Below are 72,089 nucleotides of genomic sequence, written 5' to 3'. Positions count from 1 at the left end.
TGAGGTAGCTGCAGGACAAATGCACTGCTTTGAGTGTTAATTTGGTATTAATTGAACTCGGAGGGGGGGACCTTACAGGTCAAATTTTACGCTCTTGAGAGTCAAATTAACCACTTTCACCCGGCATTCCTGTTTTGGGCATGTCATAGGCCAAAACTTAAAAAATAAAAATAGCAGCGTTTCCTAACATGAGACTGACATACTGTACGACAAATAATAAAATAGGGTGGTTAAGACGCTTTTACTTTGTAGATTGATCAAAGTTCATGTGGCCTCTCTCCCCTCTCCTTATGGCAATGAAACCCTGTTTGAGGAGCTGGCCACTGTGGATTGTTCTCTGTCTGTGCAAAGAGAGCAAAACCGCTGCGCGCTGAAGTCATTTGTTTTGCTACTTGATGTGGAATGCCCAAGGAAAAGAGAAGCTGGGAGGGAAGGTCACCCTACAGGCTAAAACAAGCAGTGTGAAGCAGCTCTGCTTCGTACTGGCAAGGATGCTCGACAACTGTGCAAAAATAAAACATAATAGACTAAACATTTGCACACCGTCTGCATGTGAGTGCACTTTGCTTCGTCGCATGGGATCCATTGGGCCAGATCACTAAGGACCAACCAGCTTTGTCCTTATTTCTAGAACCCGTTTTCAGGCCTACTCCAAGGGACAAAACAACAATGATCGCGGCGCAATCACCGCTGATCCGAGCGGTAACGCCCGCGTGGACCGCTTCCGTCTGTCACGACCTTAAGATGATTACTCAATGAATCAGTTGGTTTGGTTCTTAGTCGACCAAGACATGTTATTTATTTATTTTTCGGTTACATTTTTCCATTTCCCCCCCAATTTAGTAGTTATGCCAATACCTAATTTTCCCCACACATGTGTAGTCTCTGTCTGCTAACTAGGGTTGGGATCTGGAAACAGTTCTTTTTCAGAACCGGATCCAACATTGAGGAACTGGAACCGGCTCCATCACATTCACATTAACTTTTCACGCTATCGATTCCCTGATTTTTCGCTGCTCTGTATAGTCTTCCTTAATTTTAGCTTGTTGGCTGTATACATTTCAAGGTGATGTCCCCTACGTGAGTGAGTGGGGAGTGGAGTAACACCCACCGATCTCAGATCAGACATTGAGTGTCCCTCGAACAAGGCGGAGGCCATTAGGAGTTTAGTTGCACTTCTCTAAAGAAGACTGTGCAAAGTGCATGCAGTGCACTGCCATCATAACGTGAAAGGTGGTTGCACGTATAACTTGATGACACGATAAATCTTATCGTCTTCAAGAGCATACTACAAATGACCTGCTGCTACCTTGAAGTGGCTGCAAATTAAGTGGCTGCTACCTTGTACAATGTAACTCTTTATTGTAGTGTACCTGTTGACTACTGACACATCACTTAAATAACATCTCAAGTCAGCATTGGTCAACTAAAATACAAAATAAGTACATATTATAAGGCCCATAGATGTTTATGGTTTAGCAATTAACCACAAAATATGTGATTTGTAGTGGTGAATGTACCTCCTGGGTGCAGTGGCTCAGGGGGTAGAGTTGCCGACTCGAAATCGGAAGGTTCCCAGTTTGATCTCCGGCTCCTCCTAGCTGCATGTTAAAGGGTCCTTTAGCAAGACACTGCTTCCAATGAGCAGGTTGGTGCCTTGCATGGCAGCCTCCACCATTAGTGTGTGATTGGGTGAATTTAGGGGTGTCACGATTCACTTACCTCACGATTCGATTCAAAATCGATTCCTAGGGTGCCGATTCGATTAAAATTGCGATTCTGCGATTAATTGATATTCGATTCGATTCTGCGATTTATTGCGATTTTCTAGGGTGCCGATTCGATTAAAATTGCGATTCTGTGATTAATTGATATTCGATTCTGCGATTTATTGCGATTTTCTACCCCAAATCACTTTGCTTTAATTATACTAGAACATTTTAATATAATATAAACCATGAAAAGTTGAATCATACACTTCAATGCAGCCAGATCATGTCAGTCAGTCTTTCTGACATTGATTTCAGACAAAGTGCCAGTGAAAAAGGTACTAACTTATAAAAAAATAAAAAAATAATAATATATATATATTTTTTTTAAATAAAAAAATCGATTTTAATATTTTGATTCGATTTTTAAAATCGTGGCATTAAGAATCGCGATTTATTCATGAATCGATTTTTTTTGACAGGCACCGTTTACCAGTTTAGCATTCCAGCTGCTACAGTATTTTACCTCAGCTTACACAAGCCTATCCATGTGCATAATGCAGAGAAACTTGGATATTTCTCTATGGCACTGTTACAATAGAGGAAGCCAGCACTTCTTCATGTAATTACAGCAATATACAGTATAACCATTTATTATGAGAGTCTGGGAAAACTCTTGTGGCTTTTTAAACTGTATTTCTGTCAAAGTGTCTGGTGGTTGCTAATGCCAATGAAATGTTAAGCCTGTTAATACTTTGTCGTACGAAGGTGTCCCATGTCGAAAATAGCATATCTACTTGCTTGTAATGCGTCACACCACACAGGTTGCAAGCTTTGTAGATCTGCTGTTTTTGGTGCAGGACACCATCATATATCAGAGTATAAATTAAGCATTACGTTTACCTACAAGAGATGGCCTTCCTCGAGCTACAGCCCTGTATAACGCATGTCATAATGGTGATGCAGCCGCAAGGGTCAGATGTGCTTTTTGTCTTTAAAGTCTGGATACATTGACAGCGAATGCTTTCATGTTAGATGGTAGATTACTAGAACGACAAAGGTAACAAAAAATGGTGGTTCAAGAGATTATCTATTGGTATGGTTCTCAAGAGATTATTTATTGTTTCTTCAGCTTAGTTTAGGCACTTTCTATATAGCACCATTTGACAAAATGCACTATATAGCGCATATGAGGTAGGTGCTACTGTATATAGCAGAAAAAAAGTTGCCCTATAATTACAACATTTATATAAATATATATATATATATATATATATATATATATATTTTTTTTTAAAGAATACTGTAATTGTATATGTATTTCAGAATATATTTTCTCAAAACAAATTATTTTATTTATGTGAAATATCAATATTTTTCTATATGGCGTGTGGCGGCAGTGATCTTCTCCTAAGCCCATGTGTCTATAAATCCATCACATTGAGTTTATACAGTAGGTCAAGGAATGAGCTTGAAGCTCCCATGAAACACTGAACATTTGCAAATAAACTCCCTCACACTCACAGGGTGAACGGCAGTAACACATGGATGGATGTGAACATCAGTTCACATCAGTTCACAAGATTCCATTTTTCAACATGGAAACGATTATGACGATTACAACGATTATGCAAAATAATTGCGATGATCTCAAATAATTGCGATTAGGTCTATAATGTAGCCTAATAATTGTGACAGGCTTAAGCATGACACGAAAATAAATAATCAATCAATCAATCAATCAATCAAATTAGTTAAACTATTACTTGTTTTACTGTGGTCCATGGACCACACCTGTGAGAACCACTGCTACATAGAGTACTTACTGTAACTCTAGCATCAGCACAGTGCTAGCTATAGCAGCCATCCACTAAACCTAGTATCTGTCCTAATTCTTTCAAAAACAACTTTTTGACAGCTATATGGGGAGCTCAGCTCACACTGTCTGAAATGTGGTGCCTGTTTTTTGACCTAAAAAAACAGCCGTTGTGCAAACATTTGAGCAGGGAGAGAGAGAGACAGAGAGATATTGCACCTGACAGCATTTCATTAGAGGAGTGTGTATGTCGGAAAACTGCAAAATGCCAGTAGCCAGACAGGAAGCAGCCTGCCCTCCACACACCTGTACTCAATTAGTCCCACTGCAAACACTTACAGTTCACAATAAGGGTGTTCATTTAACTTGGTGTGTGTGTGAGATAGTATTACTATACTCTCGAGGGCCAAATGTCCCCACAAGTATGGTCGAATCTGTGAAATAGACATTGTGACATTGAGAGGTAGGCTTTCACATACTGTAGGAAAAGTTTCAGATTTGGGTTAGGATTTGGCATTTAGATTTATACTGAATTGGACAGCGGTATCGTGTACCGAAGAAAGTAGTTCTGTTCATAAGCTCATAATGTGTCGCAGCGTGATGCGTTGTGAGCTTGTAGATCAGCTATTTTAGGCACATGACCCTGGCGCACAACCTAGAAGTATAATACGGGCTTTAGGGTTACTTGGTTTGGGTAAAAAAAAATCACAAGAAAGAGGTAAATTGTGCATTTATAAAATTGCCATCCTAAAATGTTGCCGTACTCGAAATTATAATGAATAATTATAAAGTGTGTGTGTGTGTGTGTGTGTGTGTGTGTGTGTGTGTGTGTGTGTGTGTGTGTGTGTGTGTGTGTGTGTGTGTGTGTGTGTGTGTGTGTGTGTGTGTGTGTGTGTGTGTGTGTGTGTGTCTAGGGAGAGGTGAACAGTAGACGTCGGATGAGAAGGCTAATTGATGTAGCCATAAAAAAGGGTGGGAGGGGTTGTCATGTAGTCTACTTCTGGGGCAGACTCATGACGTAAATTTCTAACGCACCTGCTTTGTGGTAATTGTCAGTTACAGTATGAACAGCTGTCTGCAGAGGTACAGTGTATATACACATTTTCAGCTGCCTTGCACGTCATCAATGTTAACTCTGTCCTGAAACGCCAGGGTGGTACACAGGGTCCGTGGGCGCATTCCGCCGTTGTTGTGTGTATCGTCTGGCGGAGAATCGTCGCTCGGTCAACACGGCTCCACGCGTAATCCCAGTGCGGCCTGCGTGAGATCGGGTCAGGCCACCGCGCGCCAATAAAAACTGCTCTCCTGGCATACGCAGAAAGAAAGAGAGAGGGAGAGTCGAGTCCACACAGTCCATCAAAGCTGGACAAACAAGAGTCCACAGTTCTTGGTTCTGCTGAGGGGATTGAGAGCAGGGAGGTAAAGACCTACTAAGAAGGCCAAGTATTTTTGTGCTCCTGAACAGCAAAATCCACAGTTTTTGCTGTGTGGCCTCCTACCCTCTTTGGCCTCTTTGATTCTGTTACTTGATTCTAATCGCTCTATTTATTGTTTCATTGCTCCCTCTCTGTCTCTCTCCTCTGCACCTGGTTTCAAAACAAGAGGCATCTCCTCTAGATCTCACGTACAGTATAGCTCTGACTCACTCAATCTGACCCAGCCGACTCTGCCAGACTCGTATAATTTCTGTCGCAACGATCCGAAAACGTCAACATCGAGTGTCACAGGGGTAAAGTCCCTGACCACATGTCCCATTGTGTGGTTTAAATCTATACATTTTCTCCCCCAAAAATGTCCCTAAAGGGGCTTTATACTACCATTTTCTTTGCTCTATCTTTGCGTTAATTTAGTATGCCATATCCTGTGAATTATGCATTTGTGTAATCCAAGAGTATGCACATCAAATGCAATGCAGGACGAACACAACAAGCCAGTGATTTCTTCATTGACAGAATGCATGGTGGTGTCAGGTTACAGGGGAGTGCTTGTTCTGTTTCACTCCGTATCCCTGCGTACTTTGGCGTTCGCACCTCATCGGAGCTGTGCGACCTGCGTCAAACCTGTTTTCAGTGAATGCTAGTCTGAAGACATTTTTATAATGCTTTTTTCACAGGTCAGCTTCAAAGACATACCAAAAAAAACAATTTGGTGGGGAGTGGCTCTTTTGAGAACCAAGATACATTAGTGTTACAAGCCCCGTGGGAGCTGTTAACCTAGACGTTAAATGGCTGACTTGGCTATATCCACTTCCACTAGACATGGGGAAGAAACACATGCGAGAGATGCCCACAAATGCATTTCAGGGCTGCAGCTATCGATTATTTGTTGTCCCTGAGAAAAGACACTTTACCCCTAACTGCTTCCCGAGCGCCGCAATAATGGTGTTCACGTATGCAAATTATACAGAGATAAAAAAAGACACCCCAAGGAGACCAATTCTAATTATTATAATAATATAATGTATGCTCACAAAGTGTCGCTTTGCAACGTGTTGTGAGCTTGTAGATAGGCTTTTTCTGGTGTAAAAAAAAATGTATATCTCCAAATTTGATTATTTTAATAAAATGAATTTAAAGAAAATCATGGATGTTCGATTTACTGTTGCGCCCCTAGATCGATTACTACTGTAGAGTGTCAGAATTAAATTTCCCTGTGTGTCTGCTCATACCAGTGGATAGTAGTTCTTACGTGGCAGGCATTCACAGCCCCAAACGCGTTCAGACTAAGGTGTGGGTCTCGGATTGTGTAGCAACAGAATTCTTGGGGTCAGTTTACTCTGGTCCGAACTGGTATGCTGGGAATTGTTTGCACTGTCTGCTTCAACTAGTGCTTCTGACCACACCACACACACACACACACACACACACACACACACACACACACACACACACACACACACACACACACACACACACACACACACACACACACACACACACACATTCGTCTAATTTATGAATTTGTGTTTTATCTCATGTGTTGTAAAGGGCATAGCAGTTGTGGCGTGAAAACCACAGCTTGTGTTTTTCTAAACGGTGTATCAGAGGTGGTCGGGTGTCTGCGTGCGAACACAATACGTTCGGTTAGTGAACATGCATGTGTCTCTGCCCCCGCGTGTGCGAACGCCCGCGTGCCGCGACTATGTGTGCACTCTTTCTGAACTTTCAATGTCTTCTTTGAAAGTTGGTGAAGGGCAGCGCCCTGAATCCGTCGGCGAATGGTCAAATTAATTCCGTTTAGAAGATTTTAATACCAATATTTTGCCTGGGGTGGAAATAAAACAGGGGCTCTGTGGGTTCCTCTGACACACAGGCACACAGGAATTCAGCTTTTGTGCCGGGGTCTCGCGCACACACAAAAAAGACCCCGCTTCTGTTCAATATCACGCTCATTTTCACTTACAGTACATTCCCGAAAAACATACAGTACATGTCTTCGGAGAGGTACCTTAAGCTGTTTCACAGCATGATCTCGAAATAGCTGTGGTGTGGTTGTCTTGGGCATTCGAATTGTGCTCCCAAGAAGCGTCTGTGAGTTCTCAAGCGCCCCACTGCCCAGTAACAACCACCTGACATCCAGGTAAAAGAGAGGCTATAGCCATTATTTGTGTATTAAATGTTTTCTTGTTGTTGGGACTGAACTAGAGAATGTACAGCACTAGTCCATACCCGGCGATGTGTGCAGCCAAATTATGTAGACTTTTGGGTTATGTGCTCGGTATGCAAGTTTTGGACCGTGATTTAATTGTATTGGTGTCAATGGCGCGTGCGTGTGTGTGTGTGTGTGTGTGTGTGTGTGTGTGTGTGTGTGTGTGTGTGTGTGTGTGTGTGTGTGAGAGACAACCCGGTCATTTACGACCTAACGTGGAATCGTTGCCACCCACAACCATGAGAAGTTGATGTTTATGCTGTTTCAGCTAAGCTATGTGTGCTAATAACACAATGTGCATTCGAACAGTGCACATGTCAATGTGCGTGCTAGTGCTATGAAGATGATATACTTATAAAACGCAGTGTGAGTGGACACAGGCCCTAAATGAAAGTCCTTTATAAGTTTGCAGCGTCTGTATGTTCTGCCGTTGTCCGTGTGTGTGTGTGTGTGTGTGTGTGTGTGTGTGTGTGTGTGTGTGTGTGTGCGCGTGTGCGTGTGCGCGCGCGCGCGCGTGCGCAAGCCAAGTTGGCGACTGGTTGCCTCGTCGCTCAGTGGTCCTTCTGGCCGATCTACACGGTCACAGCTTGTTTCTGTTCTGGCCCCACAGTGGTGGAATGAACTCCCCACTGATGTCAGGACAGCAGAGTCACTGCCCATCTTTCGCCGCAGGCTGAAAACCCACCTCTTCAGGAAACGCTACCCTGACCCTTCCTCTTGGGCTACGTCACTGTCTGCATATGCTAATTGTCAATGCCCGTGTGCAAGTTCAGATCAATATAAGGTTGTCCTTAGTGATATTGCTCAACCCACTAAGGACAACCATACGGAACAGAGTGACTGACTGACGGACAGAGGTTTCCTTATTTATATCTAGGATATACCAGCCAAAAGATGGTCTACTGTAAGTAAAAACAAGACAGATGCTTAATTTATGTTCCATCATACGACTGTGTCATGCACTGAAAATAGCAAACCTATAAGGTGTGAGTTTGTAGGCCGTCCATTTTCGCCACGCGGCAGTGCACGCCACACCATCGTACGATCTAGCATAAATTAAGTTTAGTCGCATGGCTTCTCTGTGCAATCAAAAAGGCATTGCCAAATGGAGCTTGACGTTGACGCTCAGTATACAGTATGCAAGTACTTTAGCTGTGATTGATTGGTCTACTTTTGTGGGGACATAATGTAGGTGAAGAGATACTGTAGCTAGACAGAGATAGAGACAATCCCTGTTCTAGAGGGCTAGGCCCCTTCGGCGCCATGCCATAAAAATAAATAAATTTACAGTCCATGAGAAGAGAAGGTTGTGCTTGGACATCAGTGCAAATTTCACATCCTGTTAATTAATCATCCCAGTACCACAGATCCTCATCGCTCTATTTACTTTCAGAGTTAAATGAACTCTCCACATTTTACTTGGTATGGTTGGATTTTAATACCACATGAATAACGTCAGTTCTTTGTCGACCTTCCCTGATAACATGCGGAATTGTAACAATGTTTATCAGACATTGTTTCAATTCCTGAGCTGTTATCTATTGATGGAACTACTGGAGCTTATCCCTGGTCTTCCCTCCTCACAGTTTATTTTATTTTATTCTATCTCTTCGAGTTTTTGAGTACATCTCTTGGCATTTCAAGGCATATCTAAAAAGTGTGAAGGAGTAGCCCTGCCCAAGGTCAGTGGAGTAGCCCTGCCCGCTCGTAAGCCTAATATCTCCCCCGGCTAAGGGGGCATCCCCTGTTGTATGACTGGTAGATGCTTAGTTTCTTATACGGGAGACCTGGGTTAAAATCCTGGGTGTTTCACTCTGGACAATGGACATGCATTTCTTTCCCAGTGTGGTCTGGTCAGACTGACATAAATACATGTACGGTATTTCCTTTTGTGTGGATGTTTGATGTTTGATAATATCACAATTTTTAAAATTAATTTAGAATGCATGTTAACCACATTAAGCCTGGCGTCCCTTTTTGAAGAAATGTTCAACATGTGTCCAAAATTATCAACTAAAAATTATTCAATTAAAAATTATTTTAACAAAACAATAACAAAAATAGCTCTGAAGAAAAAATAGATCTCGAGCTTGTGGATCGATTATTTGTCACACGAAGATGTACAATATACAGGCCATAAGTGGTTAAGAAAATGAAGCCCCCCCCTGATTTTCTTTTACAAATCAAACCCTGGTTGCACTGGCACTTGCCTCCCCTCTGTCTTCGCCGTCTTCATCCAGCAAATGTGAGACGTGCACTAGACTTGTGCATTGCTGTGTACAATGGAGGAGATGGTGCACAGGGAGGAGGGGAGATTCAGCAGTGCATTTTGAGACACCTGTCTGGCGTTGTTCAAACACCAGCACCATGATGAACTTGACATGGGGCCTCAACATCTCCACCCGAAAAGCTCACTGCAGAACACCGAGCACCGCCTGCTGATCAACCTCCCAAAGGTCACAGAGTGCAACGTGAGAGCTGAAAAGATAGATGGCTCATTTTTAAACACAACGCCAACTCGCCACACTCTCCTACTGTGTACGAGAACATGGTTGTTGAACCTTCTGCATTATGCTTAGAATGAACCCTTTCACCGTCACAGGCTGCCCTCTGAGACGAGGGGATGTTGTGTTATTATACCTTTATGAACATTTGAAAAGAAAGACATTTAGCTTCTGAGACCTTCATGCGTTCATCTGAAAACGCCAAGTAACTAAGTTGTTCCACACTCTGAAGGTTTTAAATTACATTCAGCTCACTGACACATCCAAGTTGTTGCCATGGAAATGGCGCCCCGTCCAAAGGAAAGAAAAACAGGAGGGGGGTGGAGTGGGGGCTCACAGCTGTACCGTATGTCTCCATGGCGCTCTGCGCTTTGAGCTCCTGTCTCAAAGCAATCTCAAACATTTGCCACAAACTCCGTGGGCCCAGACGTTGGCCAGACAACCGGTCAGATGAGCAGACAGTGACTCAGCGCCTTTTACATGCTGTCAGCGGGCTCCTTTTTGGATCCAACTAAATCGATTAATTTTGCTTCCCACCACCGAACGCTGGGGGTTTCCAGTCCAAATATCTGGCTCCGCTGCTCCAAGGACAGGCGGCAGAATGGAACGCAAACCAAGGCGTTTTGGCTCAGGGTTGCAGACAAATAAATAAAACGTTGGAGAGAGGGTGTCGCTGAATGCTGTGGTATTCACTCATACTATGAGAATAAATTCCGCAATTGCAATAGTGAGGGAACACCTTTATGTCCAAAGCCCACAAACAGTTGTTGGCACAATCAGTGTTCCGAGTCCCTATGCTCAATTGTCCCTCAAAAAAAATTTTGACAATAAAAAAGAAAAGGAAAAGAAAACTACTGATGTCATTATATGCTGGCACAGATTATCCGGACAATGTAATTCAATTTAAAAATAAAACCTTGAGATGTTGAGTCGAGCGTATCGCACTAGCTAAAAGCACATGTAAAATAGCAGTGATCAAGCAAGCATATAGAGCAGATTGTTAGCAGTTCATGTTCTGCCCACAATGTAATCACACTGCATTGTAAAGTATTTTCTCCCAGTTTGCTGTTTCCTTTTGTATTATTGATTTAAAGACAGATGCCCACTATTGTTCTTAGTACATATTGGTGTTTGTTTGGTGGTAGTGTTTTGTGCAAGCAGTTTGTACCTAGCTATCATTTCATTTATGGCTTTCACAGTGCCCACTGCCCACACAGCCTTAAAGGACTATATCATGTCAATATACTGTATGTCATTGTCTATTCACAACTTTGGCCGTGTACCACACATAATTATAAGCCATTTTCCTGGAAATGGCTTTATTTTTAGATTGTTTTACTGAACTTACCAGGGTAATTTGGTCAATGTTGGTTAAACATTGTGCGGTTAAACATTTGAAATTCAATTAATCTTTTTTTTTTTTTTACTATTTTCGGCTAGACTTTTCAAATCAGTCCGTGATTGAAAAATGCCTTAAAACACAACAATAACATAACTTTGACCAAAACAAATAACAGCACAATGAAAGTGCACAATGAAGTGTCTTGGATTACCTACTGCACTGTATCTCAAGGTTTCAAGTCTCTGCATGTTGATTTACATAAGTACAGAAATGAATGGAATCCAATGGGTTCCTCGACAATCAAATAAACTACAGGTTTGCTTTGGAAAATGGTTGGCAGTAATGTCAAGTATACCGTGAGTCATAGTGAATGGACTAAACATGCCAGGCCACTGGTATGGTAAGCAGGCTCTTATTACCATAGAGGAGAGGGTGATAAATTATTTCTGGACTTTATAAAATCTAGATGTTACTGCATTCAGCAAGATATAGGAGCAGGAAAGTACAAGATTGCATGGCTGTTTCCATCCATAACTTTAGTGTCACCCATGATTGCTCAAAGTGCATATGCAACCAAAGCTGTGATGCAGACCAGTGAAGATGGGGGGGGGGGGGGTGCTTCACATATCACAACTTGTAAAAATGGCAATGGGGCAGTTTGTTCACTGTTCACAGAACCCCTGTCTTTACCACAGACCCACTGGCCACAGGAAATGTCAAGAAAAGGGGTAATAGTCGGTTTCCTGTGACCTCACACGGAACTGCTGTGTTTAGGTTTGCGCCGCAATTATCCTGCCTTCACCCAAGGAAAACTTGTGGTGACAAAGTTTATTTTGTTTTAAAAGTCCAGGTGATGGTCATGAACAAACTAGCACTGCAGTATGTACAAGCTGTTTATACTTTGGTAGTACATACTGTACATTGCTTGGAAATAATGAATAACCAAGTGTGACCTTCAAATAATTTGCTGTAAAGTCTTTGAAGGTTATAAGTTATGTTTTAAGGCCACAAAGACGAGATGTGATGTCCAAATATTAATTTTCCACACCCAGCGATCTTAGAAGAGCAGGCCTCTTTGAAAGCCCTGAGTCACACATTCTCATCTTCAAAAGGCTGTGGTAGTGGTTTTGAATGTAGCTCTGGTATGATTTTTCCGCTGCATACGGGTAAGCATGCACGTGGTACCCATTCTGACACAATTATGGCATATTTTTCCATAGCTACTAGGAATGCAACTATCAATTATCTTCTTAGCAATTATTTTTGATAGTTTTAATTCTATCAATGAATCCATTGATTCTGATTAACCACTCAAGCCCAAATTATACTTCATTGTACAATGATGATGTGCAAAAATAGCTGTTCTACAAGCTCAGATCATGGTGCAACGCGATGTGAGCTTGTAGGTCAGCTATTTTCTGTATTATTGAAAATTATTTAATTAAAATTGATAATTTCTTATAATCGATTAAATCGATAACTTGTTTCAAATCTTTTTTATTGTGAAGCACAGGTTATGTTTATACATTTCTGTTCAGACATGGATAGCTTCCTTTTTTTAAACAAAAAACAAACAGACATAAACACAAAACAGACAGGTAACATGAAAAAAAAAACCTCAAACTTAAGCAAAAAACCAAGGGACCCTCCCGCCTCCCTTCCCCCTCCCCAGAAGTGCTGCCCCAGATTACGTGTGACACGGGTCATCCACAAGGATTAGCCTTTCAAGACTAAAGGCTTCCAAATCTTTTCAAAATCTTTCAGTTTATCTTTGAGTATAAATCTGATTCTTTCTAAATGTAAGGACTCTGTCATCTCGTTGAGCCAGAGTTTGATTGTGGGGGTCTCTTTCTTCTTCCAAAATAAGAGTATCAATTTTTTTGCAGCAATAAGGCCGTATGAAAGAAGGCGCTGTTGAGGTAGTTGTAGTTTCTTCATCCCTTCTGATACCCCCAGGATGACTAACACTGGGTCTGGATCTATCTCTACCTCTTAAATCGATAACTTAGATTACCTGTGGCACCCCTACTACTATATGGTGGAAACATAGTGGTCATGGCCATTCTGCCGTACTTGCCTTTGTTAACTTCCTTTTTGATCAGTCGGTTGTATAGCAAACAGGACTCAGTAGAGTGACTGTTAAAAAAATAAGTAATTTAAAATATTAAACCGGTTAACATAATTAAATATCTGATCATAGCTCTTTAAAAAAAAATAACAAGAACACCTGTAATTACTTAAATAATCCTCCCTGCCTTTATATAAACCTGAGTAACTTTTGAGAGATTGAAAGATTCACAATATGTGTTACATAGGGGGCAATAACCTCTGCAGCATCACACAAAAACTTGGCAGGGATGGCATCCAAGACTGTGGCTTTGTTGGTATCCAGTCCTCTTGAGCATTTTTTTGTGATTGTTTCAATTGATAGCTGTGTAAAAGAGAACTGCTCTTTCCTAATCTCTTTAGCCTCATAGTATTTATTTCCCTGAGATTCTCCATATTCACCTGAGCTGACTGGGAGTTTCTGAACCACTGCGACACTAGCTTTATCAAAGGTTAAGGACCCATTGATATTAAAGACCTATTATCTTTTGTCTTTGGGCTTTTCCTTGATCCCTAATGACTTAAGGGTTGCCCAAAGCTTTTTTTGGGTCACTTTTATGTTCTTCTATCTTATTCTTAAAGAAAAGCTTCTTGTCTTCTTCTACCATTCTTTGCACTTTATTGCTGAGATTTGTATATTTACTGGCACTTTATTTCTCCTAAACTCCTTTATTACTTTGTCCCTTAAATAGATAGCATCTAGAATAGCTTTATTCATCCATGGCTGAGTTCTCTGTTTGATCCTCCTGTGATGAAGCTCTTGTGCTAAAACCTCAAGAAAGTTTCCCTGAAAGTGCGACCATGCAATCTCAGCATCCCTACTTGTCAAGACATTAGACCGTCTATGTTCTCAAGCATACAGTATCTTTGAAAATGTCTGCATTGCACCTTCTGAGGGATCTATACTTAACAGTTTTGTGACAGTTAGCTGGGGATCTCCTAATTTTCCTGGTGCAGTAGGTTATAAAATTATCTCTAATTTCACATACAACCACAACTGATTTGTACACGCACGCACACGTACACGCACACGCACACGCACACGCACACACAGAGCTGCTCAGTCTACTTTCTTTGCACACGATGTCCCCTCCTCTGCCAAGGTTCCCAAAACTGTCCATCCAACGTGAAGAGCAGCATATCGGGTTGTATTCAGAGTAGACAGGATTAAACAGCCAGACAGCCTATTCTAACTCACGGCCCGGTAGAAGGTGGTCAGAAGTGTGACCAAACAACAAGCGCGCCGACTTCAGACCGCATCAAAGACGGACTGTCAGCATCATCATTTTTTTACCGTTTCGCTGAGTGGAGCGGCTGACGACAGCAATGACCGATGCATGACATTTACATTACACGCGCTACATAGTGTGAATAGCCGTTACCGATTTGGTTACACTGATTGTGTACACAGTTATGCCTCGCTGCGCTTTGAGTAATGGCCCTCTCGCTCTGCGGCTGTAAGCGGTACTTTTGCCCACATCATTTGATGTAAATGACATCATGTAATTACAGTCAAGACCCACATCCACTCATGATTGAATTATTATTTTCAACCAAAATTATCCTGAAATATTTTCCACATAGCACGAGCTTAGAAGTGAACCAGACCCAGGGAGAAACTAGAAACTCTGTGAACCATTTTCAGATCAGTGGGAAGTTGAAACAAGGGCATAGACACACCAATCTACAAGCCCACATGCACGAAAAATCTAACCTGTTTGTATCTACGCATGTATATTGTCGCTGTTGGGCAGAAACCTTGTCCAAAACCGTGTATATTCCAATGGATCCAATGGAGTTATTATTTAGTCACAAGCTTGGGCCACATGTATTTTCAGAGCATGTCTATTTTAATGATCAATATTTTTTCAATTGTTATATTAACAATAAAATCTTAATGTTTTGCCAATTATTGGGGTCCAACTTCCAACATCCTCACGGCCCACTGGTTGCAGTAGACTGGTAAAATGGACGCGGTTTCACATTTTTCAAGCCTGACATATGAATGCGTTTAAAAATGAACGTCAGGGCAGCAGGAAGTCAGAGTTCACAAATCTCTCCATAAGGCTTTAAGTCCAAAAATGTGCTTATGATTAATAGGGGGCCTTTTTGACTAATGGGTGGACACAGAGGTATAGATCTGTCATCACCGTTCAGTTTGCGACTGTGTCTGCCAGGTTCTCAGGATAAATGTCCCTCGACATTTGCCAGCTATAAAGCTTTGTCGTATTCTGTTCAGACTAACAGGTACTTTCAAAACAAACTCATCAGACTTAAATATTGTTGCTGTCGGGCGGAAACCTTGAATATCCATATTTCAACTTTTTATGTTTTGTTTGTAAATGATACTTCCTCATAGAAGAGCGTCGCGTAGAAGTATTTAGGAAATTATCGATCTGCAAGCTCACAACGTGTTGTATCGTGAAGTGAAAGTCAAACTGGTTAAGTCTGTCTTTGGGTTTTATAAATATTGAAACAATGAAAAGTATTAACAAGAGCTTGTGACTAAATAATTACAATCCATTGGAACACAGATTATTTTTTACATTTTCTGCAAAGTATTAATTTTGGACATACAAGGTTTCCACCAGACAGTGGCAACATACTTAACGTACGCTCTGCAATGTCCTCATACATCTGACAGAATGCATATGCACTGTAATGACTGCAGCAATGCAATGGCTCATGTATGTTTTTTTTTTGTTTCGTTTTTCCCCCCCCCAATTTAGTCGTCATACAAGTTAATTCCTCCCCACACACATTTCTGTGTGTCGTCACTGCTGTTGTATCCTACTGGTTCACCTGCTAGTGAGGAGTCCCCACCGGGAGGACGTAGCGCCTCGGTTTTACTCCTCCCGCCCCAACACGCCGGCCCAGCCCGGCTTCCATCCCCAGAACACGGGCCAATTGTGTTCGTATAGATGCTCTACAAAGCCAGATGCACCGTGGTGGATTCAAACCCCCAGACTCTGTGGTGGTGGTCAGGTGCTTTACGACTGTGCCACCCGAGTGCATAATTTCTTCCCCCCAAGTGATCATGAATTATATCTTTGAATAGGATATCAGTCAGTACACTGGCTCTCAAGGTGGTGGAGTGTGGGCGCACATTGCAGTTTTCAAGCTACCGTGCAACATTTGAGCAGTCAAACGGTCCTCATCGCATCCTGTCCAAACGCGATTTATTCCAGTGTCCTTCATCAGCTGACTAACCAAGAGCAGCTCTGAGGGCCTATAAAACATGAGGCTTTTACTTTCAAACTCGGTCACAAAATTGGCTGGATCAGCGACCGCGGTCATTCGACTAACTTGAGCTCTGGAATAAGGGACCATCTGCATTTTTCTGAGGGAGGCATGTGACTCTGACTTTATGAAAGTCTACCGGGCGAACACGCAGGGTCCCTCAGCAGCCAAAACCAACAGCTGTGCTTTATACCCCTGCTGTGACAGAGCCATATCTAACTTTGTTGTTACTTCCATCCATTCTTCCTTCCTTCTTTCCTTTCATTTTCTTTCCTTCCTTCTGTCCTTCCTTCCTTCCTTTACTTACTTCCTTTCATAATCTCTCTTGGCCACAAATCAATATGAGTAACTGGAAACTTTTAATGTTCTTAACAGCATGCAGGCAGTATATCGCTCAAATAGAATGGAAACCCTGGGTGCCAGGGTTCTGTAACCCCAGCCTTGGGTGCCAGTGTACGGGTTATAGAAAGCTGTAAAGATCACTCTGGTCCATGTCAGGTTTCAGTCCAAAAGAAAAAAGAGGAACAGTACCTGAACGAGAGATGCTTTCCCGCTGAAACATCTCTCAGTGCTGCCGGTCCTACAGGGCAAGCATTTTTGCTTAAACTCACAGTTGGTTTTGGACCTAGGTGTAACGTGGGCGGTAGGCTTCCAGCCAACAAATACTGTCGTCGACGTTTTATAAATATATGTGCCGCCGCGTTCGGAGGTCTTGCATTATGAAAGCGCTTGATGACATGCCTTGTGCGTAACAAGCAAATAATAAATCCCTCCGCACTCACTCCTTGGCCATTTAACCCTTCTTTGGGGCAGAGGCCAAAATACATTTGTGGGAAATCAAATTTGGCCCACGGGCCCCAGTTTGGACCGATGCACTCTGAAGCATCACCTCCTTCCAACAGGAAACGGGGAACACATGGGCCCCGGGGGCAAACGCGGGGCATGGCTACTGACCTCAGTCATCGCTGGTGATCCATAAAGGGTATTGATTCGACCACAATAAAAAAAAACATTTCAAAGGTTCAAAACATGGCGGCTGGTATCACAGTGTCTGTTCCTTTGTTTTCACTGGATTCGTAGTTTAGTGTTCTGGAGGATGTGTTTTCACTTCAGGCTATTGCAGTTTAATATGGTGGTTTTATGAGTTTTGTAGCATTCTTTTTTGTGTCGGGACTCGAGGGTGGGGGGGGGGGCAGTTGGCAACGTTTTCTCTCTCTCCGCCATATAATTTGATTACATTTACAATGATTGGATTTACAGTACTGCATTTTGGATGCCTGCTCAGCCTGTCATCATGGTCACTCTGGGTTCCCTCAAGTTGTTAGGAAAATTAACGTCAAGTTAACACAAGTTGGACAAGGTCCAGAAGCAACTGGGATGTTTTTTTTTGTGTGTGTGTGCGTGTATTTTTTTTGGACCCACTTTGTATGATTGTACAACATTTTCATTGTTTATTCCAAGTAATCAATATATATCAGCTTAAATGCACGTTGGAGCGCTGATTCGTTCCCGAGCATGTTTGGTTGTGTGTGAGTATGCATGTGGGTACTCGACACGTATGCACCAAAACTGTGTGTTTAGGCAGTCTGTTTAGTGCACACGGTGCGAGCAGTCCATGCACCTGACCGTGTTACCGATGACCAATAGCTAGCTGCCGACCTCAAGATTAAAAGGACGCTGATTGGACAACAGGAAACGGCAATTAATAACGAGCCTCGCCAAGGTTCTGTGTGCGTTTGACATTAAGCGCAGTGACTTGGCCTTGAGATCTGAGCGGGCAGGTTAATAACGCAGAGTGGAGGCCTGCTCACAGGCAGGTATGAGGTCAGTGTTTCCACACAGCTGTCCCCTCGTTGTTCTCTCTGCCGTGCTCTGCTGCAGAAAAACAGACCGGGCCTCTATGGGGACGTCACGACATGTTGGTGGTATAGCGGTTCAGATGCTTGCCTCCTGAACCTCACAAAGCCCTCGCCAGCCCCAGGATCAGATCCTACCAGAAAACTTTCCCCACCGCGTGCTGAACCCACCTATCGGCTTTCCTCTGCACTCGGCTAGATAAAATACCAAGGGGGATTGGACCGCCGCCCACTCAAAGCCATGTTGAACTTTGGTAGAACCTTGGGTTTGTATCGCTACCTGGGCACGACATGAATCCAGATATTAGTACGTCATCCTTATCTGTTGCTTCTGTGCTCTGTGATCGAGGAAGTGGAGGTAGTGATTCAATTCACTCTCAAAGTCACACGTTTAGTACAAAAACTAAATATACTGTAAATTTGTGCTGATAATTAATTTTGGGAAAGTAAAATGGCTGTGTTTATCTTATGTTATGTAAGCGGTTATAATGACGAATTGAAATTGGTGATAAATATAGTTTTTTTATAGTATAGCTAATAAATATAGTTTTTATATTTATTAGCAGAATACACTTTGTTTGCATTTGATTACCGGTATGTGCTAAATTTGTGATTTTGAGACCTTTTTCGCCATGACAGTAAAGGTAGTATTCAGTAAATGTACACTCTGCTTCTGGTTCCTCGCTCACAACAACAGTAACGGATAAAGGTAATGGACAATATTTAGATGTATATCATGGCCAGGCAGCTATACAAGGTTCTATCAAAGTTCTACATCACTCGACAAGTGTGTGCCGACTCCTTTCACGATAGTTGAATGCAAGGCAGGTGGCTGGGAGTTATAACAGTGTCAAAGTGACCAGTGTGTAGTATTTGCATGGCAAATTACTTTAACAACCAGCAATTACCCCCCAACAGTGAAGACTAATCGAGGGTGGCTAACTATCAAAATGTTTTCTTCATAAACAACGCCATCATGGATAGAACATGTTATAAAGTGAAAAAGAGCAGGATAACAAAAAAAAACACAACACACTCAATACTTCATAAAATACAAACCAGCTGTTGTGAACGAGAACAACACTGAACCGTCCCTCTTAGGGTCCCCCTTAGATTTCTCTGCAGCTCCAGCGAAGAATTTTGGACAGAAGAAAAGATTCTGAGCCATTATTAAGCCAGACGATTCTGTTTACACACATGGCTTGTGGAAGTAGTTACATGTACTGCAACTGGGGGTGGGCATGGGTTATGTACATACAACACATAACACGCTAAGCTGTCCAGCACAACCCATACGGCTGCGCCGCTGCTGAGCTGATGAAAACCTCGAGATTTTCTCTGAGATTTCTCAGCCACGGCCAAGAGAACAGACCCTGCCTTTAAGCTACGAGCGTGCGAAGAATGCACTCCCAGCTCCAAGTCAAATGACTTGGATCTGCTGTATTGTTGTGCAAGTTGCTAAAAGTTTTGAAAACTCCTCTCTCTCTCTCTCTCTCTCTCTCTCTCTCTCTCTCTCTCTCTCTCTCTCTCTCTCTCTCTCTCTCTCTCTCTCTCTCTCTCTCTCTGTGTGTGTGTCTCTTGCAGGTCGCCTGCTCCGTCACTGTGTCACTCCCCTCCTCCGGGTATGACTCGGTGGCCTTCTCTCCTCTTTCACACACACACACACTCACACACACACGCACACGCACACACAGATCCAGCGTTTCCCACTCCTCCTTCAGTCCACCTTCTCACAGAGCCTAGGCGGCTCCGCCCACCTGCAGATAAAAGCCTATCCTGGACCGTGGTTCTTCTATTCTGCTGCCTGTCCCACACTTCTCTGACGCCTGTGATATTTCCAACGTGCGACCACCGCACTCACACACACCCACACACAGACACACACAACACACACACCAACGAAAGGTAAGTGGCACGCCACTCACAACACCGGCAAGGTGTAAGCTGCCCTCATCAAATTGGATGATGACTCTGAGGGCTGTTGATGATAATGTGTCTGCTCTGGATTCGGTTATGTGTGGGTTTAGCGCACGCACTTGTAGGCGTGTTGTTGCTTAGTGTCACAGTATCTGTGGGATCCACCGGGGTCTGGACTGGAACGGGTTGTGTTGGAAGGACTCTCTTCTGTTGGCAGAGGGGGAGAGTGTGTTTTGGCAGGAGGTGCCTTTTGGCGTGAGGCGCGTTTTGTTTTCGAAGGGTCAACCACGCACCTGTGACTCACACAGACACTGTGGATTGAAGAGAGAGACGAGATTGCAGAGGAGATTTTCCATTCTCTCTCTCTCTCTCTCTCTCTCTCTCTCTCTCTCTCTCTGTCTCACTCTCTCCCTCCTTTTCTCTCTTGTTCTCGAAAAAGTGTTGATGAACCATGCAAGTTTCACAGAGCCCACTGCTTGGGATACTGCATCCAAAATCTCATCTGATAATATTTGACATTTGACAGTGGGCCAAGGGAAACCCAGTGCATCCACACCTGCAAAGAATCAGCCAAAGGTTTATGTATGTATAGGTAATGTAGCTTTCTTTCCTGTCTGTTTTCATCTGGCACTTGTGAGGGGGAAAACGTTTGTACATTTGTCTGTAGGACAGTAGTAGCGGTGGTCCCGTGGTTTGATGAGGACTCTCCCACATCAAGTGACATGTAAACAGCTGTAATTCACAACATCCTTTTGTCTAACAAGCCTAAAACAAATCCGTGCTGAAAGGCAGCATCATAGTTTTGTCAGGGCTTCCTGGCAACAGCCTGAGTTGAAATCCCTTGGCAGGAATGGAAACTTTGGTCTAGAAATTTCAGGAAATCTTCAAAATTGTATTTTGTAGTGTGGAGGTATCCTTACCACATAGCAAGATAAATACTTATACTGTATTATATAGAAAATATATATACTGTATATGTTGCACATACTCTCACTTACAATATGAGATTAAATGTATCTTAATTGCCCCATATCTAAAACGTATTTGTGAAAATGTATTTCAATATATTTATATAAAATGAATTCTATATGTATATATTTTCCCCTGTATATTTTTTCTTTTTTTCCATATTTTTTTGCAGGGTGGGATGGGCTCCATTGAATAGTTGGCGATCTTTAAAGTTATGTCCTATAAAAAGCTTTTCCAAACTTGCGGTTGGGATCCCATGTGGAGTCCTCGGATATGAACATACTGTAGGTTTTGTAGAAACATTCCTGTTCAGAGTAGGCGTTGGGAAAACCATGCAGCATTTAAAGCTGCTATCCGTAACTTACCTGGGATTCAAACCTCAGTCTCCTGCATGAGAGGCCAAATTCCTACCACTAGGTCAAGAGGCAATCTCTGCTTGTCCAGAGGAGATGTTGCACTTATGAGCTTCAGGAAGGGCTAATTGTCAATCAGTGTGTGTCCTAGATACACCAGGATGTACACTTCTCAATGGAAGCGTAGGGAGACCACCTCCAACCATTGCAAATGTAATAGTTATATTGTATTTAAAATACTCTAGAGTATGTTAAATACAATATCATTTGTACATATTCATTAAAATAAGTTCCTGATTGCAGCTTTAACCTTTTTTGTCTGTGCTTGGTACATTGTAAAACACAATTTCTTTGCATTTGCTTATCACAAATTATCTGACCACAATGTCATATGGCTTACCATGAAAGCCTGTCCCACACCCTAAATTATGACTGAAATCAGTCACAAACTCAAAGAGTAAAATAAGACTTGAAATTGCAATAAAGTGAAGTGTTGGCTTCACTTTAAAATATAATTCAGATGGACAGTTTGGAGGAGAATTACGTTTTGAAATGTATGAGTAGAGGGTGACACAGAAGAAGAGAAGATATAGAAAATACGATTTTTAACAGACTAGTGCTCACACGACCATGTAATCAAAATATGTTTTCAGCGACATCTTTCAGGCCACAACTCCATGTACTGTAGAATATGGACAAGCACTTTGGGAACACAAAGTATTACATGTAATGTAAAATGAATGAATTTGTAAGTAAGTTGGAATTTAGATTGGATGAGACCATTACCATAAGTTAAACAGAACTGAAATCTGCTTGGGTCATACGGTATGGATACTTCCTTTCCTTAATTTTTCTGCATTACCAAAAGGCCATCATTACTTACTCCCTCCCCTTTTACAGTGTTACTGTATACACAGTCACTGCACAGCAGCTGCAGCACTCTGAAAAAAAGCACAACGTAGCAGATGTGAGGAGTCGAGCTCACAGACCCCCGGGATCCTGGAGTGCAGCTCCGGGTTTTGTCATCCTCTGTGTAGTGTTACACTTGATGTGTGTCTGGTAGCTTTGGAAGACATGAGATGATGACCCATCATATTTCTACAGTTATAAAGACTCAGGAAGCCCCAACTTAACAGATTCCCCGTTGTCTATGGTGTGTGTGTGTGTGTGTGTGTGTGTGTGCGCGCGCGTGCGTGCGTGCGTGCGTGCGTGCGTGCGTGTGTGCGTGTGCGTGCATGTGTGCGTGAATGTATGTGTGGACGGACTGATCCAAGGCCTTGAGTTGCAGCTGTATCCTCCCTTTCTCCCAGCACTGCGGGAGAGGGAGTCTGGGCTATAATAACTGGCTTCGGATCAGCTGTACCCCGCCAAGTCCTCACCGTAACCCTGTTATCAGATGAAAATCCTGGCATCTTCTAAAAGCACCGATCCACTTGTTGGAGAGCAATTACATCAGCGTTGCGTTCAGACTGGCAGCTTTTGAAATCACATTTCGTACAGTATTTCGGGGCTTCCCCAAGCTCTGGGGCTGTGTTGCGTCGTTCAGCCATTAAAGGGCCTTGTAAGCTTTACTGTGCTCTCAAATGATTCACTCAATAGCGTTGTTAACCCATTAAGATTCTACAAATGCCTTCTGAATCAGTAGTTCTCAAACTTCGTCGTGCCAAGGACCCCCAAATTGATATATATTTGGCCGCGGACCCCCCATCTGAAAATGTTTTGTGCCAGAGACCCCCAAAAGAGAAGATTTGTGTTAAAAATGATCAAATATTACTTCAAAAACACTTTCAAGATTTTTTTCCCCATGTATTTTTATAGCAGATGTGTGTGAGGTGAGGCACAAAGTGATGGGCTGTGAGCTTGTATATCTGCTATTTTTTAATAGCCAATGCAAAAATCTAAAATGACACGGATGCTTTCCCGGTTTTAATGGGTTAAGTCCGGGTGTTACGTCCATTGAAACTGAAAGGATAAACCTCTTATACTGTAGATATTTGATAACATGCGTCTCTGTGGCGTAAAGTACATGTTTTTAATTGCTAGTCATTTATTCAATGTGTTATTAATTAGTCCTGATGATGATTCTAGCTGTGTAATGCACCGTGTATGCTTCTTTCATACTGTACATACTGTAACACAGCTATCTGTAAGCTAGCAGTTTCATTTAGTATACATAAACTATTTAGGATTGGACATGTGGATGTACTGGGGTGCACTGTGTTAGCACAGGAGAAGGACAGTGGCCATAAGCATTCTGTAACTTGTATATCATGCTTTTACTGTGTGGAGCTGTAGGGGTTGAACCGTCTAGAAGAGGGTCTGTCTGTGTCCAAAACGTTTTTCAAAGAAGTACTGCTTGACTCCCAAGTGGTGTGGACTGCAGACTTGCAAAGACAATAAATCCAAGGCACTCCATCTTTGATGAAAAAATATTTAGTGATTTCTTTTGAGCAAGGCAACAGTATGAGCTACGCGTGTCGACCTAATAGGTCTACATCAGGACCTGTCTGTCAGTGTGTGTAGGTCGGGACTAATCTTACAAACCACTGGACCAACCAGTGCAAAAGTAAATCCCTGAGTATTTTTACTTTTTCTTTTTTTTTTACATTTTAAAACTAACATTTTATACTGGAAGTCAAAGGAGGTCGAATTGGTCTTAAACTATGCCCAAATATGGAGATGACTGATGTCACAGTCCGGACACAATTCATAGATGACTGATGATATGGACTGGCCACATGATGTCCGAGATCCAGTTTTTATTCTGTCTTCTTATTCTATTTTATTATATTATTTTGTTTTTATCCAAACCGTTTAGGAAGCTCGAAGAAGAAATATTGGAATGTTGGTGTGCTTTGTATTCTAAAGGACAGTCAGGTGCTTGCAATCAGCTGCTTTGAACAGACCAGGATAAAACTGCAATAACTCACAAACTCAAGCCTGATGGATACCGGCGCCGGGACACCGGGGCTGGTGTCCCGGCGCCAGTGTCTTATGCCGGTGTCTCGTGCCTAAAATAGCAGAATCAAAATCAGGCTCAGTGAGAAGGATCTCAGGTGGATGTGCAGGAATGTAATGTTTTCAGAGCTCTGGTAATGTATTGCAGCAAAGAAATGAACAATTTCTTGAGAGGGTAGGGTATACTTGTTACAGGTGGCACCTTGAATTCTATCAGGAATGAATTGCACTTGGATCCTCCTGGACGATTATCAAAGGTTTACAATTACATTTTAGGTGGATAACGTTGTGTTTGTTGTTACTTGTGTTGTCTTAGTTTAGGAACTGAACTGACTGGAGGTTTGAATCTCCACATTGTGTCCTGAACAAACATGTCCTGAACAAGGCATTTAAACCCTGACTGCTCCACTGGAGGTTCTTAATAGTCTGTGTTTTTTTGCAAAGCAGTTCTCAAGCAGCAGCACTAAGTAGCATCATCTACTTGGGCTAATTGGGTTGATGAGAGTTGACCAGGGTCCCTTATCTTCAGCATGGAGATTCCTGATAGGATGCAACCACTTTTTTTTACAGCACTGTGGTCTTATTTTATACTTAAGGAGGTGGGAGTATGACTTACTGTAAGAGCAAAATGGCCACCATATGAATATGGTCAATGGCATCTGCCATCCATCAGCATCCTCGTAGATTCACTTTGCAGCTCTTAGTAGTGATAATTGCAAACAGGCCAAATCACGGCTAGGTGACCCTACCCTAACACTGCATTAAATCATATTGCCTGCGTCTGTTTTCTCATGTTTGAATGTGATGAAGGTGTGATTTTTTTCAGTGTCAGTGAGCGAGCGGTGGTCCCGAGAGCGAAAAGTGTCATGACCCTGTCATGATCTAGCTGCAGGGGTACACACAGTACGTGTGCTTGTGTTAAAGTATTCAACCAGCATATAAAATATGGACTGCAATGCCTCTGAGGGATGTGTTACAATAAACGTTGTTTTGATAGACCAGCTCATACCTCATACTGTATGTCTCCAGCTGCCTTTCTTTCTCTCCCACTTCTCATCCACTAAGTAGGAAGCGTTCAAAGGTTCCCGCCTGGCAGAATAAGTTATTTAACTAACGTCTTAGGCCGTTGTCGTACGCCGAATAGTGAAAATAGCCCATCCACAAGCTCACAACGCCTCGCATTGCGATTGCCTTGTGAGCTTTTAGATATGCTATTTTCACTATGTACTGTAGAAGTAAAAAAAAAATAATACTTTTATTTTTTTATCGTAAAAATGTTGGCCTATAACGACATGCTCAAAATAGGGATGCTAGATTGAAAGTGGTTAATTAATTAAAAGATAGTTCTTGACCCCCCTCTGTATGTTGGAGGGGGGTCACACATGTTGCAGTTTTTCACCTGCCAAATGTCAACAATAATTGCAGAGAGTTAGTAATGGATGAAGTCTATACATTCCCAATACTATGTCTTAATCAGAGGTTAATAATGACAGAATAATCGTATCCTGTCATATCTTTGTCAACAGGAGTCATATTTGCAGTGGCACTAATTATCCACACTATCCTTCAGGAATTACACTCCGGTGCTAAAACCATCTGGACTGTACGGAATGGAGACCATATATTTCTTTGAATGGCATATTTTACAGTGTAGCTGTATAACACATTAGCCTAACCTATCCCAGGGCAGTGATCACAGCCCATTACTATCATCGTTGTTCATCATGGTGGAAAAAGTACTCTGAAGTAAAAGTAGCAATACCACAATGTAGACATGGTTACAGTAAAAGTGCGAAAGTATTGGCATCAAAACATACTTTTAGTACCAAAGTGATCGTGCAGAATGGCCCATTTCACAATCATATTTTTGGATTGTACTTGCCTGGTTCCAGACCTTAGACTCCACCCACTCCACTCGAATGGACTGAAGCATTCAGTCTGCTATTATACTAGGATTGTACTCTAATTTCAGTAGTAATGTTTAGTAGTAACACTTTAATATCGCAGCTGCTTAAGATGGGGGACTTTATGTTCTGATGGGTAACTTAACCTATCAATAATATCATTTATCCGTTAATGTGTGTTTTATATTAATAACCTAAATCTGTAAAGTAACTAGTAAATAAAGCTGTCAAATAATTGTAGTGGAGTAAAAAGTACAATGTTTGCTTTTGAGATGTAGGCGAGACAAATTATATTGTATAAAATAATGGAAATACTTGCGTAAATAAAAGTATCTCATAATTGTATTTGCTGTTCATTGTGGGAAGCTATGCTGTCTAGGCTCATCTAATGTCCCATTAGCACATCCTTTTACATTGCGTATTCAATTTGTAGAAGGATGCAATTAATGAAAAAACATCAGATGAAATATGGACATACATTCATGCAAGGTCTCCGCCCTATAGCGAGGATACTCACTGTAGGCGTAAGTATGCAGGACTTTTTGCAACATTTCCAACAAAATTCCCAGCATACCTCCATCTCTGTAGAGGAAAGTGCTGCATACTTTAACTGGCAACGAGCGCGTTGGTCGGAAAGTCACGGTTCTGCTCCCAGACAACAGCCAGAGATATACGAGTCAAAACCAAAAGCTTGGAAAAGATTGTGAAGCCCCTTGTTTGTTTGTTTGTCACTCGCCCAGACCGTGGAACCGCTACGGATGTGGAAACAACGCATGTCATGTAAAATAAATGGTTGTTGGATGGTTGGATTCACCGGTATACATCCTTCCTGTCCCTGGTAAACTCCTGTGGAACCCCACGCCCCCTGGGCCTTTTCCTAAACATAAGAATAACTGCTGGCTTTCGGATGCAAAATCCCCAAGTAGTTCTCAGCTCTGAATTGCCATTAACTGTCCAACCCCGATACAAGATACTCTGTTTTGACAGAACTCAAGGCTAATAGGAAAATAATTCTGCTCCCAGTCTGCTCTCTGCATGAAATCAAAATTGTGGTCTGAGCGTCGGTGACTTGTGGTTCCCCCTAAATGCAGTGGAGGGGAAATCTGTCAATGAGGTGGGTGAAGAGGTCAGAGTGTGTGTGTGTGTGTGTGTGTGTGTGTGTGTGTGTGTGTGTGTGTGTGTGTGTGTGTGTGTGTGTGTGTGTGTGTGTGTGTGTGTGTGTGTGTGTGTGTGTGTGTGTGTGTGTGTGTGTGTGTGTGTGTGTGTGTGTGTGTGTGTGTGTGTGTGTGTGTGTGCGCGCGTGCGTGTACGCTTGTATAATGCAAGTCAGAGGTCAGGAGGACAGTATATATGCAAACACTGCAAGGGCGCAGCGCTCGCTCCCCCATCACCCCCTCCCCTCCCTCAACATGCTTTGTGGTCAGCCTGTAATTTGGAACAAGTGTTAAAAATGCGAGGGCCACCATAAAAACTCCTCCTCCCCGCCTTCACTGACCTCCATTCTGCCTCATAATCGATACCCGCGGATCTCCACCAGGACGCCCCCGGACCTCACTCTGTAAAGAGATCGAGTAGGTGTGAAGGAATGTTGGAAACGGAAAACACGTGCGTGCACACACACACACACACACACACACTCACAGGTTGGGAGAGGAACTGGGTCGGGCGGAGCGGGATCAATGTAATGTTTTCTTTGTTTTTGACATGAGAGGAGCAAACGGAACAACAACGATCGGTTTCCACCCGTTTTTTTATTTAAAGGCAGGATGGTTTCCAAAAGGGGCTTGAACCCACGCTAGTTTACACAGTAAAATCCTCAGTGTTCATTTAACATTGAGAGTGCAAAAACTGACCCAATATGGTCCAAGTTTGGTCCAGTGTTAACCACTTAAACCACACTTAGTTGACTGGGGTTCCCCCAGGGGTCTGTACTCCTTTTTTCCCCTCTACACCAAATCTCTTCTCCGAAAATAGGCAAACTCCAAGTTCACAACCTGCCGCAACGTGACGTGTTGTGAGCTTGTAGATCGGCTATGTTCGCTGAATGTTTGCCTGTTATGACATGCCTAGAAGACGGACGCTACAGTAGGATTCATGTGGTTGATATAATTCTTTGGAGTGTTAAACTGGGGTCGATATTTACACTCAATTTAAATCAACACTGAGGATTTACTGCGTATAAATGAAGGGTCTGGGATAGAAATCAAAATGTTTGCTGAATGTCATTGAGATAATTAGATAATAAGATATTAGTTAAGGAAAGATTTGTACGAAAGGTTCTAAACAAAAATAATTGTACGTTAGTTTTTGCATTAATTGGTGTGTTCCTGTACCAAGGACACAGTGTTGTCTGAGATGTGACCTTTGCAGGGTGGTATTTGGAGATGTTTGAGCTGAGTTAAATCACCTGGACACAAGCCAGATGGATGTCACTAAACACTAAGTCATGTCAACATGGGCCAACGTATGACACACAGCATTGTGTGTGTGTGTGTGTGTGTGGGGGGGGGGGGGGGGGAGATAGTGCCAGTCCTATCATAACAAAAACCAAACGGTTAAAAAAAAGTCTCTAAATATTAAGTACACTGTGTGTGTGCATGTGTGTGTGATTTTTATTGTTTTACTTCTGTTACTACAACAGTACAGTACCTCTGAATAATTTGGACTGCCTTTTTAATCCACCCATCTGTCTTTCCCTCATTCACCCAATTTTGTAATTGGTAGTACACATGAAATCTCCCATTGGGAGTTAATAAAACCTTGCTTTTATCAGAACTTTTCTTTGACTGTGCACAGTCCGGTGTCCATACCCATTTGGGAAGGGTGAACTTCAAAACCGCTCTTCGAAAAACAAAATCTAGACCTGACCACCGGCAATTAAGACTGGCACCCATATCTGTAAGCAAATGACATGGTCCGTACCTCGCATGCCTCTTCTCTCAAACACGGTTTGTTTATCGAGCTCTAGAGTTGCCCATCTGGAACCGGTCAGGGAGGGGAAAAAAACACACACTACTGAGGAGAAATGGAAATGTGATTATTTTTTCAAAGCTGTGCACGGAGTGATAGAAGACTTGTGGCTCATCACCAAGCAGGGCCGTCTGTGGTTGTAAATGTTGGCAAAGACATGCAGCTGAACAGGCATCCGCTGTGGGGCGGGTAGCCTTGGTCAAAGGAGGGGGATTATCGTCATGTAAAAGCAGTGGTTCTCAACCCTTTCAGGCCGAGACCCCCCAAGATAATCATAATTTGAACTGGGGAATTGTAGGGAGTTGAGACATTACATTTAGTTTGACTCGGTTCCACATATAAATATAAGGAAAATAGCCGATCTACAGTACAAGCTCACAATGCCTCGCGTTGCAACTGCGAGGCGTTGTGAGCTTGTAGATCAGCTATTTTCCAGCTATGTTTTTTGCCTCTTTCTTTCTTCTTTCTTATAGACAATTTGGCCAATGTTTGACCAGTTTTTATAGTATAATTTGTTGATTACTTTTGATGTAGTAGTCCTTAAATTGTCACTTCACTGGGGAGCCCCCTCCGGGAAAAAAAACATATGGGGAACCACTGATGTAAAGCCTAGTTCAGACCAAAGAACTAGGCTTTACGAGATGACGAGACATGATTTACGAGATGACGAGACAAAACCGGTTTAAGCCCAATTACTTTCTCGCACAACGGTGTCAATACAAATCTGAAGTAACCCTAAAAGAGAAGTCGCTCTGTTTCACAAGTGCTGCATGACATGTAATGTACATGCTTATGTATAGTAGCGGAGTGGCCTTGCCCAGAAGCCCAAAATCACCCATACAGAGCATGGTTTGAATCAATATGTGAAATACATTGTTTTATACATTAGACAGCTTTTTCTTTTTACTAATCTCATCTGTAATGCATAGATTAACCTCGTTAACCCTAGCACCCCTAGTCTGGGGCTAACAGACTATGGGCGCCTCTTCACCAAGAGGGAAAAAAGGAGCACACCAAGTATAGAGCCCTGGGGGACCCCGGTCAACAAATTATGGTTTAAGTGGTTAATAAGCAACATGGTTGACAAGCTATTTAGTGATTCCTCTGTTTTACATTTTTAGGGTTATCACCATGGGAACAGAGGCTGCTGATTTTGGCAAGGTTTTGTGCCAGAGTTTGCATTCAAAAATATATATAAATAAAGAAGAAAATCTGTATTTCGTGGCACAAACCTCATCTGCGAAACTGTGTGTGGGAGAGGACCCGTTGATGATGATAGGAGGAGAAGGGAACATACAATAAGTCAAAGCTGGAAACAATAAGTCTGAGACTCTTTAGACTAATGATGTCATTCAGAGACGTGCTGGGCTGCTGGAGAGATATTAATGAATAAAGCCCGATTTATCCTTCATCGCATGGTGGTGTCACGCGTCCAAAAAACTATAGCTGACCCACAAGCTCACACCGCGTCCCATCCGCAACGCGTTGTGAGCTTGCGGGTCCGCTATTTTCGGCACGCGACACCGTTGTATGACAGATTATAAATTAGGCATAAGAGACTGTCTGGACACACACACAGAGGTTGATTGTTACGGGATGTGGAGGGTTTTTTTTCCCTGCTCGTTTGAGTTCACAAAGTTGGTCTTCAAATCCTTCCAAGTGCATGAGCTCTCTGTTTCTAGACAGCATCGTGGATTATCGGTTTGATAATCGTCTCGCCTTGATTTTATGAAGCGTATTATTTATATAAGAACTTGGACAGACCACCATATTTGTCTAAGGCCAGGCCCTAGAGATAAATAAAGACAATGTGATGTTTACATCGTGTACTTCATGTCGTTTCTCCAACTGGTGGGCCAGTGAGACCCATTACTTAACAGAGTTTATTTATCCACATTAACCCTGGCATCAATATTTTGGGCATGTCAATACAGATAAGTTTCAAAAGAAAATTATTTGAAAATAACATTTCTATGAACTGAAGCATAAAATAGGACTTAAGGTGCTGTAAGTGATATTTTCTTTTACCTAATTGTTAAATAGCTCTATATTTCCATAGCAATCATTGCTAAAGAGTGTTTTTTTTTCAGTAACAGGGGGCTCCCCACCTCTCCAGCTCTTCAGTAAACAGAAAATGCTAATTTTCAGTATGGGATACCATTTTCATCCAATCAGGAGATAGAACTTTAAACAGGATAGTAAAAGGAAGTAAAATTGGAAGTAATGAAATAAATTAGCAGACAAAATTCAAACTGGAACTTAAGCAGATAAATGTTTGTGGGATTCTCTCTCCTGATTGGATGAAATTTGTAACCCACCTGAACATGTATTTTCTGTTTACTAAAGAGCTGCAGAGATAGGGACACCTGGGATACTGAACGAACACCACAATTGCTGTTTTTCCCTCCCTCTTGTCTATACTATAGACACTGTGCTGTGGATTTGAACCACTAGACTCCACAGTGGGAGGCAGGTACTTTACCCCTGTGCCACCCATGATTGTTAAGGCCAATGCATACTACACTTTTAGAGCCAAACTAAATTCGGTTCGGGGAGCCCTCCCAAACCGAAGCTTTTTCTGCTCTCCTAATGTAGCATTCATTGGGCTTTACAGCAATGATTGCTATCAAAATATAGAGCTTTAGGTTCACCTTTCACTATAGCATCACAGCATTTCAGATGGTGAGACCTGTCTGGTGAGAGCTGTCAGTCACACAGAATGCGTGATGAGTAATGTTTTGCACAACTATAGTTAATTATAGTATATACATAAATGTCCATACTTGTTGATACTAAAAGCACGAGGGGGAGAATGCATTCACAGAGAGTTAAATATCCAACACACATGATCATTTGTTTTTCAATTGGTACCAATGGGATCACTTATGGAAATCTGAATATGAAAAGGGTATATATCAACTACTGTATGAAACTAACAGCATTAACATTATCATGCACCACTGGTTATTGTAATGTTCTTGTCTCTTCATTTACAATGGCACACTTGTTTTGCTTTAATTGCTGTTTCCTGTTTCTGTTTACGGCAATGCATTGATGCCTTCAGACTGACAAGGTTCTATGTATAAGTAGTGAAGCTTAGGCACCTGTTTCCAGCTCCCAGTACATACATAGAACAGTGCGAGAACACTGCCAAACGTTCTGTCCAGCTTTTTAAATGAGCTGTGTGATTCACGGCGGGGTCTTGTCTGGTAAATGAAATAGGATGTGTTTTTGTCTGGTTTCTCTCAGCAAGCTGAAGCAGAAAGCCCGATTTATACTTTGTCGTAGGACGGCGTCGTGGACTGAAAATAGCAGATCTACAAGCTCGCAACGTGGCGCTTCAGTGACACGTCGTGAGCTTATCGATCTGCTATTTTCCATCCTATGATGGCGCATAAATTAGGTACAAGTCTGACGTATCCTTGGAGGACGGGACGGGAAAGAACACGCAAGCCTTTCAAAGCGCCGATTCGGCCTCCTTGTTTGTCTGTCTCGGCTCGTTGCCGTTATCAAGAGCGCCTGATGTCCCTGCCAAGCATAATGCTTTGATTTTTCAGTGCCGTCGTGAGAATGCAAGGGATTTCTGACTGCAGCGAAGTCCAATTTGACTTTGAGTAAAACATTGTATGACATGGCCGTTATGTCTGTTTCAGTTAATGTCAGCGCATGTAGTGGATCTTGGAGATTGGAGGGTGTCGGGTCTCATTGATATGATGTTTTCAGAAACAGCAGTGGGCACTGGGTGTTGGCAACACGAAAAGTCAAATTTTCTTAGCTGCCTGTGTCTAGTAGTAGAGCTAATGCAGTATAACATGTTTGGTTGAAGGGACCTTGTTTTAAATTGTTCGAAGTGTGATAATCAATTTAGAATACCAATTAGAGATTAATGGTTTTGAATGTTGTACTTGACCACGTGATATACAGTATGAAAAGTAGATTGAGTGTATATAGGCTATAATTAGTTTTTGTGTATGTGGCATTCTTACAGTACAGCTACAGTATATTTACTGTATCCTAGAATTGGAACCTTGGGTTGACTAATCGACTAAAACCTTTCTTTTTTAAATTTATTTTTTATGATTTCCACAATTTGTCTAAATGGCCTTTAATGAGTTGTCTTAAAAGGAATGTTTTTAGGAATACTGTAGGTCATTTAAACTTGAGTATCTAAATTGCTCTTAAATATCAGACCATTTCTTTTTTAAGCAAATGCTGTTTTGAAGTAAAAGTGCCTGCGCAAAGTCACAGTTTGAAGGACAGAAACACTTTCCATTCTCATCTTTACAAGCCACCTGTGGCCTCCAACACTATCAGACTCCCTTCCAAGAAGGGACACACTCAGTATAAAATAATAGGATTTTGCCATGTGTAAAATATTTTTTACTGGCGGCATCTGTGAACCTTCTTGTCTACTGTTCAGCCCCCCCCCCCCCTACATTTTTTATGAGCTCTTAAAAAAATTTGAACAGCAATTTTATAATTGCCATTTCTATCTTTTTGCCATTTTCAACCTTAACCCTAAAGCCTGACTTATACTCAGTTGCATGCCGGAGTTTTGCACTGAAAGTAGCTGATCTAAAGCTTGCGACGCAACACTGACGTGTAATTAAATATAAATCAGGCATAACTCTAACCTTAACCCACAAATGCCTAATTCTAACCCTAGCCCCAACCTGAATCTTTTCCTATGTAAGTCGAACTCGACACTTTCTCAAATTCTGCTAAACTGCGGCGAATGGCGATATTTGGCCCTCACAAGTATAGTAATACAAGCACCCCCCCCGCCCACACACACACACAAAACAAGTAGACGTGTGTCTTAGGGAAACTGTATCAAGGCCAAGTTCTGTCTGGTTGGGGATGGCAACTCGGTGTTACAAACCCCAGCCTCCTGAGAAACGCCATGGAGCCTCACTGCCTGCCATTCAGCCTGGCTTTTCCTTTTCTTCTTTGCACAGGGACTGCTGGACAGCAGCGAGTGCCTGGCTGGATCCCCTGTGCGGTGTCAGAGCCCTCGCTCATGCCTCGAGCAAGTCCCAGAGCAGCGACCCAACGCCAGGCGAAATAGAGGAGGCCAAAACCCCAGAGGCAAGCCAAGACAGGCTTGGCTCATCGAACTAGACAAGGGAACCGCAGAGGGCAGAGGCCTTCAAGCTTGCAGCGAGGAAAGGCCTCTAAGGTGATTAAGTGTCTTTTTGCTATTTGAGAGGTACCGCCTTGTTAATTGACGTGTCGCAGCCATTAGTGGGCTGGTGTGAACAAATTGCAATTGTACTGTAGGTGTAACCTCGTCTTGTTATTGTGCATTGGGATTGGGTCAAGATTTTTCTTTATCAATTAGATCATTCAACAACACTCTAGTAGCCAATATATATTTTTATATTCCTACTGTGTCTCAGCAACTAATTTCCCATTTGCTAGATTTTAGCTTAGGTTGAGAATCTTCTTATATATACAGTCTTTATAGCCAGTTTTACACCACCTGTATAATTAGTGGTTTTGATCATACAAGGGTAAAACCTTCTGATGGCAATTATAAGACATAATAGTGTTTACTTTATTACTAATTCAGAAAGAAAGAAAAACAAGGCTATCACTTGTTTTCTGGGGTTGTACTTCCAACTCTCAATCAGAATTTTATATTTGATCTCTTTGGCATCTTTTTTCCGTTTTAGAGCAACAAATACCACAGCAGAGGAAAACATACATTCAACCATCAGCGTTTATTTTCACACCATGCTCTTGGCAGCGGTTTGCCAGCCTCTTTAGCACCGACATGTTTAAAGGATTAAGGCGCCCTGCAAGAGCACTCTGCGGTCTAAACCAAACGGCGGCACTCTCCGGGGCCCCTAATTGTTCATTTATGATCCGCGGTACGACAGTGTCGCGCACCGAAAATAACAGATCTACAAGCTCACAGCATGTCGCATCCGCAACACGTTGTGAGCTTGTAGATCTGCTTTTTCCTGGCACGCGACACAGTTGTGCGACGTCGTACAATTGTTACATCTCATTTAGCGGCATGGGCTCTAATGTATAACTCCCAAGGAAACGTGACCACAAGGCCTTTCGATTGCTGTTTGAATGGATGTGTGAATGAGGCAATGGAGATGAGGAATGTAGGCGACGTTCATTCTTTTTTTCTTTCTTCTGTGGGCTTGACTCCTGACGTTAAAGGAGGGGCTTGTGTGATTTGGCCTAATGTATGACGTGTAAAGTACATTTACTCAAGTACTGTACTTTTACTGTACTGGATTTTCAACTTTACTGGAGTATTTCCAATTTTCAGTACTTTTACTTCTACTTCACTACATCTCAGAGCAAATATTGTACTTTTACTCCACAACAATTATTTTAAAACTTTAGTAACTAGTTACTTTGAAGATTTGGATTATTATTACAAAACTTACATTAACCACTTCAGCCCTATAAATATTTCTGGCATTTGAAAATAGCCGATCTACAAGCTCACAATGCGTCGAGATGCCACGCATTGTGAGCTTGTAGATCTGCTATTTTCAAAAGATTGTTATACACTTGAAAACCTGAAATGGGACATTCTGCATAATGATTACTTTCTACTTTTGGTACTTTAAGTACATTTTCATACCAATACTTTTGTACTTTTACTCAAGTACATTTTTAATTCCGGACATTTACTTGTAACAGAGTATTTCTATATTGCAGTATTTGTACTTTTACTTAAGTAAAACATTTTAGTACTTTTTCCACCACAGTGTATGACCATATCTGGCATATCATCAGACAGCTAGCAGGCTGAGGCTATAAAGTCAGCATAAGGCTGCTGTCTTAAGTAAGAAGAGAGGTGGAGAGAGTGAGACAACATGAAATAGAGCAAACATTTCCTGATGAATTCTCAACTCAAAATGGAAGACTGGGAGATGGAGACTGCAAAATATTTTTGTATGGCCACTGTGAACTACTGGTTGTTTTTTTGGAACTATCCTTGAGAGCTTGTCATCATGGCTGGCAACTTTGCGTGATGCGCGTGTGCCCCCTTGTGGTGGAAGTATTGTGCTACAGATTTCAGCTTGACTAGTTCTGGCTGGAAAGGAAATCAGTGTCCTCCAGTGTTGGATGAACACTGACACAGTAATAGGGCATCGCAGTTGCGGCCACTTCCGGGTTCCATTGCAAAATACTCAATGCATTTTTCCCATTGACATTTCCAAAAATATTTATATCAATTAATTTAAGCCTAGAATCAAGCCATCCAGGGTCCTGGTGAATCATGACCATTAAACATTTTTTTCTGTGATTTTTTTTATTTTATATTTAATTATATGATATACTATATTTAATAAATACCCTTTGTTTTGCCGTTTTCAAAAAGACGTTTTCACAGAATCAAACGTTTTATGGTCATGATTCACCAGGACCCTGGATAGCTTGATTCTAGGCTTAAATTAATTGATATAAATATTTTTGGAAATGTCAATGGGAAAAATGCATTGAGTATTTTGCAGTGGAACCAGGAAGTGGGCGGTAACTGCGATGCCCTATACAGTACACCCCCACACCACACATGGTACAGATGTATCAATGATATCACCTGTCCACACAAACAGACATGATGCCACATTATTATTGTCTATACATACCAAACAGAGATGATGTCACAGTAATATTTATCCCATATCAAAATTGCCTAATGGAACAAGCAGATTTATCCAAAAAAAGTAGCAGTCCACAAATGCACAATAATATGAAGAACTTGTCTTATCACAAGCAACAACTATCAATTAACAGCTTAAAAAGGGTCCTACACCTTTAATTAAAGTCAAAGGCAAGTTGTGAGTCAGAGACAGAAACCTGTAGATGGGTAGATATGAGAGAGAGAGAGAGAGAGAGAGAGAGAGAGAGAGAGAGAGAGAGAGAGAGAGAGAGAGAGAGAGAGAGAGAGAGAGAGAGAGAGAGAGAGAGCGAGAGAGAGAGAGAGAGAAAGAGAGAGAGAAACTGTGGTGGTGGTAGTAGTAGTGATAGTTGGGCAACTTCTTCTATGAGAGATGTGTGCTGTCTTTTGAGCTACACTGTCTTGCATATATAATAATAGTAATATACCGTAGGTCACATTGGTCACAGCATCGTTGAGGTACTTGTAGGTGCTGTGTGCTTGGTTCCTACTTCCTACATCTAGATGTTAACCCTATGTGTATGTGTGCATTGCGCAATATGTATGTATAAATATCTATATGCATGTATCTCTATATGTATGTATTCAACGCACATGCGTCAGGGTTAAAACTTGCTGCATGTTACGTTTTTCCCAAGTCTGTTCGTTCATAATATAAGCCTGATTGTGGGAAGTAGCTTCTTACTGTAGCTATTGCCAGTGGCTTTGTGGCTATGTAGCCACTTGTCACACGGCGTGTCTGATAAGCCTACAGTACAGGCTGTGTTCACTCAACATAGGGCTGTGTAATTATCCAAAATATATATATTTAGAAAAAAATATATATATAAAAAAAAAAAAAAAATATATATATATATATATATATATATATATATATATATATATATATATATATATATATATTGCTCATGTAGGTTAATCGCATAATCATATTCAAATACTATGGGACAGAAGTCCCGAGCTGAGCGTGCCCTACTGTCAATTGATTAAGAGAAGGACAGACGGGTGCAGACTCTCAGTGAACAGTCTATAGAAACAATCTGCACTCACTCAGTCTGCACTCCCAGGTGAATTTTCTTAGATTTTTTTGCATTTAATCGAATAATCGAGAAGCTGGTGTTGTGTCGCGGGGGTCTCCAAAAATAGCAAAGATTGCTGTCACGCGAGCTTGTAGATTTTCACTTTGCTTTTGTTCATTAATCATAATGGAGGCAAAAGTTTTAATTCATTGTGATATTGATATTCGTCGTATGTGTCCTGGATGGAGGACACAGCTCCCCAGTGATGCAACCAGCTACAAAATGTTCTCACTTTCTGTCATTTTAATCATCTTTCTATCCTTGAAAGGACGTTTAGTTCTCACACAAATAGCAGTGCAAGTACACACACACACACGCGCGCGCGCGCTCGCACACACACACACAGACACACACACCTAAACACAACAATCTGGCGATTAAATCTACTGCGCATTATGTCTCATTTCAACGTGCAATTCCCTGCACTCTATATTTTCTTTATTGCTTTTACTGTGTTGCATGATGACAGCTGCAAACTTAATGTCCCTTTAGGGATAGGAATGTGTTGAACTTCAACTCTAAAGAAAGAGTCAACCACGGTATCAACATACTGAGGGTTTGAGAGTTGCCACAGTGGGAGAGTATAGTCGCTGTCGGGGGGAAACCATGTATGTCCATTGTCCAAAACTGTTACTTTTCAGGAAATGGAGAAAAACACCTGTGTTCCAATGGACCCAATATAGCTATTTTTGGTCACAAGCTCTAATATCATTCATTCATTGGTTAAATATTAATAAAACCCACAGACACACTGAACCACTTTCACTCTCAAAATGTTTCAAAAACAGCAGATCTACAAGCTCACAATACTGTACATTGCGACACATTGTTTTTTAGGGTAGGGTATTCATTTATGGAAGAACATTGAAAAAGTTGAAATATGGTGATACAATGTTTCTGCCTGACAGCAACAATACTGTAGGCCCAGTACTGTATGCATGATAAGTAACATATTTGGGCTGAAGTCATCAACATGACATGAAGTCAGAGATCCAGATTAAAGACATGCCGTTATTGGACTCCGTCTGCATAAAAAGAGATAATTTCTCTCAAACTGAATACTTGCCAATTCTACAAACATTAGCAGGTTGTCATACTGTCCGTCAGCTGTGATATTATATTTACTTTATATTGCCAGACGTTGAATTCCTCTTCCCCCTACACTACAGACTGTAGAAACCAGTGGCGTGCACAGACATTTTGAGGGGCAGGTGCTCAAGTAAATTATACTTTTTTTGTTGACTTGGTCTGCTCTTTTTTTCCTCTACACCTATACCGCTTTGCCAAAAATAGCCGATCTACAAGCCCACAACGTGTTAAGGGTGACGTAATGGTCACATAACCGTTACGTCATCTCCAACGACGAACCCACTATGACGTCATCCTACTGCTCTATAACTGTCCATCGACTTCAGTCTTCAGTGTTCGATTATAAATTCATATATTCTCTTTAACTGTCGACTAAGTTGACCTTCTTACAATCTTAGTTAATCTTTGATTAACCTTTGGTTGCAAGCTATTAAACCCCTAACTCTAGTAGTAAGATTCATCCTCTACTGGATTCCACCATTCTAGCATAACTCCGGTAATTAAGCCCATCATTACAGGACTCCCCCAATAGGTTCTTCAAACCAATTCAACGAAGACCGGCCTGCCGCACCTGGCGGTTCCCCCTCCCTAACATTATAATCGAACCACGTTTGATTTTTTTAGCAGATTTCCAGATGGATTCTTCCAAAATCCCTAAAGAAGAGGTTTCCCCCATGACCGATGTTGATGTTGGTTCGAGCTCCCCCCTTGTCATCAAGGCTGAGCCTCAAAATTTTTCTGAGCCTTTTTCTCGGGTCAAAGTCGAGGACACCGACCTCCTCCCCCCCCCCCCCTCACTCCAACACCCATTCACGCCAGATTCTCTGACCGGGGGGACATTGTTCGTTTGACGGCCGCCCACCAGGACAAATTGGCCGACACTGCCCTCCAGGTTCGGGTCCTCTCCGAGCGGCTCGTCGCTTATGACCGCGAACTGGCCGCTTCTAGAGCTGAGTGTACGAATGTAAGGACTGAGTGTGCCGCTGCTCGGGCGGACCTCCGTACTCTGACCCTTAGGTTCACTGCCTTTATGGACTCTGCTGTACCTGGGTTAGGGTTAGGGTTAGGGTTAGGGTTAGTCTGCTGTACCTGCGTGCCCCGTCCTAATCTGAATGAATTCCGATGGGCCCCCTACCTCCAGTCATGGACTCCCCACCCAGACCAACTCCCGGCCATCCCCATTCGTCGGGACTCCCCCACTCCTTTCATGGACTCCCCACCCAGGGGAGTCCATGAAAGGGTGACGTAACGGTCACATAACCGTTACGTCATCTCCAACGACGAACCCACTATGACGTCATCCTACTGCTCTATAACTGTCCATCGACTTCAGTCTTCAGCGTTCGATTATAAATTCATATATTCTCTTTAACAATCGACTAAGCTGACCTTCTTACAATCTTAGTTAATCTTTGATTAACCTTTGGTTGCAAGCTATTAAACCCCTAACTCTAGTAGTAAGATTCATCCTCTACTGGATTCCACCATTCTAGCATAACTCCGGTAATTAAGCCCATCATTACAGGACTCCCCCAATAGGTTCTTCAAACCAATTCAACGAAGACCGGCCTCCCGCACCTGGCGGTTCCCCCTCCCTAACACAACGCCTCGCAGCGCGAGGGGTTGTGGGCTTGTAGATCTGCTATTTTTGGCTAAAGTTCTCCTCAGAAAAGGGATGCTAGGTTTCGAGTGGTTATGGTAAAAAGAAAAATCATATCACATAAAGAATTGGCGGACCCCCTGTAGTAACTCTGAGGACCCCCTGTTGAAGACCCCTGCTTTAAACTTTCTTTTTTTCAAAAGGGCACTTCTGGTCAAGAGGGCAAAGGGCAGGTGCTCTAGCACCACCTAGAGTCTGTGCACGTCCCTGAATCTAGCTGAGTCAATTCAAATGCACTGCGCTGTATGTCTGTGCATTCTGTGACTGTATGTACTCAACACTGTTATCACACATGGACAGAGGTGGAAAGTAATGAAGTACATTTACTCATGAAGTACTACTTAAGTACCATTTTGATGTATTCTGGAGTATTTCCAATTTTCAATACTTTAACTTCTACTCCACTACATCTCAGAGGGGAATATTGTACTTTTACTCCACTACAATTATAGGAAAACTTTAGTTTCTAGTTACTTTGTAGATTTGGATTTTTATTACAAAACATACACAAGCCACTTCAGCCCTATACATTTTGGCCATTTGAAAATAGCCGATCTACAAGCTCACAATGCGTCGCGATGCAACACATTGTGAGCTTGTAGATCTGCTATTTTCTAAAGATTTGTATGCATTTGAAAACTTGTGAAATGGGACATTCTGCATAATGGGTACTTTCTACTTTTGGTACTTTAAGTACATTTTTATACCGATACTTTTGTACTTTTACTCAAGTAGATTTTGAATTTCTGAACTTACTTGCAACAGAGTTTTTCTACATTGCAGTATTGCCACTTTTACTTAAGTAAAACATTTGAGTACTTTTTCCACCACTGCACATGGAGTCTAAATATTTAGTCGGCTAGTACTGTCACTCTTTATATCAGGGACTTGCTGTAGATGGATACAATTACTTTGACAGGCTGTTGAATACACTTGTGCTCCATTCAATCTACAGACAGGGTGATTAAACAAAGGGATTCTACTGTTGCGCCTCAGCCTTAAACGGCCAGTCCGGTGCGTCACAAGGGTAGGGACAATAGATACAGAAGAGATGAACGCTGGAGCAACACGGACAATTTAAGCCTTTTATTGTTACAGTGCAAGTAAAAAGTTGACAGATGTTTCGGTCTTTCGACCTTCCTCAGAGTCATGAAGGACTCTGAGGAAGGTCGAAAGAACCTTTTCTAAAAATGAATAGTTTATCATAGTTCATGAATGACATGGCTTTTGTTGTCCTTACATCCTGTAGTTACAACCAGTATGTAGGCACAGTGGCACACGGCGCATTTTGGTCCCTAGACTTGTAACCAGCATTAGTCTTTCAATGTTTTATCACTAAACAACTGTAGCAACTGTGGATTAATGGCCTTGCTTGATTAAAGTTATTGAGGGAGGTGAGAATGTTACGGTTTGTCTTACTGCATGCCCCCCAAGCCAGTGCAGACCTAGGCACAATGCTAGTTATGTTTCCCTATGAATATTGCAAACGGCCAAGCGAATTATTTAAAAAACATAACCTGTGATAGCATACATGTCGTTGGTCATGTTCATTAATAAAGTTACACAATTCCAGCCAATCAGGAGAGAGTACCCATTTATCAGATTAATTTCGATAGTGTTTCAGTTCCATTGTAAATCCGTTACCACAATGGAAACGAGCCTAAATAGGAGCGACGGGAAGCAATTTCTCCTTGAGAAATTGCGGCCGCCATTGTTGTGTACTGCTGTTTGCCTCTCGTCGGACTGCTTAGACGAGTTGCACAGCTCTCAGACCGGTAAGAGGCGTGTCCGCTCAGATTCTGAGCGTAAGTTACATTCCGTGCACAAATACCAGGGCTCTGGCCCAGAAGTTTCCTCGCCCCTCCCGTTTGTATGCGAGAGCTGGCGAAAACTTCTGGGAACTCAGATTACACTATCCAGTAGTGTAGACAATGTGGTTCAGACAGAATGCATTCTGTTTAGCTGTCTCTAGATGTCGCTCAATGTTCTTTCAAAATGATGAGCATTTTCTGCTGCAAGTGCCTTTCAGTTGATTGATTGATTGATTGAATACTTTATTAACAGTTTGCAAAGACAAGCACAGGGAAGTACAGTTCAATACAAGGTCTGTTAAGAGGATTTTAAACCCAAGAAAGCACTATGGCTTGTTTCCATTCTTTGTACTCAATTAATCGAAAAAGTTGATGTTATATTTGTGCAGAACTCAAGTATCGTTTTGATTTAGCAAGTAATTTCTCTTGGAACTGCGACCATAGTAATTTACAGCCAAAATAAAATTGTAATTAGACTTTGTAATTAAACACATACTATTTCAGGTTAATAACCTGTCAGACTAAACGACACGTCCAGGGTAATCTGGATAATAATAAATAAACTGCAGAGTTTATAATACATTGAATATTGAAGATGTTAGACACAGGGTTAAAGGTTTGGTACATAGAGCTACAGTAATATCTGGGCATGATATATGATGTTGTGCGAAATTAGCAAATCTACAAGCTCACAACATGTCAAGGTGCAACGCTGTGTGAGCTTGTATATCTGCTATTCTTTTCTGCCGGTTGCATGACACCCACATTTCCAGCTTTACTGGGAAGACAGGTGCGCTCTATGAACACCACAAACCGTATAAGTATCCACATGATGAGTTATACCTAAAACACTAGAAACTACAAAACTGAATAATAAAAGATCTGCACGATAGGCGACGGCATGCATTGGATATTTTTTGCCATGAAGGAATCGTTTATTGTCAGACTTGTCGAAGGAGCTTCAGCTGTCAGGTTTTTGCCTTTATTTATTGTTGTGTTTTTTTGTTTTGTCTCTTATTCCCATCCTTTATTTTCCACTGGAGGTTTGACAGAGCAAGGCAACCCAAGTTCTTTGCTTTGAACAGCAGTGACCCTGCCTGATGCTGACACTGACTGACTGAACTGTTCCACAGGTAATCTACCAGCATCTCTAAGACCATTGATGAAACAAAAACACAATTTTACACTATGGAATAATGTATTTTGAAATATGACATTTTCTTTGCAGCATGATGATAAAAACAGTTAGTATAAAACAATTTGGCCAATTGATTTCAATTTGTGATTAAAAATAAACAAGTGAATGGACCTGCAATACCTTCCATTGATGTTAGCCACTCTGTGGCTTTATTTACTTAAGCCCTATTTAAAACTTCTCAAAAATAGCTGATCTACAAACTCGCGGCGTGTTGCAACCCATTGTGAGATTGTAGATTGGCTCATAATTGTAGATCGCCCATTAATGACATGCCCAAAATAGGGACACCAGTGACTAGGATGAAAGTGGTTAGAGTTGAAGGCCAAGGAGAAAAAGTAAGTGTTTAATAATGATTTAATAGCCTCTAGCCAGTGACTGAGCAGCACAAATATGTAGGGGCAAACTATTACAGAGCCTACAGTTTCATACTGTACTGAAATGAATGGAATCAATACAGTGGCTTATAATAATAATAATAATAATAATACTACATCAGACTTGATAGTCTGATAGGCTTCCTCCAGAATCAAACAAACGACAGGCTGCTTTGGAAAATGGTCATCTGTAATGTCAAGTATACACTACTATGAGTCATAGTCAATGGACTAAACATGGCAGACCTCTGGTATGGCCCTTTAAGCATGGCACATATTTGGTGCATGCAGCCGTGCAGCAGATATGCAACCAGTAGTGGTGTACTACGCACGCATGTGTGCGCGCGCGCGCGCACGCACGCACGCACGCACGCACGCACGCACGCACACACACACACACACACACACACACACACACACACACACACACACACACACACAAATAAAGCATTCAATTTGTAAATACCCCTTGTTGTAGTTTTGCACACACTGTACATACTGTATATTATGTAACCTCATTATGTCCAAAACCATTGGAAATGGAAAAAAATAACCTGTGTTCCAATAATTATCTTTTGTTATTTTGTAATTGTTAGCACAGAGCTTGCCACACCAAGATTCCCTGCTTGTACCTGTATGGATGAGTCACAAATAAGTAGGGTTGTCCGATATTGGCTTTTTTACCGATAACCGATATACCGATATTGTCCAACTCTTAATTACCGATACCGATATCAACCGATACCGATATATGCGGGGATTATTGTGATTAGGGTAAGCTCAAATTTCATATCACACACACCATATACAGTAAGAACTCCTGTAACTTATTTATAAAGCAAAAAAAAAAAAAAAAAAAAAGTTTTTTTTTTTCAAAAACCGATACCGATATTTTCCCGATATCAATTTTTATGCTAATATCGGCCGATAATATCGGGAGGCCGATAATATCGGACATCCCTACAAATAAGCCTCTTGGATCACACGCACGCACGCACGCACGCACGCACACACACACACACACACACACACACACACACACACACACACACACACACACACACACACACACACACACACACACACACACACAGGTCTGAGGAGTTGAGGAAAGTGTATTGTTGCTCTTGAAATGTTACCAGCTCGCATGTGCATACACAAGGGTTCAAAGGCTGAATTTGCAATTTAGGCATTTAGCAGGTCCACGCTCTTAATCCAGAGCGATTTACAGTAAGCAAGGAAAACACGAGGCAGTACATCAAATGCATAGGCTCTAGACGTAGACGTCTAAAACAGTCTAAAACAGTGGTCCTCAAACATTTCCACGTCAATGACGCCAAATTTATAATATGTATTTGGCTGCGGACCCCATAAGAGAAGATTTGTCAAACATTTTCAAAAATAGCAGATCTACAAGCTCACAACGTTTCGCATCACGACAAGCTTGTAGATGGGTTATTTTCGATTAGCCGAAAGGGCTTAAGTGTTTAAACTGTTGCTCAATCTGCACCCTCAATGACCCCTGGGGGTCCCCGGACCCCACTTTGGTCTAAAAGCCTATGCTTGACTAACCGCATTTCACAAATTGACAAGTGAGAATATCAATGCTTGGCGATGTTTGTTTAAAACCACCTCAGAACATGACAAGCATGTGTGTGTGTGTGTGTGTGTGTGTGTGTGTGTGTGTGTGTGTGTGTGTGTGTGTGTGTGTGTGTGTGTGTGTGTGTGTGTGTGTGTGTGTGTGTGTGTGTGTGTGTGTGTGTGTGTGTGTGTGTGCGTGCGTGTGCGCGCGCGCACGTGTGTGTAATTTTTGTTCAACTGTTTGTTGATAAAAAACGTAATACTACGATACTTTGGGCCATGAGGCATCTGTTCAAGACACACTTCAGTATCTTCTAGTGAGCTCCTACAGTATGTAATTATGGTAAACATAATTATACCACGCTGTGCATCCAGTTACTCTCCTTATTCAAGTGTGAAAATCAAGCTACACAATGCTATGTTTGCACTTCGGCGTGCAATATTTTAATTAGGCTATTAACTATAATATTCATTCATGCCTACATCTTGGCAACATTGGTCTAACTTTATTAAATGATTTATGTGACACATAATTACAATACACTGTATATGGCAGTATAATATTCTATTATTACAATAGGCAATTCATTCATTGTGAGAAGTAATAGGACGTTATGTCAATTATTGTTAATATTGATTTGGGGAAAGAAGACTGAACTGCTCCTGAATGCCCATTGTGTTCATGTTGTAAATGCAAACTGAAACATCAACTTAAAATAGGGGATAAAGCGGAGAACATTCATAATGAATAATAATAACACAAAAGATAATTGTGTAATTGTTGTTAGGGTATTTGTCAAGTACATTTGTACATACCTGAAATTCTTCCTCTGCATTTACCCTTCCTAATTATTTAGTTTTTATTATTATTGCATCTTTTTATTATTAGGAGCAGTGGATGCCATTAATAAGGCACCCGGGGAGCAGTTAGGGGTTAAGTGTCTTGCTCAGACACTTCGACACATACACTGGGTGAGCCGAGGGACAAACCGGCTTTTCTAATCTTTACTATCTGATATGTCTCCCCTCTGACTGTCCCCTTTCTACTCTGCTGCAGAAACCATGACCATCCGACCTGTCCATCTCTGCATGGTGGCCTTCCAGCTGTGCACGTGGTCCTCTGTCCACGGCGGGGCGTATTACGGACACAAGCAGCCCCTTCAGCAGCACCAGCCCTTGCCGCAGTACAATGACGGCTTCCCCCAGCAACAGTACCTGGGGAATGAGATGCCCATTCAGCCTCAGTATGTAAAAGAACTGCCACAGCTGCCTATGCACAAGGGCAAAGAGAGGCCTCTGAGTGAGGGCAAAGGTGAGAGTGAACCATTATTTGCTCTTTTTAAGGTAGAGCAAGCAATGCTGGGCAAGTTTATAACGCCGGCATAAAACTGTGGCGTGGTGATGTGAACGCTGTGAGTGTGGCCTCCAGTAATTACATTCAGTATCGATGAAAAATATATGTGAAATTCAATTTATTTTTATTAAAGCTGGACTCACACTATAGGATTTTTTAAATGTTAAACGATTTGGAAATATTCGAGCATCTGACACTACAGGGGAATCCTATTTTCTTATAGTTATTATCTTAAACATGCACACACTACAAGATTTTAAAACAATGAGGCATCACACACGGATTCTATTCAGATTCTCGGGCTTGCTCGAAAGCAGCACCTCGTGTCATTTCATCTCACACGATCACATGTGGAAGCAGTAGCAGTAGCATAGATTTAAACAACAAACCGCACAGCCGCTTGAACTTGCAGTGGTGACGAGCGGTAGTGATATGTCTGAGAAGACACGTTATAGACAGTGTTCTTGCCACATACAGTATCTACAAGCCCCAGCTGTCCAACTCACCACAGGTTGTTTGGACTGCTGCCAAATGTCCACTCATTAATTTCACATCTGTCTCCTTTCTCTCTTTCTCTCGGTCATGCACGATGCCCGTATTGTTCCACAGTAGCGATCCAGATAAATATCAAACATGTTTGAAAATTGTTGGGATGGCCACCACAAACAAATGCAAATCTGGAGGCTTAAGATTGGATCTTTGAAACGCTCACACTAGAGGATAATCATACCCGACACTCGCTCACTATCTAAGCTGGGGTACGGAACACTCCCCTGATACTCGGGAGAGTTGTTTCCGACCCAAAAACAACGGTACCAGTCACATAGATCGGGAGCGAAGATCGGCCAATATTATCCTGTAGTGTGAGCGGTTCAGAGTCGCACGTGACCGAGCGAAAGACAGTCTACAAGGAGATGTGAAGTGAATGAATGGAATGTTGGCACGTAACTGGTCAAAACAACCTGTGGTGAGTTGGACAGCTGAGACTTTTAGATATGTGGCAAGAACACGACTGTCTATAACATGTCTTACCTGGTACTGTTTATCACAACCATTTGTCCATCACCACTGCAGGTTTAACCGCTACTGCTACTGCTACTGCTTCGCATGTAATCAGGTTAGGTGCTGCTGCGTTCGTTTGTATTGCTTCTGCAAGCACAATAATCGTAATAAAATCATGCAGTGTGTTATGCACCATTATTTAAAAATCATGTAGTGTGTGGATGATCAAGATAATACGATCAGAGACTCTTATGAGATTATCCTGTAGTGTGTGATGCCACCAGATTTCCCAATCGAGTCATACCAAACCTGTCTCTCAAAGGGGAGGGACCCTAGACCCTGTCTCTGAGAAAACGTAAAATGTAATTGACCCTCTCCCTCTGTGTCTCTATTGTGTCTCTGTTAGATTTGATCTTTAATTGAATACTGCCAGTCCCGTGTGTGTGCGTGCATGCACGCACGCAGGCATGCACGCATGCTGTCTGTTTCTCTCTCTTTCTGTCTCTGACTAAATGTAAAACATTGGTGTTGTATGCACACTCTCTTGCTAGAAGTAAATTGAATATACTTGACAGACAGGTGTCCGTGACCGATGTAAACATATTCAGGTATTGGCTGCTGGCAGCGTGCGCAAGAAATTTGTGAAGTAGTCTACAGGATTAGCTGTAGATGGACTTAACAGACAGACGGACAGGGGTGAAAACAACATTCTCTGCCCTAGTTTTCCGTTCTCCGTTCTCCTGCTGTTGGCGGAGATAATATGGGATATAAGCATGACAGTAGGATTGGATCAGCTCGTAGCGCGGCACCGAGTGCCGTGCTACGAGCTTGTATATCTGCTATTTTTGAAAAATAGTGAAAATGTGTGCAAATCTTTGAATATATTTATTTTTTAAGCAAATATTTGTAACTCAAATCTTTGCTTCAATCTGGGGGTCCCTGGAACAAAGATTTTTGAGATGGCCTCCACGGCCTCAGGTCTTAAGGGGTTTAGAGAAAGAGAATTTTATGTTGAATAACTATTGAAATATTGAATATATATGTAATTCTTTTTTTTTTAACACATTGCGTGCCAATCGCGTAGATCTACGCGATTGGTCTTTTTTTTTTTTTTTTTCGCAGGTTCACATTTCATTGTAGGCCTCCCTCGCAGTGACACATTTCATTGTAGCACACCCGGATATGGAAATATCCGTATCCGGAGATTTTCGCCATTATCTCTGAGTTTTTTTCTCCTCGCTGAACACTGTTTAACATAAACCGCGACTACTGCGAAATGGAATGTCGCCGATTGAAACGGTCTTCTCTGGGCCACTCACACAGCTACCCTGTGTGTCTACAAACAGTTTAACGCGTGATCTTAAGGTATTTAGCGAGGTCTGTGGTGACGTGAAAAAAACAAAAAAACAACAATAAATCGCTGGCACTGGTGAGTACATTATGATATTACACTCTGGCGTGGAATGTGTTAATGATTCATTTTTTGGCTTTTATTGATACTGTAGGACAGTAGGCTGACAGGAAATGGGGAGAGAGATGGGGAGTGACACGCAGCAAAGGCCGTCGGGATCATGAGTCGAACCCGCGACACGCTGTCAGGCTTGGATTACCAGCTTAGGTGCCCAGACGGTTACACCAACTGTCCGGGCCAATATAAATGTAATTCTAGGGTCAATCCTGACTACCATCCTGTAGGTCAATCCTGACCTTTCTCTTCTCATTTACAGGACAGACCTTCCCCAGAGGAGCTAAAGGCCCACCTCCCCCTGGTCCTGGTGGAGAGGGTCTACGAGAGGGGCCTCCAGGAATTTCGGGACCTCCAGGGCCACAAGGTCCCCCTGGGTTGCCAGGCCATGCGATGCCAGGCCCACCAGGAAAGCTAGGCCCTCCTGGCCCCCAAGGTTATCCAGGAATCGGAAAACCTGGAATTCCAGGAATGCCAGGAAAACCTGGACCAGGCGGAATGCCTGGACCAAAGGGCAATCTTGGGCCTAGTGGGGGTGGAGGGCCCATAGGACTATCTGGGCCTCCAGGGCTACCAGGTCCTCCTGGTCTGCCAGGTATTGGGAAACCAGGGGGTCAGGGACTCCCAGGACAGCTTGGACCTCGAGGGGAACCTGGCCATAAGGGTATGCATGGACTTCCCGGTCCCCCAGGGCCTAAGGGGGACAAAGGACACGATCTGCCTGGTTTGCCAGGCATGAAAGGGCCCAGCGGCCCACCAGGGCCCCCTGGTCAAGGGGGCCTCCCTGGAATTGGTAAAACTGGTCTGAATGGACTCCCTGGGCAGCCAGGGGGACTAGGAAAACCTGGTCCTCTTGGAGATTCGGGACCGGCGGGGCCACCAGGCGACGGTGGTGCACCAGGACCACCAGGCTTGCCAGGATTAGGAAAACCTGGATTAAATGGTTTACCAGGACAACCTGGGGTCCCGGGTGGGAAAGGAGAACTCGGCCCACCTGGTTTACCTGGGGGGCCTGGCATGCCAGGTTATGGCAAGCCAGGTTTTGCAGGCCCTAAAGGCCACAAGGGACATGCCGGCTTTCCTGGGCTTCCAGGTCCAAAAGGTGACAAAGGTCAAGGAGGTCCTCCAGGGATGGGTGGCCCTCACGGGCCCGGCGGAGCACCTGGTCCACCGGGTCCAATAGGGCTCCCTGGAGGTCTTGGTTTCCCAGGGCCAAAAGGGGAAGGGGGGGCCGGAGGATATAAAGGGCCACCAGGTGGAAAGGGTGACCTAGGGCCTCCGGGACTTCCAGGTCAGCCAGGTTTACCAGGAGCGGGTGGACAGCCAGGACATAGAGGGTTACCAGGGCCCTTGGGCCCTAAAGGAGAGCCTGGTCACAAGGGTTTACCCGGGCTCCCTGGTAACCCGGGATTACCAGGACAGAGAGGCGAGGCGGGACAACCGGCAGAGAAAGGCCCCCAGGGACCCAAGGGCATACCAGGATTTGCTGGACCAGGGGGACCGATCGGTCCTCCTGGGCATCCGGGGCCAAAAGGTGAAATCGGTCCACCTGGTAAACCTGGATATCCCGGTGAAGGGAAACCGGGACTCCCTGGCCACAACGGCCCTCAGGGTAAGACTGGCCCCGACGGGCCCCCTGGCCTTCCTGGACAATCAGGCGTGCCTGGACCCCCGGGACCCCCGGGACCCTCTGCCGTGTCTCCTGACCTGGGACATATTCTCCCCGCGACGGGCCCTTACAACGGCCAAAAGCAAGGTTACACAAAGCCAAAGAATGGTGGCGATCTGGGCGGAAGCGGCCTGGAGATGCCGGCGTTCACCGCCTTGCTCGCGAACCCCTTCCCTCCCGTCGGCTCTCCCATCGTCTTCGATAAGCTCCTGCACAACGGCAATCAGAACTATAATCCCCAAAATGGCCTATTCACCTGTAGCGTACCCGGGATCTACTATTTTGCGTACCATGTCCACTGCAAAGGAGGGAACGTGTGGGTGGCTCTGATGAGGAACAATGAGCCAGTAATGTACACGTACGATGAGTATAAAAAGGGCTCTCTGGACCAAGCATCGGGGAGTGCTGTGCTCCCGTTGCACCAAGGGGACACGGTGCACGTGCAGCTGCCATCTGACCAGGCAGCGGGACTTTATGCTGGTCAGTATGTCCACTCGACGTTCTCTGGATATTTATTGTACCCACTGTAAGTGAGACAGAATAATTACCCATTGTGACAACACTATGATGCTGATGAAATCTACCACACGTCCAAATGTACTATGTAGAAGCAATGTGATTGATTTGGATGGGTAGTCAATTTTTAAGCAACACTTATGACAGATTGTACAGTATCACCTCTGAAATTAATGTTAGAGGCACAGGAGAGGCACAAATGGTATTATGGTAGAATCTGTATATAGACATTCTGATGAATAGGTGTGCTGTCAAAGGCCTGTATCAGCTTTTTAGAGAGTTGAGTAGCTGATAAAAGAATACTGAAAGCTTGGAAGAGTTTGTGAGATGATGATACGAGGATGCATCAGTTTCACAGGAAATATGTTTTAATTAATAAATATAATCTATGCCACAAACAGTGCTATTGTTAATCTCATTTTCAGCTGCCGATGTACGTATCTCAATCATTCATGTTATTTTTCCTTGAGACTTCTATTGTTTGAATCATGGATTTGTTGTTTTATTGAAAAAACATAATTGTGCACTGCATACCTAGATTCATATTGTTTAAGCCATGCATTAATGTTTTATTCATATCAGTGCAGAATACTTTTCTGGAGATTGCCCTGAGCAATGAAAATCTGCTTGCATTAACTCACACTATACTTACATATTTTGGCACATAAGACCTTATTGGTGTTCACTGTACAATACATTTACTCAGTTTATAACAATATCTGACAATATATGGTTGGTTTATATTCATTTTCTCCATCTTTTCAGTAGGGGCCATCATGTAGATTATTGTTTAGGTTACAAAACATCAAAGAATCAATGTTTTTCATTTCAACTGTTTTATGTTATGAAACAAACATAACTGTTTTATGTTATGAAACATTTTTGTATATATACATTATAAAATTAATGTGTCTTTTGTATATTTTAAGTAGGTGGCCCAGATCAGATAAATTCCCATATCATATCAAGTTGCCCACTATCGGCAACAAAACATACAGTTATCAGCTAGTAATATTTTCCCCAAAACTCAGAAGCTGAACTGTTTTAACCGCTTAAACCCTCTATACTTAGCAAACTGGATATAAGTTGCCTCTGTACTTGGTGCACTCTTTTCTTCCGCTCTACACCAAACCTCTTCGCAGAACATAGCTGATCTACACGCCATGATTTGTAAAAGTGATACAATATGTGGGTTAGTTCTCCCATACCGATATCAAAGTCCTAAAGTTTTGTGGTCTGGCTGCTCTCCTATGATGACCACTGCTGTGAAGCTCTCCTCAAACTTCACAGCAATGAGATCAAGGAGAAAATTCTCCTCATCTTGCTTCACGTGTGACGAGTCACAGACTTGCCTGTTTCTGATAACACCAGCGTAGGTGTCCTCATTGTTCTTCTCTCTATTTTCCCTCAAACTGCTCTTTTGAGTGAATCAGCTTTGAACATATTATGAGCAGTCTACTGGTCTGGTAATCATCCTAGTAAGTCTCCAAAGCAGAACACGGCTTGTTTTCCTCCCAACACGAAAGTAGTATGACACTGTTGATACCGCAAAAGACCGGATCCGGACAGGCATATTATCCAGGCATATCCATGATGATCACTTGCAAATTTGCTGTTTTTCCTGTTGAATTAAAGCAGTGGTTCTGAAAGTGGGTCCGGGGAGGCGGAGACCCCCAGGGGTCCTTGATGAGGTTCCAGTGGATCCCTAGCAAAATGAGCTATTATAAAAAAAAGAATCAGTTTAACCACATGTAAAATAGGGCTATTTGTATACTTTATCCATTCGAAAATATCCGATCTATGTGAGCTTGTAGTTAGGCATTTTCAAGTTTTTGAAAAACATATTTTCAAATGGTGGTCCGAGGCCAAATACATAGACCTGAAAAGAACCACTTGAGAACCACTGAATTAAAGAGCCTGTACACTGCCCAGTTACTGAGCTGCTTCTAAATCATTCTATGGCCATTGTCCAAGACAATTACTCCTGGCTGGCTTCCCCAGAGTCTCATCAAACAACGCGATGCGTTGCTTGTAGATCTGCTATTTTCCACGAAAGTTCCCCCCAAAATAGGGATGCTGGGGTTCAAGTGGTTAAAACTTTTTGAGCCATTTGAACATTTGCTTTACAAATTAATGTTTTGTAACCTGAGCAATAATTGCTCCTTGTCTATTTGTCAGTATTCCTTTATCTAATTTATTTTGTATGACTACTGATTACCTGGAATTGTTATGTCGTGTTGAACAGTGAATGAGGGGTTTTATTTCAAAATGAAAGTGCCACTACTGTATATCTATTCAAACTAAAGTTTCATAAGCACTACACATGATCCAACTATATTGTTAAGAAATTATGAGCAAGTCTTAAGAGATTAATATTAAAGAATATTGGTTATGTTGTAACCAATAATCAGTATCTGTCACTTCTCATAAGTTTACTTTCAATGGTGGATATCTAATTTTGGAATGAAACTCCTCAAATGTAAATATTTTTTGTTGATATATAGTAAATGTAATTGTACTCTGGACAATGGTGCACAGCATAGGCAAACAAGAAACGCTTTTTTCCTCAATTTTCTTCCTTTTTCTTTTTTGTATAAAGATGAACCAATAAACTGATATGTGTCTTGTCCAGTCTGGATTAATTATTTCATGCTGAATGTTACTGTTGAATTTAAATACAAGTTATTGCTTTATATCAATATGAAATGGCATGTCATTAGAAAAGCCTACTAGGTCAATGTAATAAATACCCCACTAAATTTGACTAGGCCTACAACTCTCTCTCTGTGTGTGTGTGTGTGTGTGTGTGTGTGTGTGTGTGTGTGTGTGTGTGTGTGTGTGTGTGTGTGTGTGTGTGTGTGTGTGTGTGTGTGTGTGTGTGTGTGTGTGTGTGTGTGTGTGTGTGTGTGTGTGTGTGTGTGTGGGGTGTGGGGGGGGGGGGGTTAATATAGCATCACAATCATTTCAACCACTTTAACCTTTTATAGTTTGGCTATTCAAAAATAGCAGATCTACAAGCTCATCACTTTGTGCCGCGCCATGAGCTTGTAGATCTGCTATTTTTCAAAAATCTTCAACATAAGTGAAAGTTTTTGAATACTTAATTTTTTAAGCGAACATTTTTAACACAAATCTTTGCTTCTGGGGGTCCCTGGCACAACGTCTTTTCAGATGGGGGTCTGTGACCAAATATATATTAATTTGGGTGTCCTTGACATGAAAAGGTTGTTCTACAGATCCGTTATGATATTGTTAACTGTAATAATTTACTCCCATGATGATCCGGGTACAGTTTTCATTGGCCATCCATTTATCCAATCACAGATTGTGACGTCATACTTCCTGTGTTCTTGCGCACGTCACACTCACATCAGTGTTGCCAGGTCTGCTTATTATTATAAGCCACATTGGGCTTATTTTTCTGTAAAGTTGCTTGTAAGTATATGTTTTGATTGATTGAATACTTTATTAGCAGTTTGCAAAAAAAAGAATCACAGGGAAGTACAGTTCAATACTGCTAAGAGGATTGAACCCAAGAAAGCGCTATGGCTTTTTTCCATTGGGGGTCCACCGTCCATGTGTATTAAATTCATCGAAACATAACAGACAGAATACTATGCAAAAACATCACATAAACCAGTAGTAATCAAAAAGAAAAATATGTACAGTAAACAGTAATTGGTAGGTAGTTGCGTTTTGGGGGGCTTTTTTCGATGGTGTAGTTGCTTATTTTGGCTGTTTCCTTAGTTAGTTATTAGTTAGTTAGTTAGTTAGTTATTTTATTTATTTCGGTCATGATTTTTTTTTAAACAAAACAGTTGAACATACATACAGTACAACTTACTAGTCAACAAAATGACTATTTGGCCTAAAGTATGGGCTGAAGCCGAAGCTTAATTCCCTTATTACCATTTAAGATAAATTATCACAGTAGCATAAAGAAAACGTAAGAGCGTTGTTTAAACCATCTGAAAATATTTTGTGCCAGGGACCCCCATGCATGCAAGATTTGTGTTTCAAAAATATTATACATTTTTCACTGTTTTTCCCAAGATTTATTTAGAAAATAGCAGATCTACAAGCTCACAACGCGTCGTCGCAAAGGTTTAAAGTGCTCATGTGGCCTTCTTGTCGCTTCTTTTGGCCTTGTTTTCATAAAAATGGGTGCTTGTTTCTCTCCCAAAACCTGGCAACACAGATTGATATGTAATACTTCCGGTGTTCTTCCTGACGTCACGGTCACATCCTTGCGGCTGGCTGCAGGGAGTAGGAGGTGGTGCCTGGTTGTTGTTGGACTTTTATCTCTTAAAGGACATTAATAAACTACATCGGATCTAAAGTAAGTGACCACAATGAACCGTTGTAACCCGTGATGTTGTTTTGTGGTGTTTAATCAAAAGGTACTGCTGGCTAAAACGCTTATTCTGTTGCCTCAGACACGAGCTTTTTAAACTTGTTAGCGTTTTAGCTGCTCAGAAATGGCAGCTGGTGCCGATGCTGTTGCTGCAATTACATCATGTGGTGCATGAATGAATGATCTGATGTGGGTCTTCATCTTTACAGTATCTAAAGCAGCAGTGGTGGAAGAGGTACTCGGATACATGACTTAAGTAAAAGTAGCAATAAATACCACAATGTAGAAATACTCTCTTACAAGTAAAAGGCCTGTGTTCAAAATGTCACTTGAGTAAAAGTACAAAAGTATTGGCATCTGATCAAAATGAACTTAAATCTGTATCTGCAACTAGTAACTAAAGTTTTAAAATAATTGTAGTGGAGTAAAAGTACAATATTTGCCTCTTAGATGTAGTGAAGTAGAAGTAAAAGTATTGCAAATTGGAAATACTCCATTAAAGTAAAAAATACCTCGAAATTGTACTTGATTAAGTACAGTACTTAATGACTTAGTTACTTTACACCATTGCTAAGCAGCATCAACTTATACCTGGCTAACCGAGCTGGGTCAAATCGATCTACAGTTCAAATAGTAGCACCATTGCTAGCCCCTACGGAACCTCTCCCTCCGCTGTAGCTATACAGCGGAGGGAGAGGTTCCGTCGGAGCTACACCATTGCTTGCTTTATCTACACTTCCACTTATAGTAGGGGAAATAAAAATGGCAACACTCCATTCTCCACCACCACCTAAAGTCTGATACAACAAGTTAAATTACTTTATTATCGTGTAACCTGGTCATATGGATGACACAGGACACAAAGCTATATATGGGGTTCTTTATTATCTGATTTCTCTCAGAAGGTGAAATAAATTTTAATGTAGAATTAAGAGTTTCCAATCTGGTTCAGTGTTGACAAAATAAAAGAAGAAAAACAAACAAAAAATACACAATGGTTTGTCTTAAACAATTCTCACAGGTCACAGTTCTTGACCACAGGCCTTGGTCACAGTTCTCAGTTCTGTTGGCTACAATCATCTGGATTAAGATAAGAAAAGATCAAACTTTATTCATTCCTGAGGAGAAATGGCAGTGTAATAGCAACAACTAGCCAAGCAGCATAAATGCTGATAGTATCTAAAAGTTGCTTGTGGCTAAGCAGCAGCAACCAGAGTCCACAGCCAAACAATAAAATAAAATAGTTCTGCCACAAAACATCTGCATTGGGTCTCTGAATGAATGGTTTAACATTTACAGTCTTTCAATAAATAATAATGTATTTAACTGTGATCAACTCAAACCAGTCTTTTATGCTTTTGAATCGTGCCTTCCTCCTGTTAATGTGGACATAATGGTTCTGTGGTTTTACTGCTTCACCTGGGTGCAAGACCAAGTTGTTTTTCTTCTTTTTTTGTACAGTGGGTGATGGGATGGGAAGTCTGAAATATCAATGATTTCAGACTTCAAAATGACCTGCTGTCCTTTCAGAAAGTTTATGAATAACCTCTAGTGGTGACCTCAACCTGCTCAGGGCTACAAAATACGGCACACCACACCCAGACCCCATTTGTTTTCATCTAAACATGTGAAGAAGGACTTCCTCACACTCCTTCACACTCCTGTAAGACCAATCCTACCGGCAACTAGCCATCAGAATAGTGTTGGACTAATTCACTGAACTTAAATAGGAAGAGTGCACAGAGAGAGTGTGCCTGTCCCTTCATTTCATACTTGATGTGTTTTCCTTCCAGGGTAGAACAGAAGGAGCATCAGTCATGGCTTCGCGAGATGGCCCCAGAGCAGAGGGCACAGATGGCAGTGATTTCCAGCACCGCGAGAGGGTTGCCTCACACTACCAGATGAGGTTTGGTCTTAGTTTTTGCACTAAATACAGCACTAATACCTAGACTCTACAAATTGAGAAATGTTTCAAAAATAATTTCATAAATAAATGCAAAGAAAAAAAATCAAAGAAATGCAATACTTTCTAAAACAAATGTTTAAGAAGAAGTAGCCGATCTACAAGCTCACAACGCGTCGCGAGCTAGTAGATCTGCTATTTGCACTAGTTTGGGTCACGGGGAGACAGTTTCTCTTTTGGGTCTCGAGCTAAAACGTTTGGGAACCACTGACCTAGAGAGCACCAGATTTGACCTCCATAACAAGAATGAACAGAAATGACAAAGTGTTTGATAAAATGCATAGCAATGTTATATTTTGTAATGTAATAATCAGTTGTGGAAACTGTTCTTTGAGACACTGCCCACCATTTACCAACTCTGTTTTTTTGTTTTGTTTTTTGTTTTCTACAGTGTTGCCTTGAAGTCTGAGATCCGTAAACTTAACATTGTCCATGTCCTGATCTGGGTGCTGATGGCAGCTCAGGTAACAGCCAAACATTTGATCTTCTGCAGCCCTTTGTTTTAAAACCGTAAAGTCTGTATGTAGAAAACACATTTATTTATTTTTTGCCATTTTTGGAAGTGGGTCCTATTATGTAACATACAGTTGGGCGATACGTCGATATTTGGCATTTATCATTGTCATCGTGTTGTAGGATTCTTTTCATATCGCAAATTGAAATGCAGCCTAGAGCCGTAATTGGCCAGTAATTAGCAATCATTTCTGGCCTGTCAGATTATTTTGAAAATTTAAAAAAATCATTCATTTCTTTTTATTTTACAATATCGGTCGGTCCGACGCTCACTGTCAAACATATAGCTATAATGTGCAAATAGAGAAGCTATCCTCACCTGAAGAATGCTTGTTATACTTATCCATGTTGAGAGTGAATACCAGGCACAGACAATCAAGCACAGGAGTGAAATATGGTGCTGAACGCTGTGTAAAAAGTCAGTGGACCACGTCTGGTGCTGTCCTGCTGCTGTGTGCATAACCTGCTGTCAGTGCTTTAATCTTTCACTTTCGTCCGTCTGTATTGTGTGGAAAGACCACTTCGAAGGGGGCGGCCATAGCTGAATGGTTAGTGAGCCCGCCTAGGGAGCCAGAGGCCCTGGTTGCCCAGGTTCGATTCCAGGCCAGGTCAGCATATGTGTCGATGAAATGAAATTTGTCCCTGAGCAAGACTCTTAACCCCTAATTGCTCACAGGTTCTCATTGGAAACAAGACCGCAAGGACTTTCATGAACGACCTGTTAAAAGGAATTATCCTTATCCTTACCATGCTTTGTCTCGTGGTGCTGTCTAAAACAATTCCTTGTGCTTGGCTCGTTTATTTTGATCTATTCTCTACTTCTCTCACAAATGTATGTCTTATAAGGTAGTCTGTTATGGAGTCCCAGTAACATTTTTAACTATTCATTTGTTAAATTAGCCTTTATATTGGCCCGTCACCTAATGGCAAGGAAAAAATTGGACAGAGGCCAAACTTACTTAACGATCCCGGCCTAGAGTTTTGTTGACAGTAGTTTGGCTTCCCATTGCCATGCAGTCCAATGTGATGGAACATCAACTAGGCAAATGATCATGTGATTTTACATACGTTAACCTATATTGTGATTATTGATTTTGGAAGAAGGTCTCCTTTTATAGATAGATATCTTACATTTTACTTTATTATACATTTTTTCAATTAAGTGTAAATGAGTGGTAAACACGGCTGTCGCAATCCAGATAACATCTTAAAAATGTAAATACATTGTGGGTTCACCGTCTACTCATTCTGTGTGACATTACAAGAAAGACAACAGCTACTGGTTGAAATGAATAAGGAGGACGTTTGGAATACCAGTTCTCATTTTCACATTGGTTTTGTTTTGCTCTGCAGGTGACCGTCAGCCAGCTGAGCCTGGTGTCCCACAAGGTGGTGGCCACTCCGTACCAGTGGGAGTACCCGTACCTCCTGAGCATCATTCCAACCGTGTTCAGCTTCATGGCCCTGCCACGTAACAACATCAGCTACCTGGTCATCTCCATGATCAGTGCTGGCCTCTTCTGCGTGTCTCCGCTCCTCTACGGATCCATGGAGATGTTCCCTGTGGCGCAGCAGCTCTACCGCCACGGCAAGGCCTACCGCTTCATCTTTGGCTTCTCTGCCGTGTCCGTCATGTACCTGGTGATCGTTATTGCAGTGCAGGTGCACGGCTGGCAGCTCTACTACAGCAAGAGGCTGCTGGACCAGTGGTTTACCTCCACACAAGACAAGAAAAAGAAGTGAGACTGTGGACACTGGCGGTGGAAGCCAGGTCATGAACATTTGTGACTTGGTGACAAAGGGGGAATGGTTGATAGGAGCCAGTCCATGCCTGGCTCAATTTCTCCTTAAAAAAAACGTCTTTGTGATCAGAAGATATTTCTTTTATATTTGTAAGCATGCCAACAGTGATAATCTCGATGTTATGGTTGTTTTTGCCGGAAGTCAGTCAGTCGTCGAACTCTCAGTCTGTATATTAACCCATTAAGACCTGGAACTGTGTCATTTTTAGATTTGAGCTAATAAGCATTATTTTACACTTTGGGCTATTCAAGAATAGCAGATATACAAGCTCATAGCGCGGCACCGAGTGCCGCACTACGAGCTTGTAGATCTGCTATTTTTGAAAAATCGTGAAAATGTGTTCAAATCTTTGAATAGATATATTTTAAAGCGAACATTTTTAACTCAAATCTTTGCTTCTGGGGGGTCCCTGGAACAACATATTTTGATGGGGTCGGCGGCCAAATATATATAATTTTGGGGGTCCTTGACATGAAAAACATTTAGCACCACTGATACAGAAACATACGTTTTTCAGAAAACTGTTGAGATTTAGGAGACATGTAGAATCGGCTTCAGGTCTCAATGGGTTAAATGCTGTCCTGTAATTCACAGTGAGCTACATGTTCAACACCTAGCATGTAGCAAAGCTAACATATTGACAGCCAGGTTCAACTGTAATAATAAATGTGAAATGGTCTGTATTTCTTGTGCTTTACAATATGATTACATTCACCTGTTCACGCACCGAGGGTGGAGTCAACCATGCAAAGCACCAACCTACGCACCGGGAGCAGGTAGGGTTTCAGTGTCTTGATCAAGGACACTTTAACATGGAGCCAGGAGGTTACATGGATTGAACCAGGTATTACATTATCGGCTGCTACACACTCTACCACCTAAGCCACAATACAGTCTCCCAGTACAAAAATGGTTGTGTAGTTTTAATTGTAATTTGTAGTGTGCGCTGGGCCCTAAAGGAATTTCATGATCCGCCTTATTTCTATGTTTTATTTTGAATCTCATACAACACAGTTGTAAACAATGCATAGGAAGGTGAGGACCAGGAGGTTTATTCCATAGAGTAGTATTCTGGTGAATATTATTTTGACTGTAGCTAGCCATCTGTCTGATTCTGCTTCTTGAAATATACCTCTCATCTCACCTTTGGCTTTTTTTGGGGGTTCAAATCCAGACTTGTGTTCAGTAAAAACATAAACGATCAAAGAAAAGCTTAATTGACTTAACTAAAAGCCATTGTTGAATTGTCATGTGTGTGCTTTTTTTAAATGTAAAATCACATAGCCTATTTAATAAAGTTCTGATAATTTTCTGTCTTTTTTAATTTGTGTTTACTGCCTTGGATGTGAGCATTTCAAACAACCATGAATTAAAAACGGTAGAATTATATATCTTGTAATTTGACCGTTAAGTAAAAGTCAAAGCTAGGGTAAGTGATTTTCTTTGGTTAAAATAAGTGTTAAAGGGGGAGTTCACCCAAAAACTGCCTTAGACTCACTGCTGATGATGTGGCCATAGCTGAATGGTTAGAGAGCCTGTCTGTTAAGCCATGAATCCCAGGTTCAGTCCCAGGTCTCAGCAATGTGTCAAAGTGTCCCTGAACAAGACACTTAAAAGAATAGTTCACCCAAAAAATACTTATTTTCTATCAATTACACACTCCATGAAGCCTTGAATTCATGGAGATTTTTTTGTTTTTGACACATTCCTGAGCACAGACTCAGACATATTGGTTGGATGCATGGCGCATGTAGGCTATCGCATTGTAGATTAGTAGGCGATAATTCCAATATTCACTATACACTCCTCATGTTTAAGCCTAACTGAATTATATATTTATGGACTTGTATATAGATTGTACATATTTTTGGAAGACTTGTGCATTTAATTTGTCGGCAATACTTTGCCACGCTTTCTCCCTGGATCCATTTATTGCGGCCATGTTTCCTTTCTTGCTTAATATACATTTTACTTCCTCGTATGATTCCAGGGAGACATCAAATTTCTCTTTTGGGTCTTGAGTCGAACCAATTACTCCCACGGAGACATTAAATTTCTCTTTTGGGCCTTGAGTCTTGGGACTCCAGGGCCAAAAGAGAAATTTGATGTCTCCGCAGGAGTAATTGGTTCGAGTCTTGGGACAGTGTGCTTGGTTAGCTCTGTTGGAAGAAGAGCTGTTGACTTCAGACCACAAGGTCATAAGATCGAATCCAAGCACAGGCTACTGAGCCCAGTATTAACAGAGTGTGAATCTACAATACTATTAAATGCGCCATGCATGCAATGTTGAGATTACATGGAATCCATCTATTTATATATCTGCTGTACCGTCCACATGGGGTCCGCGGGGTTCGCCGTTACCCGCAGCGGTAAGGGGTGTGTTTTTGGGACGAGCGTTCCGTAAGCAAACTGAGAATCAAGCTAACAACTAGCCTGATTTAACAGGCTGCACGCGCTGAAGCTGCGTAATGCTATCAGTCAAAGATGGTTAATTGATGTACATCAATTAACATATATATTATATAGGGAGAAAGTCAAATTATGAAATTAAATTAAATTTAATTCAAAGTCCATCAATTAACATATATATATATATATATATATATATATATATATATATATATATATATATATATATATATATAGATAGATAGATAGATAGATAGATAGATATAAAATTATATATATGATTATAATTATAATGATATATATCTCTATATATGGTTAATATTGACAGAAACAGGAGCACATCTAGCATAAGACTGAATAATACATGTTTGTAGTGGGTCTAGTGGCTCCAATGGAGAGTGTATCTTCCTATATTAACAATCTTTGCTGGAGTTGCGTATCTTGCAATTGAACCATCTTTGACTGATAGCCCCAGCAGCTCCAGTCAAGGGTGCGTTTGAAAATTACGCACCGGAGCACACAATTCAATTCAAAGGGCTTTATTGGCATGAGAAAACATACGTTTACATTGCCAAAGCAGAAAGCACAATACAACAATACAGCAATACAATCAAATCAAAAAATATGTACATTTGAAAGCACACTCGCCTATTAGTTTGTATTGGCCAGTGCGCTCAGTGCTGTATTTTCGAACGCACCCTCCGTTAATCATGCTAGCTGTTAGCCTGATTCTGAATTTGCTTAATCTACCGTTACGGAACGCTCGTCCCAAAAACACGTGTACCCTTTACCGCCGCGGACGGTCTGCACTCTGCAGTACCGTGGACGGTGTAGATCTGTTGTGTGTGTGTGTGTGTGTGTGTGTGTGTGTGTGTGTGTGTGTGTGTGTGTGTGTGTGTGTGTGTGTGTGTGTGTGTGTGTGTGTGTGCGCGCGCGCGCGTGCGTGCGTGTGCGTATGTGTGTGCGTGTGCGTGTGTGTCACATTCTACTAGAGTCCAAATACCGCTCCTTAGCGACGGCCTCAGTGGCGCACCTCGTTTATCAATAGCCTTCCAGTCCTTTACTTCTGGGAGTTTGGGTTCGTCTCCCGCTTGAGACATTACTTTTTCAAACAACCACAGACTACTTTTTTCCCCGATAAAGTATATAGTTAAGAACACTTCATTCATTATTTATCTTATCTGTTGATATTGTATAATCATACCCTGACTGTCCTCAAAGCAGTCAATGTAAATTGAAATACTCCAGCACTGACCTATAAGAGAATTGGGATTTGAACATAGAATCTCTGCACTGACACTGAGAGTTTGACGCTTAGACCACCACACCACCCGGCCACATGTTATAATTGTGTCTCAGATTAGTAAACTACTGTACCGTTCATTTGTATGTTAGCCCTCAATTAGTACAGTTAAGTTGAAATACTCCAGCACTTTTGAATTATCTTTCAGAAATTATCTTTCAGAAAGAACCACATCACAGAACAATCAAATACTGCCATTGTGATTTGCATATCAAAAACTCAAGGAACTAGCCATGAATGGCTGTGGCTGCATATCAGTGATATTAATAATAATAATAATAATACCAGCTAAACATCCCTGCCTTGTTGACATAATTATTTTAGGACATTTAAAGGGAAAAAAGTACAAACTTTGGCAGGCTACTAGTCCTACATATATGCTTACGCCTAGAACCCCCATTCAAACTTTAAAATGTTCAGAGATTTATAATGGAGGCCGATATTATAGATTTCAGGGTAAAAAGTACAAACTTTGGCAGGCTACTAGTCCTACATTACGCCTAGAAACCCCATTCAAACTTTAAAATGTTCATCTTACTGTGAACAATGTTTGCCTGAAAACGAATCTTTGAAATGTGTCATAGGTTTAGAAATGTAGCCTACTCCTTTAAAAGTTTTGGCACCTCAAACAACGCTTTCACCTAGAAACTCCATTCACACTTTTTATAATTCATCTTACTGTGGACACAAATGCTTGAACTTTTTACTTTGAAATGTTTTGTTGTTTTTGAGATATTTAACTTTAAGCGCCCAATGCATTGTCAATGGCAATGGATATAGAGCACCGAAGTCTGACGCCACTGCCAGTAGATGGCCAGTAGAGGGCGCTGTTCCAGGGTTCGTGGCTTTATTTTTTGTGTTAAAATCACAGTTATTTTACATAAAGAAATTCAAAACCATCTAATTCAATTATCTCTCCCTGCTGTAAAGTAGGCCACAGGGCTCTACTCTTGTACAAAAGCCAATGGATGGTTTCTTTTGATTGACCAACTATTGACTTGATTGTTTTGATTTTGTAAAATGTCAGGCATAGGGTTTGAGAACCCTTTTGAGAACCACTGGCCACCACAGAATACAATTTCTCACTAAATCTATTTACTAAACCAATAACCAGCATATATGTAGTGTGCTTGCTTGCTCATTTGGCATTTGAATCACACTCTGTTAAGTCTGGGCTCACTAGCTCAGTCAGTGTATGATTACACAATGTCAAAAGATAAGATAAATAATCAACTAAGTGTTCTTTATAATTTGTTGTATAACTGTTGCATTGGCATCGATTACATTTTTTCAGGGCTGGATTGCGTCACCTCACTGTAATGACCCTATTTTTGGCATGACAGATACAGAAGATAATAGTCTTCATGAGTTACTTAGGAAAAGCCATGTTGTAAACACTTAACAGTTCAATACGAAACCCATAATTCAACGTTGCCCAAAAAAAAAAGGGGGAAACAGCGCCCCCTGCGACGTCGTATGGACGTCCAAAACGGACGTCCAAACGACGTCTGAGAGTCAGGACCTCACTCAGTAAGTAGCTTGCTTTACTGATTGAGGTCCGACTCGGACGTCGTACGGACGTCCGTTTTGGACGTCCATACGACGTCGCAGGGGGCGCTGTTTCCCCCCTTTTTTTTACACGGCTTCCCAGATTGCCGTTTTTGTGCAACATTGAATTATGCTTTTCGTATGGACGTCATATGGTTGTGCACACAGTGGGGGTAGTGCGTTGCAAAATGTATAAAGAAATAGTTGAATATATTCCTTCACTTCAGTAAATCAAATATGATTGTTATTAACTAACTACCATAAAGAACATCATGTAAAGCAGGCTAAAATAATTATGTCAACAAGGCAGGGACTTCACACCACAAGATCCCGGGATCGATTCCCTGCACAGGAGCCTGAGCAATCTGGCTCCCACGGGTCTACTATCTTTTTTCGCCTTTATCATAAAGGTTGCTGGACAATAGAGGATGAAATGCATAATTTATTAAATAATATAAAGGTAATATCAACATTGTAAAAAATGAGAGACATGACGCTTTATTAGCAAGACAGTCTTTTATTATATTATTCCTCATTTTGCTGGTTTCCCCTGAAACCCCTTTACTGTTACAGAGTAGAAATCCCTTAGAATCTCTGTAGCTGATGATGTGGCCATAATTGAATGGTTAGAGAGCCTGCCAGCAAGCCTATGAAGCCATTAAATCCAGGTTTGATCCCAGGCTACAGCAAGGTGTAAAAGTGTCCCTGAATAAGACACTTAAAAGAATAGTTCACCCCAAAAATACTTATTTTCTATCAATTACACACTCCATGAAGCCTTGAATTCATGGAGATTTTTTTGTTTTTGACACATTCCTGAGCACAGACATATTGGTTGGATGCATGGCGCATATAATAGGCTATAATAGGATATACATTTTACTTCCTCGTATGATTCGTGGGAGACATCAAATTTCTCTTTTGGGTCTTGAGTCAAGACCCCGGCTCCCGGGGAGACATCAAATTTCTCTTTTGAATCTTGAGTCTTGGGACTCAAGACCCAAAAGAGACATTTGATGGCTCTCTGGGAGCCTGGGTCTTGACTCAAGACTCTTTTGGGTCTTGAGTCCCAAGACTCAAGACCCAAAAGAGAAATTTGATGTCTCCCCGGGAGCCAGGACCCAAGCCTCAAGACTCTTGAGCTAAAAAGTTTGTGAACCACTGCCATTAAGAACAGTGGTTTTCAACCTTTTTCATGCCAAGGACCCCTAAATTGATATACATTTGGCCGTGGACCCCCATCTGAAAATGTTTTGTGCCAGGGACCCCCAGAAGCAAAGATTTGAGTTAAAAATGTTCGCTTTAAAAATGTATATATATTTCAAAGATATGCACACATTTTCAAGATTTTTCAAAAATAGCAAATAGCGCGGCACTCTGTGCCTCTTACAAAGGTGGATTTGATTCAACTACTTCTGCAGTCTTTATTTCTCAAGTTCTGTATCTTACCACTATACCACCAACACCATGGTCTTTATTCAATTAGTGCTTTTGTGTTCTCTTCAGCCGGGCAAAAATGTAAATAAAATAAAAAATACCCATCTTTGCTTTTGATCTACAAGCTTGCTTTTGATCTACAAGCTCGGGTATTTTGGGCAAAGAGATTTGATGTAGACAGAAAAAAGCGGCCCAAGTACAGACTCAGGTCCAGTTTACTCTAGTCTAGATGGTTTAAGTGGTTAAACTGGACCTAAACAGGAATTCAACATTCCTGTACAGCATGGGTTTGGTATTTATGATCCGTTTTCACACACATCCCCCTACGTTGGTGACGAGAAACAATTAAAAAAGGAAGGCTCGTTTTGTAACTATGACAAGACTGGGGCACTGTGGACTGGCATGGAACCTGGCAAAGATGGGAAAACATCCAGATGGACTCGGTGACACATGCAATAAAGAGCAAACTGTGAGCCATGTCCTTGCTTTGTTTTTATGTGTACATTTTCTGTGCAGCACTTTGTAACTCCTGTTTCTAAAGGCGCTATATAAATACAGATGTTATTGTTATTATGGAGTTCAGCCGTAACACAGAAGAGATAAAGAGGATGTATGCAGCAGTGTCAAGTGAGCCTCCTGAATGACTCCTGACAACCAGCCAAGGACTGTGAAAGCAGTCCTTGAGCTCATAAATAGTCACAAACTGCGTTCTCTTCTATGATGCTTCCCTGTTATCTATGGTGCTTTCCTGCCACCTAAAACCAATAAATGACATGAAAGTAACATGTTCAGAAGCAGAGATATGCACTTCTTTCTGTGATGCTGATGCCAAAATTTCAACCCCATTAATTTACCTTGACCCAGTGTTTTGCCAACTATTTGGGGGCCCACCTCAGATGAAATTCTCAGATTCTCAGATGAAAGCTGCTCACAGCCCACCAGTGGGCCCTGGTCCACAGGTTGGGAATCACTGCCCCTAGGGTGGATGACATAAAACCTTCAGCCTGCATGATCATGCAAATTGATTGCCTTTAGAGTATTTGCTTCATTATGAAATATGTTGAAAATGGTACAATAAACATACATTACTGTGACAAAACCACCGGAGGCAACTTTAGAACGACTCTTTATTTTGAAAAAGAAAAGCTTTTTTTTTTCACTTTAAACTTTGCCTTTTGACACAATCATCTCCTGTTTGACATATTTTTTCTTTTAATTCATTTTTATAAATTAGAATGGTATATTATGCATGCAATACCGCATTAGCCGTTAAGGTTTCATCTCCCACAGAACAAAAAAGAAAAGGAAAAAAAAGAAAAGAAAATATTAACACAAAATTTCCCTTAAGAGTTCAGATGAAAGCTGCTTGGAAAAGGTGGACTGGTGAAGCCACAGCAGGAAGCGATGTACACGGTTGCGGTTGCATAGTACAGTACGTGACGTTCCTCATTTTAAAACAGCATGCCGTTTTTTGTATTGCACATTACTGAAACTTTGTATGCTGGACCTTGCTGCTGTTCTAAGTGTCCCACTCATTTTCAATGCGAGCACAAGTATACAGCAAATAGCATCTCTCAAAGACATTATGTACATGTATGTAATTTTGTTATAAAAATAATCACCAGCAAATATTAATCTATTACTTTTTTCCTATTGGGGTAAATGTTTGTTTTCGTTTCTTTCTTATGGTGTTGTTTCTTTTTTTCTTTTTTCTTTTTCTTACATTTTTTCTTCTAAAGAAAGAAAACTTCCTTGTGTTGTATGCTCAACTCAACTGTTGTCCCAATGCAGTTAAATAAAACAGGATCATGATGAAACTTCAGCTTTAGACACGTTGAATTGGGGGTTGGCCGCTTAATTCTAAACAGAAAGAGCATGACATTGTTTGTACTGACATATCTACACTTTTCAAGGAACAATATCGCTCATCTTCCTAGAGTGGCATTCAATGGAGAAAAGAGGTGGGAGTGAAATTAATTTAATTTAAATTACTTTTAACTTCCGCAAAGTTCCATAGTGATGAATAAGCTCAAAGTTAATTTCAAGGAGGAAAGCCATACCCCTGGGAGAATTTTTGATTTATTTGGTGGTGAGGGTGGTTGGTTGGTTGGTTGGGGGGCATTTCCTGTTCACTGGAAATGTGCTAAAACCAGACCTCGCGTCCACCTGCACCACATGGCTGGGGAAAGGTGACAGAGGATGATCAAAGAAGGAAAACAAATAAAAATCCCCTCTGATTGTCGTGAGTAGCCAAGCTGAAACTTGGCTGGTTTAAGCCTTTTATACTTTGTTGGCACAACAGAGCATAAATGAGGCATTAGCGTGTACAGTTAGTGAATGTATACAGGAGGGGGCTTCCCTGTTAAATCATTATTATTATTTCCACCATAGGTCACTATTACACAGCTGATGTCTGCTCATAAATGACTGTATATGTACTTCTAATACTGCTCTATTTTTTGGAAAACATTTTCAGTCTACAATGTAAAACAAAGTAGTACATTTACAAATAATTTGGCAAAGGAATCAACAGGATCTTCAACCATACAGTAAATCCTTAAAGATAATTTAACTCCAGGGTACAAATGGAACCTATTGTACCTGTTAGGGTGTGTATTTTACACTGAACCTCTGCACATTGTTTCATGCTTGTGACAAAAGAATGAATAATAATTCATTCATATAAATGATTACAAATCATTAATGAATCATTCAATGTATGCAAACTGGTCTTTCAAAATTAAGGTGTGTACAATTACAATACCATAAAATAAAAAAAGTAATTGACTTCCTTGTTCCAAATGGGTAACAGTAACACAGGGGCACAACTATTGCATACCATGTAATTATCATCATTCTTATCTTATTTCATTATTTTCATCATTCTTATCATTATAACCATTATAATTGGTTGGGGGGGTGGGGGGGGGGGGGGGGGCTGGAATGTGTTTGAATACATAGAAAACAAGATACCATTCCCCCCCCCATCTCTCCCCTTAATTAGATTTGTAATTATTTTTTAAATCAAATACATTTATTTGACTCCTGGCTACCCGCATGAATATCCTTACTTTCATTGATAGAAAAGGGTACTCAACACAGATTTATATCAGAAAAGGGTCATTTAAAAATGTTTTGTAGCATATCGTCTATGTCGGGTCACCTTTCAGGATTAAAACTCAAAAATAGCAAAAGTAGCAGATCTACAAGCTCAAAACACATTGCTTCGTGCCGCGTTTGGAGCTTGCAGATCTGCTACTTTGGATACTTTTTTTTTCACGGACCCCCATAACTCTGAGAGTGTACAAAGTCTCAGAGTTACAGACCTGTAAGGGTCCATTGGAAAAAGCTGTGAAAAAGTTTGAAAACTTTTGATCAAATTGAGTACTTTTACTTTTGTACTATAAGTAAGTATATTTTGATGCCAATACTTTTACTCAGGTAAAACAGGCCTTTTACTTGTATTTCTGTATTGTGGTATTGCTACTTTTACTTAAGTAAAAAATCTGAGTACTTCTTCCACCACTGCTGCTACCATATCTTTCCTATCAGACAGAGACCTCAAACAAAATCACTTCCCTCACTTGGATTTTCTCTCTCTAACTGTTGTGGGAGGTTGCCCAACTACAGCACCTCTGTAAAAGCACCATGATAGTTTTATTAAAAAACCTTAGTCCACGTTTCAACAGAAACTTTCATCCGAGGATGGCAGGGCCAAATTATCCCTTTTAAAGGAAACGGTTGGGTGTCAGATCATGGGGCCAATTAATCACCTCTACAACATCCATTCATAACTATACAAAGTGCCAGACGAACAAAAAAGCTGGGGCAGTATTCAGAATGTTGCTCTCCTTAACCTTTACTGTGGAGAACTAACTCTACAGACTAATTAGGACTTAATAATAAATGTATGTATAGATTCATTGTAATGTCTGCCAAGATAGAGAGTATGAATTAATCGATGATGGAAGAAAAACCCACCCTCATTTGAATCATGCACTTTGCCAACGCGTGGTTTAGGCATTTCGGAAACCTAATAAAACAAAAGTCTGAGGGTTGTCTTGTAAGCCACTTCAATGTCTTATACGCCTAGTGTTCAAGGCATTACTGTTCATCTGCGATTTTGGGCCATCTTTTTTTTTGGGAGGGGGTGCACGACATCTTCCTAAAAACTTTCACTTGATAACACTAGGGTTTCTATTTTACTATTGAAAGGATCATGCTCAACATGCCAGCTACACGGAGAATGGACATGATGCAAAGGGAACCTGGGTTGAGATATCCCCAATGTTAACACAAATAATTTATACTTCGTCATACGATGACACGTCATGTTTTTCCGTTTGAAACCGGTCATTTTTGTCGGGTGACACGGTTGCACGACTAAGTATAAATTAAGCTTTACAGTAGTTGAGAGCTTCTCAAAACCTCCAGATTAGGAAAGAAACAAAAACCCAACAGGAAGCCACATAGATGGTGATGTACCAATCACACGAGGCCGATCAGTGAACAGACCACCCTACTGTAGTCGACTTTTACATTTTTTTAAAACTCTACTGTTACCTCGATGTGACTTTCACCATAATGTTTGCAATTGCAAAACAATCGATTAGCAGGAGTTGCTCTTTTAAACCAATCCATCTACCATCCAGTTCCTATTGTTTTAGTGAAGCCGGCGAGTGAGAATATCCAGAAATGTTATGCTGTCTCTTATAGCGTGACAGCATCTATTCCACTCTCTGAGCGCACGTCCCCAGACGACATCAAATAACATCTCATATACTCATCTTCTATATATTTTTTTTGTTTTGCTTTTACTGTCATACCTCAGTCATCTATTGCCGATTTCTAAATGTCCAAGTGCTAACTGTTGAGAACAAAGCCAGCATCGACAGTCCCCACTGCGTCGAGATCTGATCCCAACACCATCAGACATGCTTAAGCTCACGTTGACGAGGGTCTTCAATCTCTACACGCCTCAAAATGAAAATCGGAAACGCTATGCTACTGAAAAA

The 72,089-nt window shown here is 41.6% G+C and overlaps 2 protein-coding genes across 3 annotated transcripts; both read left to right on the top strand.

Moving 5' to 3' along the window:
* Positions 1–19,928: 19,928 nt before the first annotated feature.
* Positions 19,929–54,373, top strand: LOC311040446 (uncharacterized protein). Of its 2 annotated transcripts, XM_084050741.1 has the most exons (5): positions 19,930–20,126; positions 34,251–34,471; positions 43,629–43,718; positions 46,796–47,050; positions 49,822–54,373. In XM_084050741.1, exons 4-5 carry the CDS (start codon positions 46,801–46,803, stop codon positions 51,756–51,758), a joined length of 2,187 nt encoding a protein of 728 aa, XP_083906867.1. In that variant the 5' UTR covers positions 19,930–20,126; positions 34,251–34,471; positions 43,629–43,718; positions 46,796–46,800; the 3' UTR covers positions 51,759–54,373. The 2 variants fall into 2 exon arrangements, with proteins under 2 accessions (XP_083906868.1, XP_083906867.1); XM_084050742.1 differs by lacking the exon at positions 43,629–43,718 and having other exon boundaries at positions 19,929–20,126.
* Positions 54,374–55,985: 1,612 nt separating this feature from the next.
* Positions 55,986–61,689, top strand: LOC311040452 (protein jagunal homolog 1-B). Its single transcript, XM_084050753.1, has 4 exons — positions 55,986–56,083; positions 57,892–58,004; positions 58,453–58,525; positions 59,928–61,689. Exons 2-4 carry the CDS (start codon positions 57,916–57,918, stop codon positions 60,315–60,317), a joined length of 552 nt encoding a protein of 183 aa, XP_083906879.1. The 5' UTR covers positions 55,986–56,083; positions 57,892–57,915; the 3' UTR covers positions 60,318–61,689.
* The last annotated feature ends 10,400 nt before the right edge of the window (positions 61,690–72,089 follow it).

The sequence above is a fragment of the Gymnoscopelus microlampas genome, assembly GCF_963454915.1.
Source record: "Gymnoscopelus microlampas genome assembly, chromosome: 24".
NCBI classification, from domain to species: Eukaryota; Metazoa; Chordata; class Actinopteri; order Myctophiformes; family Myctophidae; genus Gymnoscopelus; species Gymnoscopelus microlampas.
This window is presented reverse-complemented; position numbering and strand designations above follow the sequence as displayed.

Bases quoted from the DNA above. Each gene is read 5' to 3' on its own strand.
- LOC311040446 (XM_084050742.1), top strand. From the start codon at position 46,801: ATGACCATCCGACCTGTCCATCTCTGCATGGTGGCCTTCCAGCTGTGC. The intron at 47,051-49,821 runs GTGAGAGTGAAC...TCTCATTTACAG, and splicing joins GCCTCTGAGTGAGGGCAAAG to GACAGACCTTCCCCAGAGGA.
- LOC311040452 (XM_084050753.1), top strand. From the start codon at position 57,916: ATGGCTTCGCGAGATGGCCCCAGAGCAGAGGGCACAGATGGCAGTGAT. The intron at 58,005-58,452 runs GTTTGGTCTTAG...TGTTTTCTACAG, and splicing joins GCCTCACACTACCAGATGAG to TGTTGCCTTGAAGTCTGAGA. The intron at 58,526-59,927 runs GTAACAGCCAAA...TTTGCTCTGCAG, and splicing joins GGGTGCTGATGGCAGCTCAG to GTGACCGTCAGCCAGCTGAG.